The sequence below is a fragment of the Culex quinquefasciatus genome, chromosome 1 (genome assembly GCF_015732765.1).
Source record: "Culex quinquefasciatus strain JHB chromosome 1, VPISU_Cqui_1.0_pri_paternal, whole genome shotgun sequence".
NCBI classification, from domain to species: Eukaryota; Metazoa; Arthropoda; class Insecta; order Diptera; family Culicidae; genus Culex; species Culex quinquefasciatus.
This window is the reverse complement of record NC_051861.1, coordinates 130,079,333-130,140,280: the sequence shown is the minus strand read 5'-3', so window position 1 is coordinate 130,140,280 and position 60,948 is coordinate 130,079,333. Positions and strand designations below refer to the sequence as shown.

Below are 60,948 nucleotides of genomic sequence, written 5' to 3'. Positions count from 1 at the left end.
TCAAAAAATCGTATGAAAAGTGGGATTTGGAACTCCAAAAATCAAGCAAAACATTGTAAAACGGCCATTGTCATTTTTCAAAACATTGAGAAAAACAAGAAAGAAATTTGCGATTAGTTTTTCAATTCATATTTCAAACCAATTAAGCAAAGTGCGAAAATAATTTACACAATATGTGTAAAAATGGTATAGTTATGCATCCTTAAACTAAATTTGGTGGAAAAATTGATTTATTTCGATAAAATTAATTAAAAAAGAACATTAGCCCCGGTCGATAGTTTCACCCGTGTTCGATCGTATTGAGCCCTTTGCGTTTTAGCGCCTTTGTAAACATTGGCAGTTTCATTTTCCACTTGGGCCCCGGTCCAAACACGATGACAGTTTGTTTATGTTGTTCTTTTGTTTATTGGTCTGGGAGGCCAAATCAAAACAGATTCAGCTTTGCTGATTGGACTTTTGCAAGTGACGTAATTTTATTAGTTTTTAAAGCTGTTTTTCACTTTTCGCGGCCAGTTCTAAGGTATTTTTGTGTGAAAAAGATACCTGATCGCGATATTGAAGTGTGCATAATCGAAGAGCACGAATTTTCCTGTCATGGTTACCCCGGAGACAACCCACGGTAAGATTTTCTATCATTTGAGATTCGTCGATGTTATTTGATTATATTCTTCACTTAATTTTAGCTGTGCCACTGCCAATATGTTTTCGCTGCAAGCGGCCCACGATCTTTTTAATCGTCGTGGAACGAGTGAGAATGTTTCGTCGGTTTTGGAGCCCAAGCTGAACTTATTGTATCGTGTGAAGTACGTTCAAAATCTACGTCCGTAGCATCGACGGCATCACGGAATCGGCCACAAAGGCGGGGACTAAGACACCAGCATCGATGCCGCAAAATTACTTGGCTGTTTTGGACGAACTGCTGAATGCTTTTTACCGGGTGGTGGCTTTGATTGCATGAGCGGCTCAACCGGGGAAAAGTGTACCTTCAGTGCAAAGTGCTTTGGGCAGTTTCGTCGGAACGAGCTGGCCTGAAACGACCGAATAGTGCGACACGAAATAGCAAACCGGAGAAATTTACCCGGCAATTAATGACTTGGTGCAAGTGAATGTGATTTTCTAATAGAATAGTTTAAAACACGTTTAAATGAGCAGCTATCTAAAAGAATCGTGATGTTACACGTATTGACGAGGTAGGAATTAACCAGAAATACACAAGAAACCTTATTTTGATTAAAAATCGTTAGTTTTGATAATTTAAAACAAAAGGCCAAACTTCGTTTCGATCTTTGTTTTGAACAACATTGTGTTTGTCCCTGAGACGATCACGTGTTCGAAATCAAAACAACTCAGTTTCCACATTGGACCTTTGCAGCAAAGGGTCTATTTGGAAGTAGAAAATAAACAAAACGTAATAAACTTTGGCCTTTTGCAAAAAATGATTTTTTTCACATAAAAATATGTTTTATATGCATTTCTCGATATGTAGTGATAGATAAAGACTAAAGACACGGTTTGCACCAAAAATCCCGTTTGTTTACACTTTTGACTTAGGTCGTTTTACAATGTTTTGCTTGAAATAATGATTTCTGGTAAGGGTGCACTGTAACTGAAAATCACACATTGTTGAGTTCGTTTTCGCAGTATTTCATACGATTTTTTCAGTTCGACTGCGATTACACAAAAAAGTGTAATCGAAGTTGAACTGAAAAAATTGTACACCCTTACCAAAAATCATGATTTTTTGAGTTCCAAATCCCACTTTTCATACGATTTTTTGAGTTCAGGTTCTGCAACCATAAAAATGGTTGGGTTGAACTGAAAAATTCGTATGAAAAGTGGGATTTGGAACTCAAAAAATCATGATTTTTGGTAAGGGTGTATGGAGAGGTGCGAAAACGAACTCAGCAAAGTGCGATTTTCAGTTACAGTGCATGGTGCACTGAAATTTAAATCGAGTTTTGGTAGTTCCAGCTAAGCGTGCACCTTAATTCAAAACCAAAACAACGGAAAAAGCGCGCGAACTTTTTAGTTGCTCGTTTTGTTTTTGTTTGTGTCGGTCGTGTTCCAGATTAAAATCCTCGCCCCAAAAAATGCCCAAACGCGTCCTTCCGCTGTGGATGCGTGACTCGCCCGGTCCCAACGCCAAGAAGCGCGTCCTCTCGGAAACCAAGCTCAACACAATCGCACCGAAAGTTGGGGAATCTCCGCCGGTTCTCGAGTCGGCGAAATCGCTGCCGGATGTTTCGGTGCCGAGCGCGGAAAACACCCCTCGGAGGCGCCTCCGGAGCAACTTTAAGATCGAGGACGACGGTCCGCCGAAGGCGGAACCGTTTGTGAAGATTAACATCGACGACGTTCCGTTCATCGACTATCGGGGAAAGATCCGGTACTTTACGGAGCTGCACGACGTTGCGTTTGCGTGCGATCAGCTGGTGCAGTGGGTCGAGAAGCAGCCGGACGGGGTGGTTCCGATTGCGTTTGATTTGGAGTGGCCGTTCAGTTTTCAGACGGGGCCGGGGAGGGTGGCGTTGATGCAGCTGTGCGCGGAGACGGACGTCTGCTATCTGTTTCAGGTGTCGTGTTTGAAGAAGCTTCCGGCGGCGCTGCTGCAGCTGTTGAACCATCCGCGGGTTTGCTTGCACGGGGTGAACGTGAAGAACGATTTTCGGAAGTTGGCGCGAGATTTTCCCGAGGCGAACGCGGAGAGGATGATTGAGCAGTGTGTGGATTTGGGCCAGTGGTACAATAGGATTCACGGGACGACGGGGATCTGGAGCATGGAGCGGTTGGTGCTGCAGGTTTGCCAGCTGCGGATCAGCAAGAACAAGAAGGTCCGGATGAGCAAGTGGCAAGTGCTGCCGTTGAGCGACGACCAGAAGCTGTACGCGGCGATTGACGTTTACGTGAGTAGAATGATTTTTTTCCGTGCTCAAATGTTGTGAAAACAAACTTGTACTAAAATTTAGTACAACCTTTCAAAGCGCTCAAGTCACTCATTTTGGGGCACTCACTTGCGTTTGTTGTTATCAGCTCAATCAGATTTCATAACAAATCCCGTTTTTCCCTCCGACAGATTGGCCAGGAAATCTACCTGAAGCTGCAGGCCAAGGAACTCCAGCTGGCACAGGAGGAGAATCCCCCGGACGCGGCACCAATCCCCCAGGATTAGTGCGCCGCAGTCAACTAAAATCTCATACCTAAGTCTAGCATAAGTTAATCTGTCGGAACAATGTCCCGCGTGGTCCACGTCCTGCGCGCTGGCCGCCTCTCCTACCAAGCCGGGCTGGACCTGCAGCGAGCCGTCTCGTCCACCGTCGCCAACAGTCCCAACGGCCCGCTCCGCAACGTCCTGATCCTCACGGAGCACGACCCCGTTTACACCGTCGGAATCCGCACCAAAGCGTACGGCCCGGAAGAGGAGCGCCGACTGAAGCAGCTCGGGGCGGACTTCTTCCGCACGAACCGGGGCGGTCTCATCACATTTCACGGGCCCGGCCAGCTGGTCGCGTATCCGGTGCTGAACCTGAAGAACTTCCAGCCCAGTGTCCGTTGGTACGTTTGTCACGTGGAAAAAACGGTCATTGAGCTGTGCCGGAGGTTCGGGATCCGGGCGGAGACGACGCAGGACACGGGCGTGTGGGTGGGGGGTGGCGAGCGGAAGATTTGCGCCATCGGAATCCACGCCAGCAGGTACGTAACGACGCACGGGTTGGCGCTCAACTGCGACACGGAGTTGGACTGGTTCGGGCACATTGTGCCGTGCGGGATCGAGGGGAAGGGGGTCACGTCGTTGAGTCGGGAGTTGGGGAGGAAGGTGACGGTGGGGGAGGTTACGGGGACGTTTTTGGACAGCTTTCGGGACACGTTGGAGTGCGATTTGGAGGAGTTGGACGAGGACGGGAGACTTGCTTTGGTGGGGAGTTCTTCGAAATGATTCTGGTTGGACAGCGTGACCTTATTCACAGCCCAATAAGCCAATTTTGTATTTAAATAAAGTTGAGATTATTCCGATTCTTTAAAAAATAACATGGAAAGCTTAAAATCGTTTTGTATAACACAGAGAAATTCCCTCTTTTGATCTTACTGCCATCTATTGACGATTAAAATAAACACATCTCTCAAGCGATTGCAGCGCCTCTACGGACGCCATGCGTCCTCTACCGAGTAGAAGAAGTGCTCCTCACAGAACAATCGCAGAATTTTGCACACATTCTCCGCAATGTTCGTCACCATGGCCGTATTCTCAATCAGATTGATCGCGGCCCTCGTTTTAATGTGCAAATCCGCGTATCGTTTGTTTCCCAGCGTCAGCTTAAGATCGGCCATCGCCTGGCTGTACTCCTGGCACCGGTTCGCCAGATCAATCGACGGTGGTCCATTTTCCGTCGCTTCCATCGTCGAATCATCCCCAAACATCAAAAACACCGTACAGGACAGACACTTTGCCACCACCTTCCGCCGGATGCTGACTCCGTCCTTCCGGATGCCGATCGCACCGAGCAGACCCTCGCCCCAACCTTCCGTGTCCTTGGAGCAGGTCTGCAGGTACCGCGCCAGCGTCAACAGGTGATTGTGACCGTACGAGGATGCCTTCAAGATCTCAACACCAACAACCAGCATCAGTCCCCACAGCAGAATCAACTTGCTTTCGTTTTGCTCGCTAAAAAACAATAGAAAAATTTAGTCAACACTCCAACCCCCAAAAATTGATCCACCAACCTCACTTTCAGCTCCTCCAGCACTCGGTACAGCTTCTGCAGCACGATCATCTTCTCCCCACTGCTCGGAGCGTCCGCCAGCCGCGCCAACGTCAGCAGATGCAACCCCAGCAGAAACCGGTTCTTCAGGAGCATCTCTTCGTCGAACCCGCGAACCGTTTGGGGACCCACCTTTTGCAGCAAGCCGCAGCTCCAGGACGCGTCCAGCACGGGACTACCGGCATCCGTCGAGCGACCTGTCCACGACTTGGCAAAGTAGTGCACGATCGTTTCCTCAAGCAGGGTGAACAGATTGAGCGTGAAGCCCTTGCACAGCCCGAGCGCGTCTAGGATCGACGGGATCATGTGGCTGTCGCCGGTGCGGCAGTTCTCCGTCCACAGCACGATCGCCTCGACGAACAGTCTGCGGAAAAGCACGCGATTAGTCTGTTTGTCCATTGATTTTTCGTTTTAGTTATTAAGGTCATTTTCGTCGTTTTCGTCGTTTTGGCCACTTTGGTCGTTTTGAACATTTTGGTCGAATTGATAATTTTGATCGTTTTGGCCATTTTGAACGTTTTGGCCATTTTGGTCGTTTTGGCCATTTTGATCGATATGGTCGTTTTGACCATTTAGATCGATATGGTCGTTATGACCATTTTGGTCGATTTGATCGTTTTGGCCATTTTAATCGTTTTGGCCATTTTGGTCGATTTGGTCGTTTTGGCCATTTTGATCGTATTGACCATTATGATCGATATGGTCGTTTTGACCATTTTGGTCGAATTGATAATTTTGATCGTTTTGGCCATTTTGAACGTTTTGGCCATTTTGATCGTTTTGGCCATTTTGATCGATATGGTCGTTTTGACCATTTTGGTCGAATTGATAATTTTGATCGTTTTGGCCATTTTGGTCGTTTTGGTCATTTTGGCCATTTTGAACGTTTTGGCCATTTTGGTCGTTTTGACCATTTTGATCGATATGGTCGTTTTGACCATTTAGGTCGATTTGGTCATTTTGATCGTTTTGGCCATTTTGATCGATATGGTCGTTTTGACCATTTTGATCGATATGGTCATTTTGACCATTTTGGTCGATTTTATCGTTTGGCCATTTTGGTCGATTTGGTCGTTTTGGTCATTTTGGCTATTTTGATCGTTTTGGCCATTTTGGTCGATTTGGTAATTTTGTAGTTTTGACCATTTTGGTCGATTTGGTCGTTTTGGTCATTTTGTCCATTTTGGTCGATTTGGTCATTTTGGCCATTTTGATCGATTTGGCCATTTTGGTCATTTTGACCATTTTGAGCGTTTTGGCCATTTTGATCGATATGGTCGTTTTGATCATTTTGATCGATATGGTCGTTTTGACCATTTAGGTCGATTTGGTGATTTTGATTATGTTGACCATTTTGGTCGATTTGGTCATTTTGGCCATTTTGATCGATTTGGCCATTTTGTTCGTTTTGACCATTTTGATCAGTTTGGCCATTTTGATCGATATGGTCGTTTTGACCATTTTGATCGATATGTTCATTTTGACTTTTGGTCGATTTTATCGATTGGACATTTTGGTCGTTTTGGTCATTTTGGCTATTTTGATCGTTTTGGCAATTTTGGTCGATTTGATAATTTTGATCGTTTTGGCCATTTTGGTCGATTTGGTCGTTTTGGTCATTTTGGGCATTTTTATCGTTTTGGCCATTTTGGTCGTTTTGACCATTTTGGTCGATTTGATCATTTTGATCGTTTTGGCCATTTTGGTCGTTTTGGTCATTTTGATCGTTATGGTCGTTTTGACCATTTTGATCGATATGGCCATTTTGACCATTTTGGTCGATTTTATGTTTGGCCATTTTGGTCGTTTTGGTCATTTTGGCTATTTTGATCGTTTTGGCCATTTTGGTCGATTTGATAATTTTGATCGTTTTGGCCATTTTGGTCGATTTGATAATTTTGATCGTTTTGACCATTTTGGTCGATTTGATAGTTTTGATCGTTTTGGCCATTTTGATCGATATGGTCGTTTTGATCATTTTGATCGATATGGTCGTTTTGACCATTTAGGTCGATTTGGTTATTTTGATCATTTTGGCCATTTTGGTCGATTTGGTCATTTTGGCCATTTTGGTCGTTTTGACCCTTTTGATCGATAAGGTCGTTTTGACCATTTTGATCGATATGGTCGTTTTGACCATTTTGGTCGATTTGATCATTTTGATCGTTTTGGCCATTTTGGTCGTTTTGGTCATTTTGGCCATTTTGATCGTTGTGGCCATTTTGATCGATATGGTCGTTTTGACCATTTTGGTCGATTTTATCGTTTGGCCATTTTGGTCGTTTTGACCATTTTGGTCGATTTGATCATTTTGATCGTTTTGGCCATTTTGGTCGTTTTGGTCATTTTGATCGTTATGGTCGTTTTGACCATTTTGATCGATATGGCCATTTTGACCATTTTGGTCGATTTTATGTTTGGCCATTTTGGTCGTTTTGGTCATTTTGGCTATTTTGATCGTTTTGGCCATTTTGGTCGATTTGATAATTTTGATCGTTTTGGCCATTTTGGTCGATTTGATAATTTTGATCGTTTTGACCATTTTGGTCGTTTTGACCATTTTGGTCGATTTGATAGTTTTGATCGTTTTGGCCATTTTGATCGATATGGTCGTTTTGATCATTTTGATCGATATGGTCGTTTTGACCATTTAGGTCGATTTGGTTATTTTGATCATTTTGGCCATTTTGGTCGATTTGGTCATTTTGGCCATTTTGGTCGTTTTGACCCTTTTGATCGATAAGGTCGTTTTGACCATTTTGATCGATATGGTCGTTTTGACCATTTTGGTCGATTTGATCATTTTGATCGTTTTGGCCATTTTGGTCGTTTTGGTCATTTTGGCCATTTTGATCGTTGTGGCCATTTTGATCGATATGGTCGTTTTGACCATTTTGGTCGATTTGATCATTTTGATCGATTGGCCATTATGGTCGTTTTGGCCATTTTGATCGTTTGGCCATTTTGGTCGTTATGACCATTTTGATCGATATGGTCGTTTTGACCATTTTGGTCGATTTGATTTTTTGATCGTTTTTGTCGATTTGGTCGTTTTGGCCATTTTGGTCGTTTTGATCATTTTGATCGATATAGTCGTTTTGACCAATTTGGTCGATTTGATAATATTGATCGTTTTGGCCATTTTGGTCGTTTTGACCATTTTGGTCGTTTCGGTCGTTTTTTTTAATTTTAATCGTTTGGCCATTTTGGCCGAATTGATTATTTTGATCGTTTTGGTCATTTTAATCGTGTTAGCCATTTTGGTCGTTTTGATAATTTTAGTCGTTTTGCCCATTTTGGTCGAATTGCTTATTTTGATCGTTTTGATCATTTTAATCATTTTGACCATTTTAGGCGATGTGGCCGTTTTGATAATTTTGATCGTGTTGACCATTTTAATCGTTTTGGTCATTTTGGTCGATTTCTTTATTTTGATCGTTTCCGCCATTTTGGTCGTTTTGGCCATTTTGATCGATGTGGTCGTTTTGATTATTTTGATTCGTTTTGGTCTTTTTGGTCGATTTGACCATTCTGATCGTTTTGGTCATTTTGGTCGTTTTTGCCATTTTGGTCGAATTGATTATATTGTTCGTTTTGGCCATTTTGGTCGTTTTGGTAATTTTTATCGTTTGGGCCATTTTGGTCGATATTGCCATTTGGTCGTTTTGGCCATTTTGGTAATTCTGATCATTTTTTTTCGTGTTTACTCCGGAAGAAATACCAACAAAACTTACCTCGAGGTGTACTCGCCCTGACTCTGCAGCGACACGACCACCTCCGCCATCAGGTTCTTCGCCTCAAACTCGCGGTCCTTCACGGTCCGGATCTGCAGCAGCACGGTCTCGATCGTGTTCAGCAGTCCCAGCACGGCGTTGTGGAACGCCTGCACTCCCTGCTTCGTCCCCAGCAGCTTCTGGTACTTGGCCCCGCAGGCGTTCAGCAGCCGGACCGTCGTCCGCACGTACAGGATCCGCTTGGCCTGGACCTGCGACTGGAGCGCGCTCGACTCCAGCGGATTGCCCGGGTTGAACTTCATGGCGGACGCGACCTGCAGCAGATCCAGCACGGCACTGTCCACGACCTCGCCTTCCGAAGGCATCTTGAGGACGGCGGAAGGTTCCGCCGAGAGTACGAACCAGTCCAGGACCGCTTCCACGCCCTGGTACTCCAGCATGTGCCACGGGTAGTTGCAGGCCTCCTGGAGCAGCGTCACGATCTTGAGACCTTCGCGGGCGTTCGGTTCGTACGAGATCTTGATGAAGATCATCAACAGGGAGGACAGCATTTGGTAGCGCACGGTGTAATCCCAGCCCTGGATGTGCTGCTGAAGCCACGGAGTCCACGCGATCCGGATAAAGATGTGACCGACAAAGAGGTGCGCTTCCGGAATGAACTGCTGGAGGATCCGGCTGAAGCCGGTGATGTGAACTGGGGCTGGACGGAACCGATCCCAGGCCAGGTTCATCAGGTTCGTGTGAATCGGAACGGCCACGAAACGTGGAAGAGCCGGATGGGCGTAGTTCAGCTCGTACCAGTAGAAGATGTGACCCAGCACGGCACTGCTCGACGGGAATGTGTCCATCAGGTACTGTAGACAGTGCTCAAATACTTTGACCATCCGGAAGGCGGTGTCCGCGTGCAGTTCGCTCCACGGCGGAAGAATGCTCTGATCACCGGCGACCTGCTGGATCCAGTTGGCCACCTGCTGCGGACCGTTCTTCATCGTCTGGGGAAAGTACGGAATAAGCCACGGAGAAAACATGTCACAAAGCGATGGCCACAACCAGTTGATCACTGGAAAAAACGTTTGAGGTTAGAATCTTGGAGAAGTGCTAACGCTAACGCCAACTCACGCTCATCCGCCAGCACTCCCGGATAGGTGTGAACGGCCGCAACGACCGCCGCATGACCCATCGAACCCAACAGTAGCGACAACACCTCGCAGTACTCGCTGTGCTTCGGATACAACCCGTGCAGCCCGTGGGCAAGCCGCTCCTGCTGAAAGTGCTGCGTCAACAAAACCGTCGTGTCGATAATGTCCTTGTACGACAGGATGTTCTGCTTGGTGGCGAACGCCCGGAACTCCTCCTTGATCGCGACCAGGCCCACGCCGAACGCCATCGGTTGACAACCGACGCGGCGTCGCATCGAATTGACCAGATCGAGCAGAACCTTCTGGTCGACCTTCTTCTTGGAGCAGGCCGCCAGCGACATCTGCAGAATGTCCCCGTAGTGCTCCGGAAAGTCGTACTCGAACAGATGCATCAGGTGGCGCTGGAGAAGCTGGAAAACCGAATATCAATTACAACCCTAACCTCACTCTTCCTCAAACGACCCCCAACTCACATCCTGAATCATCACCGCATTCTGCTGGTTCCAGCCCTCCAGCCCGCGCAGGATCAGCCCCGCCAGCTGGTTCACGTCCACCAGCTTCGGCCGGAAGCGGTTCATCCAGCCGACGATGTCAAACTTGGACAGCAGCACAAACAGCACGTGCGTGTCGCACTTTTTGATGTGCGAATCGATGATAAAGCCGTACATCTTGAGGAAAAACTGCGGCGGACAGCTCGCCGGCACGAGCAGTTCCGTGATCAAGCTCACCAGGTCGCTCCGCTTCAGCGCAATGTTCAGCAGCTTGATCCCTTCGTCGTTCTGGTTCTCCTGCATGAAGAACTGTAACGAGAATCGTCAGCGCTTCGTTTCGACCTTCATGATCAAGATCTTCCGTGAACTTACCCCCAGCTGACTGATCCCAAGCGAGCAAACCTCCTTCGTCAGCGGACACAGCTGGTTGTAGTCGTTCATCTTGGCGACAAACTCGTAAAACAGCGTGCACCCGACCTTGTTCAGCTTGCCGCAAGCTTTCGCGTCGTTGCACAGCCGGAACTCCTGGTACGCTTCCACCAGCTGCCTCAGAAACGCATCGATCTGCACGGAAGCCTTCACGACCCGATCGGGAAGCTTCTTCTCGCGCTGAAGCAAGCTGTCGTGCGCGGCACGATTGTCCGACAGGACTCCCATCAGGCTTTTGTCCAGCTTGTACGAGGTGTACTTGACGAGAACCTTCTTGGGTTCCGTACACCCGTTGCCGCAGCGAACGTCTCTGTGCAGAATCTTGTCCTCGTTGACGTACAGCTTCCGGACCTGCTCCAGATAGCAGCTGTCCAGCAGCAGATGCTCGTTGTACATCACGTGAAAGTCCTTCCGCGCGTACGCGTCCAAAATGGAAAAGTCCGACTTGAGCATGGCGATCAGCGAACTCGACGATTGCGAGCCAAACTCCACCGAGCTGACGAGAGGCGCAGACTTGAACACCGGAGGTGGCGGAACCGGAGCGTCGTAAGCTTCCAACCGCTTGAAGATCGCCGTCCTCGGATCCTGCATGTCGGTCGTGCTCTGACTGGGATTCAGCGATCGCATCGGCGAACCCAACCCACCTGTCACCGTAGCCCGGTACCGGAAGCACAACTTTTGCCAGCTGTCCGCCAGTTCCCGATGCTCACCCCGGATCCCCCTAAAGTCGATAAACTCCGTCCAGTGGGCACGGTTCCCGCGGAAGATCGACGCCAGCCGGTGACAGTCGAACTGCGGCGGAAGCTCAATCGTCTGCACCCGCATCCGGTTCAGCTGGGTGTCCTCCAGCCAAAGCTGCATCGTCTTGAACAGTCGCGTCAGGTGGTTGTAGAAGGACAGCTGTCGCTCGTCGGTTTCGCTGACCGATTCCGCGTTGTAGTAACACTCCGCTTCGTACAGCTGCTTCTTGATGCGCTTCATCGCGCTGACGTTGTGCTCGTAGAAGCGATCGGCTACGCCGAAGCAGCTGGCGAAGCGTTCCTCGTCCGGACCGAAGGGAATGCGCGACAGGTAGACGGTGAAGAACAGCTGGCACACGATCGGGTACATGTAGGTCTTGATGGAGCAGCTGGCAACGAGGTTCGCCAGCTTGAACAGCGTCAACGCGTTGACCTGGAACGACGGATAGCCGAGGATCGAGGTGGACTTTTTGACGGCGGTGTCGAGCGAGACTTTGGTGGAGTTTGGCATTCCGATCGCTCGCAGCACTTCGTGCCAGATGCGGGTCTGGATCTCGGTGATCTCGTACTCGAGCTCCAGCGTGAAGATCGACAGGAACACGGTGGAAGGTGACGGACTGGTGAACACATCGATCGGACTGGAGGACAGCAGGTTCAGCAGTCCGGAAGGTTTGGACGCTTTGATGTCTTCGAAGCGCGAGTAGTACGGCCGGAAGAACTCTTTCATCGAGTGCCAGCAGTCTGGAAATTGGTACGCCACACCCATCATGGCATCCAGCAGACTCAGTACTGCTGTATCCTTGGTCCAGTTGGGTAGTTCCGTCAGGCAGAGCAGCCAAACGTTGACCAGCAGCGTTGGCGAGCCGAGTCCGTACTGAACGTAGTTGGTGATCTGCGACAGGATCATGCAACGGAGCATTTCCGTTACGGGAGTGGGAGATTCCGGTCGGAATTGGTCTTTTGTCAGGCGACTGTAATGACGATCGGCCGCGATCAGCGTTAGAAGGATCGTTTTGAACAACTCGCAACGGCTTAAGCTATCGGGGCATTCGAGAAACAGTGGGGTGATGAGCTGTAAACACCGGATCACGACCGAGTAGCGGTGATCGTTGAGCAGCAACCGAATCTGCTCCAATCCCTTGTGACAGATTTGCGGCACCGAGTGACCCCAGGTACTGATCAAGATCGCCAGGTAGATCGCAAGCGGGCGATTCTCCGTCACTCCCTGGTAGATTTGCTGGGCGCGCTCCAGTTCGAGAATGTGCCGCAAGATCAGGGCCGGATTCTTGATCATTCCGTTGACGACCTCCGGACTTTGGTCCATGCAGTGCAGGCGTAGCATACTCACCATGTTCCAGCACCACGTCAGAAACTGCTCCTGGGCAGCTTTACCCTTCACCAGGCTACTTACGGACGCGGCCAGTCCCTGGGAGGTTCCGAGCAGCTCGGGGACGTGCTTGGTGTACACCTCCGTAACCAGACAAGCGATGCGGACGTGGATGTCGTGCGGTAGGAACAGTTCGTTGTTGCTGGAAGGAAACAAGGTGGTTATTCGACGACGCAGATGATCATCAAACCCTAGCCAGGAACTCACTGGTCAAAGTTGTAGTTCAGGTGGATCAGGATAACCCTGGCGGTCGAGCTCTGGATCGCGTCAAAGCCGTAGTTGAGGATCCAGTTGGCGAGCAGCTCAAAGTCGTCCCACGTCGGCCGCCACCGGTCCAGCGGAAGCGACTTGAACACGTACATCGCGGACTGGTCGGCCGAGGCGACGTCCTGCTTCAGGGATTGCAGCAGCCGGGACACCAGCGCGGGGTACTTGGCCACGATGTTGTACAGCAGATCCTTGACCGCCTTGTAGCAAAAGTCTTTGGTGTGCTCGTTGAGGTAGCCGATCTGGAAGGAGGAGGTTTAGAGAAGATCGAGTAGACGGTTGAAGTGACTCACGTCAAATAGGTTTAGGGCGACGATTTCGATGAACTCGCTGTCGCAGGGTTCTCTTGCGAGCGCCATATTGGAGAAGACCTGCAGCAGATAGTACAGATCCTCGGAGGGCATCTCCAGCAGACTACTGCGGAACTGATCGCGGCGTTCCTCGCCGATGCACATCGTTCGGAAGTCAGCGTCTACGTCGACGATGGATTTATCGCTAAACTCGTTAAGATGGAGGCAAAAGTACAGCTTCCAGAGCGCGTTGATGCTCAGCTGGTCGAAGGGGAAGCCGGTCAGGTACTGCCAGGTGCCGATCTTGCGCGATCGGTAGATAAACTGGGCCGAACGGACGATAAAGACGTCCAGTTCTAAGGAAATACGTGCTTTCTGGGAAGGGTCGGACGGGTCGCGTTCCTGGAGAATTCGGTAGAGATCGCTCACGTAGAAGACGGTGTGCTTGATCAGTCTGGCCAGCCGCTTGGCAAACTGTCGGTATCGATCGGCGTCGTACGTGACCAACCCGTTGCCCAGCAGTTCGACGAAGGTCGTCCCGAACGCGATGCATTTCAGCAGGTGCGTCCCACTGATGGCGTCCTCGTTGATCCGAAACGTCCCGTCCAGTCGGTGATCGACGAACGTGATCACTTGGAACAAACTCCCAAACGGAATTTGATCGATCAACGCCACCAAATCTCCCTCCTTCAGTTCGGAGATCGAGTCCGAGCCGGAACAGTCCTCCCCGTCGCTGTCCACGATGGCCCACATCTCTTCCTGAACCACGTCGATCGACCGGTTCATGTCCAGCTTCAGCTTCTCCAGGAACTCGTTTCGCTTCTTGATCGGCAACAGGATCGTGGCGAGAACGACCAGGCAGTGCTGAAACTCCGGTCCGCCCCAGAGCAGACCACCGTTCCAGCAGGGAACCTGCACCAGCTTCGTGCCCCATCCGGCGATCCCGCTGGGACTTCTCAGCACGTGGAACAGCACAAACAGGTGATCGTGCGAGGTCGCGATCCGGAGCTGCGTGGCGACCAGCTTCCCCGTCCACGAGCGGACATCCGTCAGGAAGCGCTTGTCGATTATTCCCTTGCGCAGGAAGCTGAACAGAATCGAGATGCAGAGTCGCAGCTCGCCGATCGCCGTCATTAGTTGTTGGGGGTCGAAGGTGGGCGTTAGGACAACGGGGGAGTCTACCAGAAGGTTCGCGAAGGTCGGATGCAGGTTGAGCGTCTCGAAGATGCGCTGCTCGATCTTGATCCGGGTGGCGTCCACCTCGTAGGCGGTTTGGTTACACTGGAAGCAGGACTGCTTCATCAGGTCCTTGAGGGTGGTTGTGAACTCTGCGAGGGCGGACTCTTGCAGGATCGCCACACTGAAAAAGTTACGTTACTCAATATTTTGGGGGTTCAATTTAGCGTGTTTTTGACAGTTTCAAACTGTCAAATGCACGCTTAATCGGACTGCCCAAATATGGCTAACCCTCAACCCATTGCAACCATGATAATCCTCTATACTACCATCAACAGTTGATAGAACACCGACCTGGACTGATAGCTGGCCCGCAGCAGCTTCCCGTCGCCGCAGGTGTCCGTTCCGGTGAACGTCTGCTCCTTCACCAGCCACAGCTCGTTGGCCAGCGTCTTGGTGCGTCTCCGCAGCGCGTCAAACTCGAGCAGGTTCAAGCTGAGGTCGGCCCGAGCTTTGGCGTAGCGTTGCAGCAGCTGGTACAGCGGATGGTTAACGCACTGGTCGTGTTCCTCGAGCTCCCGGGTCAGGAACTCCTGCTCGAAGGCCTCGGCCGCGCCGAGTTCCGCGTCAACGCGGTAAAACTGGGATTGTTGGTCTCGGTTGAAGGGCTTCAAGGTGCTAGTTACGACGGCGTCTAAGGTGACATCCTGGATCTGCATCGCTTGAAGATTCGGGTAGAGTGATTCAACGGGGACAACCGGCTGTACTTTGACCTCTGGCACTACTTGGACCGCAGGTTCGTCAAACACCGGCGCCGACGGCGCGGTCGCCTCCACCGACAGCTCCTCCTCCTGCATAATCTTCTCGCTATCCGTCAAATTCCGCTCCTCATCCACGACAACCAAGTCTCCGATGACCGGAACTTCCTCCGAGGTCGACGTACTTGGGAAATCGATATCGACCTGGACAGCCCCACTCGCCACCACATCCTCCCCACAGTCATCATCCACCAACAGCTGGGGTTCCTCCCCGGGAACATCCGGCAGGACCAACGGCTTTACTTTCGCCTTTTTCTGCTGAAAAGAAGAAAAAAAAACGACAAAACGGTGTCAAATTCCAAAGTAAGAAACCTTGCAAATGCGCATTTAGCCTGTTACAAATCACGGCCTACCTTTGTTTTGGGCTTCTCGAGGGTGGCCATAATTAGTGAGCGGATTACACGCGCGGTAATTACGACGAAACTAATCGTCCATTTTGAGGCTCAACTCTAGGAAAAATCAGGCTTATCTCGTCGTCGCGAAACGGGCTTCAAATTTCTTGATGATTCAACAGGAAACTGCGCTGCGACAAAATAAACCACACAAGAAAACGGATCTGTTGTCAAGGCAAAACGGAACCTTGTTTACTGTTCTGGGCACGACGATAGAGTAAACAAACAGCACTTTGAAACCTGAACTTTTTTGCACTAAACTGGATTGGCGAGAAGTGGTCACCGAAAAAAAAAAAACAAAGTTGAATCCAATTTGTTTCGTCTGGAGGAAGCAGAATGATAAATTTTACTTTTGCGTGATTTTCTGCTCCCGACTCGATGAGACGACGTTCTTTGTTGTGACTTTTGTTTTGGTTTTCTATTTCTCTCTGTCATGGGGTGAGTGGCGATAAGAGTGAGTGACTGTCAAAAACAGCTGAGAGGACGCTCTTGTACTAAAAATAAAGAGGGAACTCAGCCAAATTAGGGTAACTGTAAAACTAACGAAACAATATTATCCAAATTGTTCTTTTATATTTTTTTTTTGATTAGGTCCTATAAACATATGAAAGACAATAGAGCAACTCTCTACGAAATTTTACGTATTTTTTTTTATTTGACTTAAACTTTGTGGGGGCCTTCCCTATGACCAAATAAGCTATTTTGCGTCATTGGTTCACCCATACAAGTCTTCATACAAATTTGGCTGCTGTCCATACAAAAATGGTATGGAAATATTCAAACAGCTGTAACTTTTGAGTGAATTTTCTGATCAATTTGGTGTCTTCGGCAAAGTTGTAGGTATTGTTGAGGACTTTTGAGAAAAAAATAGGTACACGGAAAAAAAATTGCGGATTTTTTTATCAACTTTTTTTTCACTAAAACTCAATTTCCCAAAATACGTATTTTTTGATTTTCGAGATTTTTTGATATGTTTAGGGGGCAAAAATCCGCAACTTTTGAGCTATAGAGAAACATGGTCAAAAAATCTGCCGCCGAGTTATGATTTTTTGAAAAAAAACAGTGATTTTTGGAAAAAATCGAAGTTTCATGCAAAAAAAAGAGACATTGAAGATTGGACCTCGGGATGCTGAGATAGAGCCGCTTTAAGACAAAAAAAAAAAAACACGAAAATTGAAGTTTTCTTAATCTCTTCAAAATAACCCACCATTTTCTAATGACGATATCTCAGCAACTAATGGTCCGATTTTCAATGTTAACACATGAGACATTCGTGAAATTTTCCGATCTTTTCGAAAAAAATATTCTGAAAATTTTTAAATCGAGACTAACATTTTAAAAGGGCCAAACATTAAATATTACGGCCACTTAAAATGCTAGTCTTGATTAAAAAAAAAATCAAAATATTAAAGTTTCACGAATTTTTCATGTATTAAAATTGAAAATCGGACCATTATTTGCTGAGATATGGTCATTAGATCATTAGGAGGGTTGTTTTGGTGAAATTAAGAAAACTTCAATTTTCGTGTTTCTTTTTCTTAAAGCGGCTCTATCTCAATAACCCGAGGTCCAATCTTCAATGTCTCTTAGATAATTTTATAACAAATTTTCTGAACTTTTCAAAAAAAAAAAAAAAAAAATTAGAAACGGTCACTCATGGTCACTATTTTTAAAAATTGAAAAACTGCAAATATTTCGCTAAAATCAAACTTTCGGTGGCTATATCTTAAAAACGGAGCCCTTTATCAAAAAATCTGTAAAGTACTTTTCGATTGCAAATTCAATTTTGCATTAAAAAATAATGTCAACTTGTTTTTGCATAAAACTTCGATTTTTACCAAAAATCACTATTTTTTTCAAAAAATCATAACTCGGCGGCAGATTTTTTGACCATGTTTCTCTATGGCTCAAAAGTTGCGGATTTTTGTCCCCAAAAACATATCAAAAAATCTCGAAAATCAATAAACACGTATTTTGGGAAATTGAGTTTTAGTGAAAAAAAGTTGATAAAAAAATCGGCAAATTTTTTTTCCGTGTACCTATTTTTTTTCTCAAAAGTCCTCAACAATACCTACAACTTTGCCGAAGACACCAAATTAATCAGAAAATTCACTCAAAAGTTACAGCTGTTTGAATATTTCCATACCATTTTTGTATGGACAGCAGCCAAAATTGTAAGGAGACTTTTATGGATGATCCAATGACGCAAAATAGCTTATATCGACGGTAACATTTCAAAAGGCATCATGTACATTTTGACACTTTCTGGGTTATTGCATATTCTAAAAGTACTCCTAATAAGCTACCTCTCCACCAAAAATGAGCAAAAGTTACTTCAGTAAAGTCTGTTTAATCATGATTTTAAATAAAGTAACATAAACAAAATCTCTGCCATCAGCAGTCCCTGTTTATATAGCCCTGTAAGCCTGTCAAACAAAAGGCTACATAAACCTCGTAACGAAAAAAAAAGCATCATGAACAAAGCGCCATGTACATTCGGCGAAGAAAAACGAATCATAACAAAGCGTCCCCCTCAATGACAGCAGGGTGATATCGACGTTGGTGATTTCAAAAGAAGTTATGTTTGTTTTTCTTAAATAAAACGACGGAAATAATGTTTTATTGAATTTGGATGATGAATTATCAATGAATGCAACGTTTTTCATCGTTTGTTATTATTAGAACATCTTATTTTGCTTTTATATTTAAATGGGAATTGAAAATGGATGCTCAACATTCAAATGCGTTTTTCTCAAAACGCATGGTTTGTACATGATGCTTTTTGAAATGTTGGCGTCGATATGGTCATAGGGAAGGCCCCAAATTTTTAGCCAAATCAAAAAATACAAATAAAATCCATTTCCGGTTTTGGTAGAGAATTGCTCTTATTTCATTCAAATGGCTTATTTCAAACTCTAGCAATTTGGAGGCTTTTTTGTATAAAGAGAACTTCTTCAACAATGTGACCCTATTTTCTAGAATGAGAAAGAGAAAGATTAACTTTATAAAAATGATCAGCCGTTTCCAAGCACTGAACGATTTATTAAATGGAATGACTTTTGTTAAATGGTTGCTCATTTTGATCTGCACGCTGGAATGGTAGCCAACAAACTGTGTAGGTACATGAAACAGTTTAATTTTATATTTTTATCAACCAAGCATATAACATTGAATCAAACTTACCCCAGCATAAATCTTCTTGAATTATTTCATTGTTTTGTAACTGTCTCAAAAAGTTAAACGATTCGCGATACTTCCAAAGTGAGCGCTCCGTGAGCGAAAAAATGAGCGCGAGCGCGGGACAAACGCGAGCTGAAAAAATCGGAGCAAACGTGAGCGCGGGCAAACGTGACCTAGCTCGCGCAGCGCTCCTCCTCACGAATGAGCGAAAAGTGAGCGCTCACGAGCGCGTGAGGAACGCAACACTGGGGCCAACTCTCTTCCCACGGGGCAAAACATTTTTTCTGGGCCTATGTTGCTTTTTCATAAATTTTCTCGAATAAAATATATTTTTTGGTGATTTTAAGTACAAGGCATCGTAGTCGCCAAAAAAAAAAAACAAGAAAACTACAAAAATCAGACATTTATGAAGAATTTTAAAATGGCTTACTTTGACACAGTAAATTCGACTTGAAATGCATAGAAAAAGTTCAATCCCAGTAAAAAATGCAATTAACTATAAAAATATGAAACACAATAGCTTATAGGACCCCTTAAAAAGCTATAAAATTGTTTGCATCAGAACACTGTGACGAGAAGTTTGCCATTTCTGGGTTAAATTATATTTTTTCACTGGGCCTAGAAAGCCTTTTTCTTTTGAAAGTTTAGCACGAGGTACCAATCGATCGGTTAATTTTAATCCCGAATGAAATGTCAACCAAAAAAACAAAATTTCAACACATTCAAAAAACATTAAATCAGTACAAATTACTGCCGGATCTCTTGGTTATTTTTATTTTGGTAATATTTTCGGATGAATAACAAAGCCTTTTTCTCGAGATTTTCGTTTATTTTATTTTTAAATTTTGGCTCTCGCACAAACGAGATGAGGTTCTTAAGCAAACGCACGCAAGTGCACGCATTGCTTCACTTTCTTCTTCCTTCACGCACGTGCGGTTCAGGGAAGAAACTTAAACTCTGATATCAATCAGCTTACACGAAATACACGTTAAAAAATTAGTGCGCATCACAAATCTCTCTCCTTCTCCTCGTCCTCCTCCCCCTCTAGTTCTCATCATCCGACGAGCCGCCCTTTCCCTCGCCGGCCTCGCTCTGATCGATGTAGTTGTCCCGGCCGGGAATGCCCGAGCCGTGCGAATCGCCCAGCCACGGGTACACCGCCGGACACTCGAAGCACGTCTCCATGTAGCGCGTGTCGCTAATGTTGGACGTCGGCTCCTTGAACGCGAGCGCGCACTTGTTCGAAATGTTGCACGGTTTGGGCGTTTGCGTCGACTTGACCTTGCAGTTCCACGGCTCGTAGTTGTTGAGCTGATTCAGCGTCTTGGGGTCGGTGATCCAGGTGAGGGCCTGCGTCACCGTCACGAACCACACGTCGGGCCTGAAGGGAGACACGGAAATTGTAATTGCATGCAAGATTGCGTACAAGGTGTACTTACAGCGTTTGCGTCCAGTCGAGGAATTTGTGCAGACCGCCTTCGAGCTCCTTGATCTGGAACCAGTTCGTGTGGAAGGGCATCATGTACGGGGCCTTATTCTGGTAGTAGTACCGTTCGAAGTCTTCCTGCAGCCAGTGGAACACCTCGTTGGCGTCGTGATTGTGCAGCACGCACTGATCCATGTACGGACAGTGTCCGCCCTCGTAGCTCTCGACAAAGTGCGCGTTCAGCGGGACCTCCCAGATTCCGGGGAAGCTCTTGGTCGGACACGTTCCGCTCTTGCACTCGTGCGGGATCTTGTAGTCCAGCGTGTACGGCCACATCGGGATCGGGCTCGGCGGAACGCTGATCGAGCTGTCGTAAATGAAGCCAAAGTCCTCAATCACCTTGTACTGGGTGTTGCGGCCCGGCTTCAGGAACGGTGCCCGCATGCCGTTGATCTCGTTCGAGGACACGTTCGAAAAGTGCTTCAGGATGGACCGCATGCCGATCATCTCGCCGACCCACTCCTCGTAGCCCTTGTCCTGGAGACCCTGCTGAAGGGAGATGGTTTCCACCGCGATCTCGTGGCCTCCATTGGCGAGCACCTGGATCTGCTGGTAGTTGCTGGAGTAAAGAAAAAAATAATAATTATGAAACTCACATCTTTGAATAACTTAAAAATTTAGATTTGCCTTAAAATTTTAGTTTTTAAAACCTCAAATTCACATAAACATGCATACAAAGTTAGCCGATGCGTCAAGATAATTTGTAAAAAAAAATCAACAATATCTGAGTTGCTTTCATACAAGTTTCAGCAAATACTCTGTAACGAGTTTTTCTAAGAAGGTTTCACTCCATTTTGAATGAATTGTGCGTTATTTCGTGTGAACGTGCAAACCCCCCCGTTAAACGTCAATTTTTTTTTGTAAGCGTAAATTCTTTTAAAACATTCTGTTTCCGTCAAACCCAAACCTTCTCAGAAATGAGTTAATTGGAGCATCTGTCAGATTTGAGTGAATTTCATTCAGATCTGGGTGAATAGCACTAAGTTTTCGTTGAATTCTGATGGTACGTTCGTTTGAACAGCCAGTGCGGCACTGAGTGCCACACTCGTCGGCAGGGTTACCAGGCCTGAACAGAAAAAAATCTGGCAAAAAATCTGGAAAAAATCTGACAAGCCACTTTTCTCAAAGTAAGAAGCAATTTTGTGTTCAAAAACAGTGTATTTTCACTTTTTATACATTATAGATTCACAAAATAAACAAAATACATTAATAAAACATTGTGTGGAAGAAACAGAAAATGATTCTTTTTCAAATTGACACTCAAAAAATCTGGCAATGCCAGATTTTTCTGGCAACCTGGCACCCCTGCTCGTCGGTGCCAGTTTTGGTTCAAACGAACATTCTTTTTCAGTGTGCATGGAACTCGCATGAAACTGAAAAAATATCGAGTGCGGCACTAGAGTTTCAGTTCCAAGATGGCGGCGAAACTCGTGCGGAACTAGCGCGAGTTTCTTCAAACAAACACTTTGACAGCTCTGAGTGCGGCACTCAGTGCGGAACTAGCCCTCAAACGAACGTACCATGAGTGAACTGCACTCAAAACTGACAGATGCCCCAAGTGCTCAAGCCCCAAGTCCCAAAAATCACTTGTTCTGCCATTTGTAAAGCTGATTTCTGGAGTTTTTTTTTTGAAAAGGTCCAATAAACCAAATTTTGAGTTTTTGCTTTTTGGGTGTTTTTCAATACCCCTGACTCAAGGCGGTTTCAAAAACAGTAAAAAAGCAAAAACTGGAAATTTGGTTTATTGGACCTTTTCAAAAAAAAAAAAAACTCCAGATTTTAAACCCCTTTTTGTGAGTATACTGGTCTTTAAACTGCGAACATACACGAAATAAATCATATGAAATGATTAATTCTTGCAGTATTGTGTGCTGAGCAGTAGTTTACTTTTAGTAGTTTTAGTTTAGTAGTTTAAACAAATTTCTGAGTAAATTTCACTGGATTCTGGGTGAATTTCACAAAAAATCCTGGTGAATTTCAACAAGATTTGAAAGATATTTACTCAAAAAATTGTGAAAAGAAATTTTCTAAAACTCTGAGTTTGACCCAGTTTTGATAAAATCTAAGTAAACGCAATCAAAAATGAGATATTTAAGAATTATGTGTGAGTTGCATTGATTGCTTCAGTAATTTAAAAAAAAAACTATTTCTGGAGTTTTATTTGAAAAGGTCATATAAGTTTTTGTAACATAAGTTAATATGTTTATAGGACCCACTCAAAAGAAAAAAAACCCCTAAATTTAATTGTTGCAAAAAATGACTGATCGCAACAATATTTCGCAGTGACAGCTCGAGCTCGATCTTTGTGTGCACCGGAACACTGTGACGGAGATTTATTCATTTTTGAGTTAAGTCAGAGTTTTTGCACTGGGCCTAGAATGTCTTACACGCTTACACGACTATAATGAGTAATTTCACCAAAAACTCGGCATGTTTCAGCAGTGTAAATAAGTTGTTCTGTTTTCGACAGAATTTTGCTAAACTCGGAAATCAAAACTGAGTTTCGGCGTGAGATAATTTTCATTGTTTGTTTACATGCACGTTCAAAATCACTCAGTTTTCGTCAAAACCGAACCTACTCAGAAATGAGTAAAGAAGCCATCTCTCAGATTTGAGTGAATTTCACTCAGATCTAGATCACTCAGTTTTCATTGAATTCTGAGTGAAATTTACTCAAATCTGACATATGGCCTCTTTACTCATTTCTGAGTAGGTTCGGTTTTGATGAAAACTGAGGAATTTTGAACGTGCGTGAACACGTACAATGAAAATAAAACATTTAATTGGGTCCTAAAATTAAGCTTAAATTTAAGATTTTATTGTTCGTAACGATAAAGCTTATTTTTCTGAGTACAATGACCCTTTGTACGACAGGAAAGGATTAAAAATGGATTTTAAAATCAGTTTAAAAAAACTAACTTCGTGGCCCTTCTTGACAGAAAAGGTTTTACTTGAAATCTCGTTCCAAGGGGACCATAGTTGATCCATCGAAAAAATGTTGTCTTGTCATTTTTTTGCATTAAAATGATAAAAAAAATCAGAAATGTTTTTTTTCGCGTTTTTAATCATGTTTTTTTCCTTTGTACTTATAAATCGACATTGGGTTTCAGGACTCTATTAATGTTAAACGTTAAATTTTTACACTCTAATGCAAATTCACTCAGAATAAATCAACCCTGGAAATAAAGTAAATTCTTGTAATTTTAAAGAAAAAAGTTTCAATTATCATCAAAATTTCAGTAGAAGATGTATAAATTTTAAAATTTATTTCATGAAATCATTATCATGAATTCTTCAAATTCACCTCTGAATAAGTTGACAAATTCCAAAAAATAATAATTGAAAAATAGTTGTATGGCTAGCATTTCTCTTCGTCGACAAATCATTTTGAAAGACAAATTTAAAGCCCACTCCAAAGACAAATCTTGAGGCTAAAAATAAATCAAGTTCCCCAGGTGCTTCGAACAAAATTTAGCACTGACATAAATCGAAACTATTTCACAAAATTGAGGTTCGTTTTGGGGGGCCTAAATTTATAGTTATATCGCTCAGGTTGCCGAGCTACATAAGACTGCCGCTCATATATCCCATTTCCAGTTCCCGGAAATCACCCCCTCTTATACTTTTCGTTTGCAGTGGACGTTTCTTTCATCGCGATTATGCCGGCGAAAAGGCGGTTGAATGGAGTATGGAAGCTACCGTCACAGATTTGAAACCTGTTTCTGTACGTTGACTTGATTTAATTTAACTTTTAGCTAAAAATCAGATTTGGTTAAATTTTACTCAATATTGATTGCATGCCAAGAAAAGTACCAAAATCTGACTACATTTTAAAAATGTAAGGTTTGAAATGTTCATCAAACTGATTATTCTTCCACAACCGTGTAAAATGTCATTTGACACAGTTATTCGATTTTGGCCAAATTTTTAAAGAAAAATGTCTCCTTTTCTATGTCCGCAAGCTTAAGAGGAAACGGATTAAAATATAAAGCCAGCCTGCTCGACTCCCGTATCGCGTCCGTTATCGGACGGTTCTGGCCAGAAGATGGCTTCGCTGGCGAATCTGCGAAAGTCATTTTCCCCCCTTACTATACTGTAGCTTCTGCTACCGATGATGATGATGATGAGAAGAAAATCGCTAGAAACTTGCAGTAGTGCACACAGCCAAAAAAAAAAAAGCAGAGAGGTTATCTGGCCGTGATGCAGTTTATTCCGGTTCCAGCGGGGCCTCATCTTGATATGATGGTAGCGCACCTAACCTAACGGGCTGGAGGGGGTCATTCAGTTTTACGATGGCAGATCTTGCTGGCATGTGAAAGGTGCACGAGAACGCCAAAAAGGGGCTGGAGCGGGAAGTTTTATGGCAATCATTTAATGCAATAAAAATGTAATCATAAAAATGAAAAATTGATTACACTTTTTTTCTGCTCCTCTGCGCAGTTCTTCATCAGCGTGTGCATGTGTGAGCATCGCAGCAGGCCTGTGGGTTTTACGAAAAAGGAGGGCGTAGCAGGCTGGACGAATTTGTTGATTAAATGAGTGCACCCTTAACTTTTGGAGGGGGGAGGTGGAGGAATGAGTTGTTGTTTGAATGATTTATTAAAATTGCGTTCTCGACGTTTACGACGGTGTAAACAACTGATGAAACAGAAGGGTGGCTTCGTGAATATTTTAGATTTTTTTATTGCTGTAGCGAGTTGGTTTGGGTGCATTTCGTTTTCTTTTGTAAAAAATAACATTTAATTCAAAACTGAAAATTAACAACGAATGAGTAAACATTATTTTGCGTGTAAGCAACATTCTGACAGCTCTTTGTTTTGCTATGACACTCTAACAAGAAAATACTCATTTTCAGCTTTAAATTACCTCCACCGTACTTTTTTCTGTGGACCAAAGAGCTTCAAGTCATTTTCAATAAATTAAATCAATTTCTCACCACTAAAACTAATCGCTCGCGCTTACTTTGATCAACGGTTGCACCTAAATTTCCACCTGCACAGTGCAGGCCATTAGCAAGCCAATTAATCCCCGGGCTGCTTTGATGGAAACAACCCGTAACGGAACCTTTTTTTCGCTCGCCCCCCGACAAGTTGCAATTAATTCGCGCGCTTCAGCTGAAACTGATGCACAAATTTCGCTCTGCCGCTGATCAAAAGACGGCCAACAACAGAACTACAAAAAAACGACCACCAAGACAAGTCTAATTTGCTACAAGCGAAAAGTTTTCCTCGTTCGCGCAATCCTTTAATCATTCTGACAGTTTTTCCAACCTAACCTCCCCGTTCTGGAAAATTGCGTTTCGCTTCTCTCGTACAATTAATTGCACCTTTTCTCTGGAAAGCTTCTGGTGCTGTTGCAGTTGTACTGCCTCTTCCCGGTTTTTCATTGGACTTTTTGCATTTTATATATATTTTTTGTTGCTCCAGCAATGCAATGGGCTTCCAGCTCGAAACGCTCGAATAAATTAAATTTTAAATGCTTTGCTGGAATTGTAGTTTTCGAGGAGCGAACAGAAGAAAAAACCGGTTGGAAATCCCACGTTTCCTTGGGAATCCTGCTCTCGTTCCCGTTCGTCCTTGGGGCGTTTCATTACAGTAAAAGCTTTTCATCAAGGTAAATTTAATCCAACTATTCAAGTATCACTTTGTCTTGTATCTTTTTTTTTTCGTTGCTCCGCTCCACCTGTTCCACTGGACCGGTGGACACGGTTCAGCTTCGGTCCTAGAGCTTACAATTTTTCATCCCAGCCGTGAAACCGCAGGACGAGAAAATGTCTTTCTATACGGAGCCCCCATCTCCGATGGTGCCGCTCAAATGTTTTAATTTAAACAATTTTACAGTTTGTACCGTCGGACCAGCCAGCAGGCCATGGGTTTCACCGACAAGCTGTGCGGTTTGTTCCATCTATCCAATTTGGCAGGCTGGTGTTTGAACAAGAACTGTCTGTCGTCGGCTTCGTTTAGAGTGTAATCAGTTTAGCGTGCAGCTTGGCTTTGCCAGTTTGGGTGTCGTCAAAGTGGGCAGGGTTGCCAGAATTCTTTTTGAAATTACACTTTTTTATATATTAAATTTTTTTAAGCTAAATTTCAGTCCAACTCTTTGTACCTTTTGGTAAAAATTATACACGAAACGGATGTCTATCTTTTTGAAGCTGCAGATGCTCACACGGTGCGGCACCATAAAAGTGAGCAATGATGCAATAAATTCCGCAATCAACATGCTTTTCCTTCGTCGTGGTTTGATGGCGGGTAGTTTTTCACAATCTTGATTAAAGGTGTTGGGTTTTTCGAAGATGACAACATTGATTGAGGTTTGTTTTAAATTTTTCTTGATGAAAGGTTGTAAAAACTGAAGTTCAAATTTGAATGATTTTTTTCACAATATTGTCCGTTTCTCTCGAAGGTACACGCCGCGCGGCATTTCAGAATGTGCCGCAGACACTGTTGCCAGCGATTTTCTGCACTTTTGGTGCAATAAAAAACATTCCCGGCAACGATGCCATGCAATTCGAAGAAGAAGATCAACAAAAACAAAACGCACAGTATGGAATTTGACAGCGCGCATTTGCCGTCGTTTCGAGGCTGGTATGCCGCGTGTCTTTTTCGGGAATACGCGCAATAATGTAGATTTTGGTAACCTCTAAAAACTGTGTACGTTTGACAAAATGATTTGTCATTTTTTTCATGCTCAAGAAAAATTACTTATTTAGGCAAGATAAATCGCACTTTTCTAAAACCATTTTTAAAGTTTTGCAAGCGATTTTTTTCAGTTCAACCCATAGCAAAAAGCTATTCGTATTGGACATGGAAAAAAACGTAACATAAAGTGCGAAAAAGAACTCAGGAACATGCAATTTTAGGTTACAGTGTATATGGAGTAGAATCTTCTAGCTGTCAAAATGTATAGAGAAGGCAAGGTATGTAGATTAGATAAGGTAAGGCGGGTTGTCAAAATAGTTAGCACGAAACCTGGATTTTATATGGAGATTTTCAGAAAAGTGATAATTTGACCATTTTCCATGCAATTTTTATCTGTGTGGTTGTTCAGCATGCCAAACTGTACCGAAAAACGCGTTTAGTTGAATTTATTTGTTTTGAAAAAATATTTGTGCTTTGAAAGCGTTTTTCGGTTCAGTTTGGCATGCTTAACAACCCCACAGAAAAAAATCCGGTGAAATTTGCCCGGAAAATGGTGAAATTTTAACTTTTCTGAAAATCTCCATATAAAATCCGGGTTTCGTGCTAACTAACTATTTAGACAGCTTGAAAACCCGCCTTACCTTACTAATCTACATACCTTGCAGAGAAGGTTCGCCAATTCGACTAAAACTGCTTTCAAAATCACTCAGTTTTCGTCAAAACCTTCCCAGAAATGAGTAAACAGGACAGCTCAAGCTTTGAGTGAATTTAACTAAGACCTGGCTGAATTTTACTACTTTTTTGTTGAATTCTGAGTTCACTCAAGTCCAACATAAATCTATCAAATGCCCCATTTACTCATTTTTGAGTAGGTTCACTTTCGACGAAAACTGAGTGATTTTGAATGCGCGTGCATTAATTGAAACGACTGGCAACTGTCAAAAGCACAAAATCACGTGCTAAAAAAATCCTCCAATGATGGGGCTAAAATGTCAACTGATTTTGACATTTTGGGGCTCAATTCGAATTTGCGGACACTTGAATTCAAGCAAAACAATGTAAATTGACCAATGTTGAAGTGTAAACAAAGCGTCTACACTCAAAATCAGAAGTACCCCTCAAAAAGGGTTAGATTTACCCTTTATCTGTCAACACAAGGTAAACCAACTCTTTTTGAGGGTTACTTCCACCGTTTTTTACCCCTTTGCAAAGGGTTACCACCGGTAAACTTGAAAAAAGGAGTAAAAATAACCATTAAAAAGGGTTCGTTTACCGTGTGTTGACAGATTAAGGGTAGATAGAACCCTTTTTATGGGTACTTCTGATTTTGAGCGTATCCTGCTCACGTCAGTTGATGTTTACGGTGGAAACGAGCAGGATAGACTCTTTGTTTACACATCGGTTTCGGCCCTATTGCAATGTTTTGCTAGAATTACCGAAATCGCTCTTTTTAGCATGAGAACATGATTTTGTATACAGATTTTAAGAGAAGTGTCAATTTGATAAATTTCGTGTTAATTTCAAAGGGTTTTAAGCATTACAAAAAAGTCCAATGACATTTTTCAAGATTTTTTCCGGTTGGTCGTTTTGGTCAATATAATTAAACTTTCAGTCTGTTATACACCAATTCAAATTCGATTGGAACTGCATTCGAATCAGCGTCTCAGAGTTCACTAATTAGGTCCTAAAATTTAGCTTAAATTTGTGATATTATTGTTTACAACGATGAAGCTATTTTTTTAGTACAATGACTCTTTGTAAGACCACAAAGGATTTGTAATAGATTTTTAATTCAATTTTCAGAAATTAACTTCGCAGAAAAGTTCCTACTTGACAGCTCGTTCCAAGGGGACAATAGTTGATCCATCGAAAAAATGTTGTCTTGTCAAGTTTTTTTTGCATTAAAATAAAAAAGTGATTAGAAATGGTTTTTAGCTGGGTGCAGAATAGTTGTCCGCAAAGCGGCCTCAATTTAGAACTGTCAAAGCGGAACCAATTTATTGTTTGAAAAATGATGCCAAGAAGTGGCAAGTATTGTAATCGATCTATAGTTTATTTTGTCAGGAATAAAAAAGTCGAGGGCGTCGAGCTTTTGAGTCAGTCTTAAGAAAAGAGATGAAATCGAGATTGCCATAATTCGTCGCTAACATTTCCATTAGCGCTATGTCTCACTCAAAACCTATGTTTACGAATTGTTTACGACGAATTAATTATCAGTAACTGTGAATGGCATCTGCCAAATAACATTATCCATATACATAATCTCGTAACTTCCATCTGGTTGCTCTTCTGATTCACAAATTTCCCCCACTTCTGAATTCTTCGTTGAAAACAAAGAAGAACTCTTTCAACCGCCCATCGTTTATTCTACGAGCAAAAAAAGCACGAAGAACTTAATTTTTCAGCGAAAACTTTAATATCATTAGATCCAAAATGTTTCAAAACGAGTCACTTCAGCAGCAAAAAATATGTCACGCTTGAGCTTGAACAAAGCCTTCTACTTTGTTTATGTTCACAGCTCTAGTGCAGTTGTATTAGTGAGGAGCAGTGGGGATCATTCGGAAATCACGTTACACATTCTGTCTTTTCAGCACCCAGGTTTTTAGCGTGTTTTTAATCGTTGTACATCAAAATTTACAAAGGCCTTTAGGACCCTATTACGTTCGAATTCCCGAGCATTCGAATTAGTGAAAATTTGAAGTGGCGAAATTCGAATAATCCAATCCGCTCTTTATTTATATAATTTGACAGCCAACAGATCCATCATACCTGTACTAATCTATTTGCCTTGCACAAATAGAGTAGCTTTTCTTGCTTTCAGATGAATTTAACAAATTTGTTTGTTTGTTTGTTTGTTTGTTTGTTTATATTTATTCCGAACTTAAGACATACATCTTATCTGTTCACGCCGTGACGTAGAATGAAATGCGCTGAGAAACAATTGGTAAACAACGAAAGAAAGAACTAGACAATCAAACTGAATTAATCTAAAAACTAACTATTATTAAAATGCTCTAAACATGCTTTCTTAAATCCTATACTCGAATTTAACAATTGTAGATTAGGCGGCAATTGATTCCATTCTGCAATACCTCTAACAAAAAAGAATTGGCATAGTGAGATGATCTAAATCTTGGCAAGATGAATTTTCTTCCTCTTCGGCTTCTCATAGGAGTTATTTTTGAGGTGATGTATGGAGGGGACTGATTGACAATAAATTTATGTAAGAGTAGAACTGATCTAAGCACACCAAAACGAGAAAACGGACAACCAATTAGGAAATTCTGTCTGTGAGTCACGCTTGCAAAACGATTTAAACCAAACACAAAACGTACACAACAGTTTAAAGCAACTTTTAATTTATTATAAGCAAAAGTGGACGATTGTTTCAACACAAAGTCACAGGTTATAAAGTGCGGTAAAATTAAAGCTTTAAATAATTTTAGTTTAATCTTAAAGTCGAGATGATTTGCTTTGAGACGAAGGGATCTTAAAGCAGCATAAACTTTTCCACATTGCATCAAAACAAATTCGTCCCACTCGAATTTACTGGTAATTTTCACTCCTAAGCTGATAACTGTATCGTTATAATGAACTAATTGATTATTTAAAAATATGTCGGGTTTAAACACAGGTCTTTTTGATCTTGAAATACAAATAGCTTGCGTTTTTGATGCATTAAGTTTTAGATTGTTTGAAATAGCCCAATTGGCAACAATGGTCATATTTGTATTTATCATGTTAGATATTTCAAGTTGTGGTTTATTGGTACAGTCAAAATATATCTGTACGTCATCTGCGAACAAGTGAACACCACATCCTTGTAGGTGTGACGGTAGATCATTAATGTATAATGAGAAAAGTAATGGACCAAGAACGGATCCTTGTGGCACTCCTGAAAGAACCGGAAGCAACTGAGAAAATATTCCGTCGTTAAAAACAGTTTGAAATCTATTTGACAAATAAGATCGTACTAAACGTACTGCATCAGGACAAAAACCAAAAATCATTTTTAATTTATCACACAAAGTTTTATGACAAATAGTATCGAATGCTTTAGAATAGTCTAAAAGAATAAGCACAACGTATCCACCTGAGTCTATCACTAAACCAATATCATCACATATCTTTAGCATTGCTGTTTTAGTACTATGTCTTGGGCGATATCCCGACTGGCAAGGTGTTAATAAATCAAAACGAGAAACAAAATCCGTAATTTGTTTTTTAATAACTCTTTCAAAAGCTTTAGAAAGCGCAGATAAAATGCTAATTGGACTTAAATTGTCCAAACTAATTTTAGGACCTTTCTTTTTAATAGGTACAACTTTCGATATTTTCCAAACTTTGGGGTAAATACAAGTTTTAATTATTTTATTAAAAATATGTCGAATGGGTTCAACTATGAGGGGAATTATAGCTTTGCAAAATTTAATTGGAATTTCGTCCAGACCAACTGCATTAGATTTTATTTCATATATTGCATTAACAACATGATATGATTCAATAGGTTTAAAAGCAAAAGCCTCAGGTACAGGTGCGATAGCATTCAATGTTGTGGATGAACTGATCCCAGTTGAAAAATTACTTGCAAAGAAATGATTGATTTGATCTGCATTTAGGTTGTTTTTTCGTTTTTATTTTTTTTCTTAAATCCAATAGCATTGAGTTTATTCCATAATTCTTTCGAGTTCAAATTTTGAGCAAACATTGTGCTGAAATAATTTTTCTTGGCACTGTTGATCATATTTGTTGCCTTATTTCTAAGCCTTTTATAAAGCGTGAGGTCATTATCATGTTTAAATTGTTTCCATTTAGAAAAAGCTAAATCTCTATCAACAATTACTTTAGACAAGTTTGCATTAAACCAAGGTTTATTATGGGGTTTTTGGATAAAATTCCGTAATGGAACGCAGTTATCATGCAGATTTTTAATGTTTGTATTGAAAAAATCTACTAAGATATCTGGATTGTCAAGGCTAAAAAAATAATTCCAATCGATCTGATCAAACATTGTTAAAAGCAGAGACGAATTCATGTGACCATAATCACGAAAACAAATATTTTCATTAACATTCGATACATCAACATCAACAGACGCAAAAATTAAATCATGATTGGACATAAACGGTACAGACACTTGGTTAAAACGCAAAATAAATTCTTTTTTGTTAGTTAATAAAAGATCTATCAAAGATGCTCCTGTTCTGTGAAAATGTGTAGGAATTTCTCCAACAGGTTTCAGAGACAAACTTTGTAAACACTTTAAAAAACGTCTTGTGTTAGAAGAGTTCAGGTCAAGAAGATTGGTATTGAAATCGCCCATGATAATCATGTGTTCATGCTGTAAATTACTACGGGAAAGCAAGTCGATCATCAACTGAGAGCAATCGGAATTTGGAGTATTGTAGATAAATCCCATGAGTAAACTTTCATGATTTACAGAAACTTCGACGAAAATAAATTCAGTTGGTGCATTGTCAATATCATGTGATGATATGATGACTTTACAATTTAAAAGTTTTTAACATACAACAAGATACCACCTCCAATTCTTCCTTTACGATCACATCTTATAATTTTATAACCATCAATTTCAAGTACGTCGTTTGGTATTTCCATTTTCAACCATGACTCACAAACACACATGACGTCGACTTTGGAAATGTATGCAATATTGCGAAGTTCATCCAATTTAGTTAATTTTCGAGCACATATACTTTGGCTATTCATACAGCATACAGAAAGTTTGTTGTGAATGAGAGCAGATTTCATCACAATACCTGGAATACTCAAATTGTTAGAGTTATTGCTTCTTGAATCATCAACCGACATCGAACAGAAAACAGATAGGAACTAAGAAAACATGATTTAAGAGCATTTTAAAGTTGTTTAGAGAAAAACAAAAAATGACTACAATCTTCACGATCTGTACTTTAACCACAAATACTTTAAACAAAAGCGCATTCATCTACAAATGATTTTGGAATAACAATAATAATAATAAGAGAAATACTTGTATCATCTTCGACTTCGGCGACGACAGCGATTTGGCCACAGCAACATTACAGCAACACCAGCAGCAGTCATCCACAGCGGCACAGCAACACCAGCAGCAGGCATCCACAGCGGCACAGCAACATACAACTCCTTCTTCTCGAACAGCATAACTTTCAGGAGGGAGTCAAAGGAAAAAAGGATAGGATTGGAAGGACGAGAATAACTTGAATGGAAAGGTCTAGCTTGTTTAACTTTCAGGAGAGGAGATTGGAAAGGAATATAAGGAATGGAAGATGAAGGAAAAGAAAAACTATTTGGAAAGGGGTAATTGACGTTGGAACCGTTGCAGATCTTCTGTTGTTTTGATCTGGAGACTCTGGTCGGAAGAAGCGGCTTTCACATGGATCACACCACTCCGGGAGAACACACTGGCCAGTTTTCCCTCCTTCTTCAGTTCCATAGCTTTGGCCTTGATTTTCCTCGCAGACGGAGTCAAGCTTTCATTGACGTAAACTCTACTGTCCGTTTGAAACCCGACTTGCCTCAGAGTGAGCGAATGCGAGCGTAAATATTTGCTGTAGAAATCGTTTTCTGATTAGGGATGGCAAACTGCAGCAGAATCAAACAGTTGTTGCCATCGTTCAGAGGTACCCTGGTGAGGCGTCGAATATCCACGGAAGGAACTGAGTGCTGAGTGTATCCCAAGGCCAGACACCAATGCCGAAAATAGCTGTACAGGTCTTCTTCACGGGTGTACGGCACTCCGCTGACGATCAGGTCGCTGGATCGCTCAGTGCGAGCAATCGCCTCGGTGTTGTCCATAACATCCAGTTTTATCTGCTCCAAGCTAGATCTGACATCCCTAAGCTCCTGGTTGATCCCCATCAGTCCTTGTTTCAGCTCATTGCGAAGTTCTTCTCCTAGTTGGTTGAACTGTTGTTTTGTTGTTTTGGTCTGCTCCGCAATCAGCTTAGCCAGGTCGCGATTGGAGATGTCTTGGATCGGCGATGTATTGGTATCATCAGGCTTGTTGCGTTTCTTATCATTCTCCGACATTTCGTAGCTGCAACGTGACCACAGTTGACCGAAGATGATGGTAGTGATCGAAAAACGATAACTGATCGCACGTGATCGACGACGATGAAGTGGTATTATTCTAAACACAATATGCGTTTCTTTTTTCACGATTTTGTGCTTTCACAGTGGGTGGATCAAATAGATAACGTCGTCCCAGGTGCTACGCACGACAACTTACGATCGCGATCACTACCCGTTGATAATACGGCAAAAAACAGCTTAAATTTGCAGATTATTTGCTCTTCGTTCTCACACCCACTTCATTCTACCACTACCACAGTTAAAAAAACTCCGTGTGAATTGAGTTGTCAAACGTACACGCTTTTCAGAAGTTACTCTTAGATTTTGTCTAATCAAAAATTACTCAAAACATAGACTATCACTAAGTTAGAAGTATTGTGGATTAAGCTGATAGCTGGATTTTCAAGCATCTTCTCACGGTTGTTGGAAACGGTTGTGGATAGACCAAGGGGTGCCCAATTGGTGTAAAAATTTCAATTCAAAGTAAAAGTATGGCTGATAACTTTTATCTTCAATCACTTCTCCATAATCAAAAATATATTTTTGTAATCATGTAGGCTGTGACTTTGACATTAGCAATCGCGCATCTGACACGCCGCCAATTTCGACGGTGGTTGGGCCGACGGTCCCAGTCCAGTAAGGAACTGATCGTACAATAAATAAAATCAGGTAGAATTCATCACAAAACTTCACGAAGATTAAAAATTGTAGACTTTTTTAGTTTGGCCTAAAAATGAGTGACTTAAGATGAGACTGCACGGTTAACTTAAACTCAAATTGAGTTGCATTTCTTGTGTGTGTAACTTTGACAATTAAACTATCAAACGTGCACACTTACGTAAAGTTAATCAACTTTTGGATTGTTTTCAGCCAGTTTCAACTCACCTGTACTCGTGCGAGATGAAGAAGGTGCCCTTGATGTCGCAGCCGTTCGGATTCTGGCGCTTGCCGTTGAAGACCTTCTTGTAATGCTCGTAGTTGTTCAGATTGACGGCCCCGTCGAACGTCAGCAGAATAATTTGCGGAATCTGTTTTCGTTGAAATTTAAGGAGAAGAAAAAAAAAATAATGAGAAAACAGGAAATTACTCAATAATTTACGCCCGCCAAAAGAAACAAAAACAAGTACTTTACAATTTATGAGCCGCTGATAAAGGAGGGCCATCAGGGCGAAAACAAGTCATAATTGCGGAAGGCAAAGGACAAAAAAAGGTATTTTTCATCTTGCTTGGCTTCCGCTTTTTCCCCCGGAGGGGGAATAACAGCAAAAAAGCGTTTTCCAGAAAAAAGCAGCTTGTCAAATCAAGATGCTCTTTTTCATATCTTTTCGTTTTTCCCCAACAAAAATTAAATGCTTTTGAGATAAGAGAGAGCGGAAAAATTGTCAGAAGCCACAAACTTGCCAAATTTAATACAATTCTTCTTTCAAACTTCAATTGTGGCGCGAGATATGATTGCGCACAAAAGTAACCAACAAAAAAAGTCTGCACTTGCTATCGCGGAAAATTGCAATTCCCCCAAAATGCACAATACTTTTCCGGGGCAGACATCCTCGCAAAAAAAAAAAAAACGACGAAACCTCAGTAGGCCGTTTACGCTCTAATAACGGAGAAAATTAAACTCACCTCGTCCGCGTTCAGCCCCTTCGGAATCAGCGTGCCGTCCTTGTTGCAGAAGCAGTACGGCAGCTCGCACTCGGCCGGGTCGCACCGTTTGGCCAGATCGACGGCGGCCTCCGTCGTGGCGGGCGGTTCTGGAATTAGAAAATGATTATAAAATGATTAATTTTGGCAGTTGTGAGAGCAGTTGAAATAACTGAAAGCAGTTTTGACAGCTGAAAGCAGTTTTGACAACTGAAAGCAGTTTTGACAACTGAAAGCAGTTGAGACAACTGAAAGCAGTTTTGACAACTAAAATCAGTTTTGACAACTGAAAGCAGTTTTGACAACTGAAAGCAGTTGAGACAACTGCAAGTAGTTGAGACTGAAAGCAGTTTTGACAGCTGCGCGCAGTTGTGATAAATGCAAGCCGTTTTGGAAACTACCTAGAATTAAATTTAAAGTTTAACTTACGGTTTGGCAGCGGCCCACACTTGGCCTCAGCCTTGAAGGTGCAAAACTTTTGCACATCGTCAAAGTACAGCCCCGAAGGACACCGGTTCACGTACGGGTACCCGTCCACACACTGTAAGAGGGGAGGAAAGATAAACATAGATACGGGATTAAACAAACAAAAATATAATCTAAAAGTAGCTGCAAAAAAAGAAGCTCAACTTGACATTGCACGTGGCCCCCCATAGAAAGCCATGCACATAAAAGAAGACCATCCGAGCAGGCGTTCGTTCAGGTTACGGCAGGAAAATTCCATCCCACCACCCGCCTGTCATGGCATGCTGCGATGAGACTTGCAAAAGTCAAGGGTTGCTCCGTTTCCAGAGTAAACATAATATGGGGCACGCTGGAGGAATGTGTTCTTGAAACAGCTTCTCAAAATCGCTAAATTTTTGAAACTTTGGGGCGTTAAATTTTACGGTTATCTTTAATACGTTGAAAATAATATTTTCATGCACTCTCCGGGCTAAACTCAAAGCGGAAGTCGTTCAAGACAGAAGATTTTAACGACGAGCCGTTTTTGCGCCATGGCCTGCTCCGTTTCAAAGGGAACGGAAAACAGGAGGGGAAAAAATAGTTTCATTTTCACGGTCTGTTTTTTTACCTTGCCCTAAGGCCACACCTCTTGGGTGACCATATTGCGCGCGGGAAAAACTTTCCTGGTAAAACAGTAATTATTATTACTCTTTTGAAATGAAGGAACAAAAAAGTCGCGGGAAGTGCTGCCGGCTTCGGGGATAGGTTAGTTTTTATGATGCCGATCTATCTTGGCTGGATTATTTCTTTTTTTCCTTCTGTTCTCTGCGAACCTCCTGGATTCCGGAGAGCTTACGGCCTCGGGGAATGATAATGACACCATTAGTGGACAGGAACTTTTGTTCGCGGGGGCGAGTTCTTAAAGGGGAAGGAATGGAATCTTTATGAACAGATTGTATTTGAGTGTCTCAATTTGAAAAACTGAAAATTTAGCCAATTCAATATAAACTTTTAGTGCACGGAATAATGTAAAAACATTTAATTTAACCCAAAAATGACGAACTCCACATCACAGTGTTCTGATGCAAACAATGATCGAGCTCGAGCTGTCACAGTCCCTGCGAAATATGTTGGCTCTTATATCGGGCGGACAGTTAACAAAAACCAGCTAGAAGAGGCATGACAAAAAACTTTTGCTAGAAAGAGACAGCAAATCTGATGCAAACAAACCCGCAACTGCCATGTAAACATTCTTCGAATGTGTTGGCAAATTTCTGACTAGACAATGTGTATCGATTAAAAATCACTCAAACAACCCCCCATAAACCGACAATCCGGTTTGACTGCACCAATTAAGGCGCTCAAAACCGCCAAATTAACACTTCCTTGTTCGGCGAAGCCGAAAAATGGAAAAGTCAACCTCTAATCACAAGTTAAACGATTCGCAAACTGGAACGGCTCAAGGTCGCGCACAGAAATAATAAATTCCAACCCTGACCAAAAATAGCCCGATCCAAGCAGCCGTTGCTTACCTGATAAAACCTCCGACAGGTGGCGGGGTCGGCAAAGTTGCCATTTCCGTAGCCTTCCGGACATTTGAACTCTTTCTCCTCCTTGGTTTGCGCTGAAAACAGTCGTAATAAAAATGTGAGGTTAGTTTAATTAAAAATGGTTTAGTAATGGTATCGCACACACACACACTCTCGCAGGAAGCGAGGGCAGCGAAAAAGAGAGAGGTCGACCGCTCAAGGCAAAGTATGACACGACGAAGGTGCCGCGCGCACATTCCATTGACCGCAACCAGGTAGGCCATGCCTAGGAATGCTTAGGGAAAATGCAGTCCAGACCAGCTGTCAGTTGGTCTCACACACTCACAAAAAGGTGCCCGTTTTTCGTGTTTAAAGTGCCGCTTTTGCTGCATAGGCTCTCGCCGACTTGGATTGCAGTTTTGTACTCTTCAACGAATGCAATTGCACCCATTCTGAGAGTCGAATGCGGTGAAGGGGTACCCTTTCGTGAGAAACGACGCCATCTGGGAAAGGCAATTGTGGTTCTTTTTCTCCACTCTGATCCAATCAAGCAATTATTCAAGCCGCAAAAGTTGCTTAAACACCTTAACCGGTTTCGCGGAGCGAAATGAGAGTGAAAAGGTGTCAAGATTAAACACGATGAGGTCCCCCCCCCCTTTCTCAAAACAACCGCTTAAGGCGAGGAAAGATGCGCCGAAAAAAAAGAGTCAACAGACGGGAATAAATTATGATAATGCCCATAAAAATTTACATAACCTGAAATGTTTTCGGTTGCCACCGGCAACACGCGTGCTGCGATCTTCACTCAATCTCTGTGGTCGAGGTGGCGGTTGGCCCAGTTTCCTGATTTCGAGATGCGCGTTCCACAAAACCCTGTCAGACGAGGGCAGGTGTGTGTAGCGTCATTATGCAATCGATCAAAGCAGGCTGGCTGCATGCTGTGCGGGTTGGAGCCTTTCTTCGATAACTCTTGGTGGAGTGTTTCTGTTTTTGCTGAGGTTGTCAATGTTGTTTAATTACTTGGAAGAGGGTGGGGAATCGTTCGGTATTGAGTTGATATTGTTATTTTCCTGAGTTGTTTGAACGAGGGGGATGTCTAATGTACAAGAGACTCGCTGCCGTTGAGTGATTGTCAACAATGTTGTGTGTGCATTTTTTCTGGTGTACCCGATGGTCAGTGGTGTACCAGCCAAGCCAGATATACAGAAAAATCTTTATTTTACAGTTTTTCCTATCCCGAAAATCTAAAAAAAAATTGTAATATATGTTTTTTTAATGATGTCCATAAACGACGTAATTTTCAAAACGTCCAAAATATTACCCCACCTTCCCCGAGGACTTGGGCCTCTATTTTACCTCAACCTCAACAAATGTTGACAATTTTGACAATTTGGACAATTTTGACAATTTTGTCAATTTTGTCAATTCTGTCAATTTTGTCAATTTTGACAATTTTGACAATTTTGACAATTTTGACAATTTTGACAATTTTGACAATTTTGACAATTTTGACAATTTTGACAATTTTGACAATTTTGACAATTTTGACAATTTTGACAATTTTGACAATTTTGACAATTTTGACAATTTTGACAATTTTGACAATTTTGACAATTTTGACAATTTTGACAATTTTGACAATTTTGACAATTTTGACAATTTTGACAATTTTGACAATTTTGACAATTTTGACAATTTTGACAATTTTGACAATTTTGACAATTTTGGCAATTTTGACAATTTTGGCAATTTTGGCAATTTTGGCAATTTTGGCAATTTCGACAATATTGACAATTTTGACAATTTTGACAATTTTGACAATTTTGACAATTTTGACAATTTTGACAATTTTGACAATTTTGACAATTTTGACAATTTTGACAATTTTGACAATTTTGACAATTTTGACAATTTTGACAATTTTGACAATTTTGACAATTTTGACAATTTTGACAATTTTGACAATTTTGACAATTTTGACAATTTTGACAATTTTGACAATTTTGACAATTTTGACAATTTTGACAATTTTGACAATTTTGACAATTTTGGCAATTTTGACAATTTTGGCAATTTTGGCAATTTTGGCAATTTTGGCAATTTCGACAATATTGACAATTTTGACAATTTTGACAATTTTGACAATTTTGACAATTTTGACAATTTTGACAATTTTGACAATTTTGACAATTTTGGCAATTTTGGCAATTTTGACAATTTTGACAATTTTGACAATTTTGACAATTTTGACAATTTTGACAATTTTGACAATTTTGACAATTTTGACAATTTTGACAATTTTGACAATTTTGACAATTTTGACAATTTTGACAATTTTGACAATTTTGACAATTTTGACAATTTTGACAATTTTGACAATTTGGATAATTTTGACAATTTTGATAATTTTGACAATTTTGACAATTTGACAATTTTGACGATTTTGATAATTTTGACAATTTTGACAATTTCGACAATTTTGACAATTTCGGCAACTGTCAAAAAATGAAAAAAAAAAAAAAATAATTAAATAACAAGCCATAGTCATAAAAGTTGAGACAAAAAAGTTTTAAAAAGCAATTTGCACTAGTTTCGTTGTTTTGAAAACATTAGGTAAAAAAAGTATGTTTTGAAAATAAAACTTTTTGCGATACTAAACATCGAAAATTTCCAAAAATTCTAAATATTTTTAAATCAGCCCAAACATGCTAAAAATGATTCTAAAAGCAAACTTTTAAGTATTGATATTGATATTAATGTATTTTGCCCTTATTTTTTGGAATGGTAATCTCAAACTTGGTATGCTGTTTGCTGGATATTTCGAGCCAAACATTTCATTAGGGCACTTAACCAAAACGTAAACATTTGGGATTATTCCACTATTCCATTCATTAGTACACTCCCTACATGTCCTCCAAGAATCAGATTGATAGCTGACAATTTCCTATTGAAAAAATCAAAAAAACAAAAGGGCACACAACAATGTTCAATCCAAACCAGAAAAAAAGCTCAATGGTGCCTTTTCATACATTCTTAACAATAATTCACTTCAAAACAAAGTTTGGTTTACGTTTCACCAAGGATTTGTGCAGAATTTTTTTTTGACAAATTACAATATTTAATACGGTCCCGCGGCTGCTGTTAAGTACACTTTTGAAGATTTTTTATGTTTCACATACCTTATCTACACCATTCGATCACAAAACTTAACCAATTATCAAAATTTCCGCTGGATTCCTCATTATTTCTAACTAAACAAAAGAGCCCATAAACATCATTCAAAACAACAATCGGGTGACAGCGCTTTAGTGCCCTTTTAGTTCTCTTCGAAATTGCGTTTAGAAAGGGCCCATTATAAACAACAGTTGGAAAAAGTTAAAAGGGCCCAAAAAAGATATTTTTTAAAATTATGAGTTTTATTGCGAAAATCAACATAAATTAACAAGCATTAAAGCAGAGTTGGGGATAATCATGTGTTTTATCGTATCATCATTAAAAATACCACTGTCCACTTTTTGCCAGCGATTTTCTCGAACCGCGATTTTTGGTTTTGTGCCCTAATGAATTGTTTGGCTCAATTTCCTGTAGTCAAAACAATAAAACAATAAAGTGAATTAAATTTTATTTTCAACGGGAACTTATTCAAAAAAGGTAGAGAAAGAAATCTCTGTGAAGATTAGTTTTTTGAGTCATAATTAATTAAGTGAATTTTTGTTTAGAAATTCCATAAACAAACTAGTTGTTGCGACTGCTGATAGAGTTGTAATTGTAAGACCTGGAAGCATTTTTTTGCCACGTAAACAAACAAAAGTTTTCCTAAATAACAAGTTTTAAACATTTTAACAACATCCTCCCTCTTCAAAACGCAACGCAACGCCTCCTGTGCTTCTATTTTCAAACAAACAGCAGTGGCGTGACATCCACCCTCAAGAGAGTGTATTTTTCCCGGTATTCACGGGCGTCCCTTCTCCCATTTTTTTTCCTCCCAAGATGTGTGTTTTCGCTCGCCCACTTTCTCCTAGGGGGCCAAACAATCTGTCTTGGCTTGCTTTGGTTTGCTTGCTTGTTTATTTTCCGTAATGTTGCGCTCCCCTCCCCTCTAACCCTCACCCCTCTCCCCCATTCATCACCATCGCACACTGTTTATCTTGCTGGTTGCCGTTTTTGGAGGACTCTCGAGCCGGTTGGTCGGTGCCCCGCGGGGCCACCCTACCGGTTCGCCTCCCGCCATGTTTGCCTACATGACATAACAAGCAGGCGCTGCTTGCTTTTTTTTTTCTTTGCGTCATGGCATGCTGCAACGAACGACCTCCCGCTGCTGGCAGGGGGCTTCGTTTTTTTTCATCAGTCCGGGTTGGCCTTGACTGTTCCGGGCCCCGGACTGGCCTGGCGTAGCAGGCTGCGCTTTTGAATTATTAATAGAACTCATCAAAGGACCGGTGTTTACCGTTGATACTTGACTGGTGTTGGGTGTCCTTGATACGGGGGAACTTCCGGCGGAGAGGTTTTTATTTCAGTTTCTTCTTTGGGCAATCTTCGCCGTTGCGTCCACCTTGCTGAGGGGGGAAATGGTTTTTCCGTAAAGTTGGAAATTGAATTTTCCACAAAAACCATAAGGACGTGACGATGGGGGTCAGAATGTGCGGCTGTGTGGATGAGGTTAGAAAATGGACCATAAAGGGACCGGACAGCTGTTACCTGAGGGTTCGATTCGCACTTAAAGTGACGTTTGAGGTTAGGTGGAGACGCGTGGTGGTAGGCCTTGAAAAAAATTGTCTGCCGTAAAGGTCAGCTTAAAAAAGCAGAGTGCGAAGTGATCGGGCAATCGAAGTAGGCGCGCGCTAAACGTTAATAAACGTGTTTTGGAGGTGTGAAAATTTACCCAACTGGACAGGTTGCGAATTGCAAGGTTGGCTTGAATAGCCATCTTTAAAACATGAGCAAAGAGGGGTGAAAATAAAGAGCGCTAATGATGGCGGTTTGCTCAGCACTTGAAATTGGAAATGAACGGTTGGTTAACTTTTCAATGAGTCGTTACTTTGCCGAATAAACGTCTTGCGTCGAAGATTGTTTTTTCATTTCTAGTTTTTTTAGTACGAATCAGGCTGCATTGTAGAATTTTAGAATTTTATGAAATATGACATTTTATGTTTTCAAAAAACATGAAAAAATAAAAATAGTGCAATAATAATTACATGTATGCATGTAAAAATGATCAGTATTTAATAAAAAATCGTTGTTATCGAAATGTATGGAAAAATTTCCGATCACATTGTAAAATATTGTAGAAAACTGGAATTTTCAGCATTTTTTCGAAAATACGTGACTGTGTGAAAATTCTGGGCAAAACAATCAAAAATATAAAAAAAATAAAATAACAAGCCATAGTCTAAACATTTGAATGAAAAAACTGTTTTAAAAACTAGTTCAAATGTTTTAAAATCATCAGTTAAAAAAAATAGTTTTGACAAAAACAAAAATTTCAGCGAAAAAAATACTTTTTGCGGTGCTGTACATCGGAATTTCATTTGAAAGGCTTAGTAGTTTTAGTGGAAATTTCGATTTTTTTTTAAAATATTGTGTTGTTACTTTCGAAATTTATGAATAAATCGGGATCATTTGATACATAGTTTTTGTGACAAATTCGAGATTTTCAAAAAAAAAACAAATGTTTTATTTCTGTAGAAATCTACAAAAAAAATCTGATTTTGAAAAAAAATAACAAAAAATATTTTTTTTATCGAAAATACCTAGTTTTTTTTTTAATTTCTAGATTAAAAAAATGTATTTTTACTTTGGAAATATATAAAAAATCCCCATCATGACACACCCGTAGTGTTAAAAAACTGAAATTTTAGTATTTTTTTCAAAAATACTTGGTTTTTGTGAAAATTTCGCGATTAAAAAAAATGTTTTATTACTTTCGAAATGTATGACAAATACTGATATTGAAAAGAATTGAATTGTTTTGTATTTTTTTCAAAACTACCCAGTTTTTGTGACATTCCCGTAGTGTAAAAAAACTGAAATTTAAGTATTTTTTCAAAGATACTTAGTTTTTTTTTTAAATTCGAGGTTTAAAATAATTGTTTTGTTACTTTCGAAATGTATGAAAAAATCCTGATATTAAATAAATTCGTAAAAATTTCGAGATTTTCAAAAAATTTTTTTTTTCAACTTTCGAAATGCATGACAAAATCTTCATCATGTGTAAGCCATATTCAAAAAACTGAAATTTTAAAGATTTTTTGAAGAATACCTCTTTTTTGTAAAAAAATCGAGATTTAAATATTTTTTTTTTCAAAATGAATGAAAAAAACCTCATACTGTAAAAAATTGTTTTTTTTTGTATTTCTTCAAAAATACATAGTTTGGTGAAAATTTTTAGTATTTGTAAAAAATCTGTCATTACTTTCAAAATGTATGAAAAAATCCCCATTGTTTGATACCCAAATTGTAAAAAACGGAAATTTTGAGCATTTAAAAAAAATACGTAGTTTGTAAAAATTATGAGGATTTGAAAAAATGTCATTGCTTAAGAAACGTTTAAAAAAATCAATGAATTTCAAGTTTTTTTTTTCCAAAGTACTTATTTTTTTGTGAAAAATTCGAGATAAAAAAAGTGTGATTTACTTAAGTAAATTTAAATATTTTTTTGAGATGTATGAAAAAAACCGCATCAAGAGACCCTAACCTTGTAAAAAACAGAAATTTGGAGAATTTTTTCGAAAATATGTAGTTTTGTGAAGATTTTGAGTATTCCACAAAAAATATTATCACTTTCGAAATGTATGAGAAAATTCCGATCATTTCGTTTTGTAAATAGCTGAAATTAAAAAAAAGTGGTTTTGTAAAAATTGTGTTGAAAAAAATCCCGATCATTTAATACTCATACTGTGAAAAAATGTTTTTTAAAGATTTTTTTTTCAAAATTATGTAGTTTTGTGAAAACCTTGAGTATTTGAAAAAAATATTACTTTTGAAATGTGTAAACAAATTCCGATCATTTGATATCCAGATTTTAAAACACAGATTTTAAGATTTTTCGAAAATACGTAGTATTCTGCAAATTTTGAGTCTGAGTGTTGAATGTGATTTTTACTCCCTGATTTCAAACAAAAGACGATCTGTCACGCAAGGTTACTAGTTTAATATTTTAAAATTCAAAGCCTTGGAAGGTTGGAAATTTGAATGATTGAAATTTACCTCTTTTCAATGTAAGTTTACTTTAATTAATGTCGAAAATTGATGCCAACATTTGTTCACAGATTTTCAGGCAATATAACATTAAAAAAAAAAAGAGTCATTGGTTTTAAATAAATAAACTCTCTGTGTTTAATAAAATCACGTGATTTTATTATTATTATTGTTTTTTTTTCTGATATCTGCTCCAATTTTCTTGGCTAATAAGATCCTCATTACACAACAAATTTCCTTCAAAAAAACAATTTCAGCACACTCCAAAAAAACTCCGATCCACTTGCGCCACCCAAAACCCGCTTCCGGTACTCCAAAAATGGCTGCACCCCGCGTGTGGCCGGTTAAGAGCCGCCAGCTCGCGCGCGACGCAACGACACAAAAATTGAGTAAGAAAATGCAACGTACGATCGAAAAAAAACCCCGGAGCTCATTCACACAAGCTGGGTTCGTCGCTGAGCCGCACTGCGCCACGCGTTTAAGTCACCGCGGCGGATTATGCAACACGCTGCGCGGCCAATTTTGGTTAAGTGTGGAGAAAGAGGGAGAGAGAGAGAGAGAGAGAGAAGAAAGAGAGTGCACGTAATAGTTGGATTTTTCTGTTGTGTTTGTTGTTGTTGTTGTTGTTGTTGGTACACGCTCAAGTCTTCCGCAAAAAGAAAGTTGACTTTCTTTGGAGTAGCGAAAAAATATTGTTACAAAACTCCTTCAAAGATTTCCAGTTTTCTTTTTCTTGGCTTTCTTCACTCATTTGCACTCTTTTGGTTGCGAAGTAGGCGCTGCCAAACAGGCTCCTTAAGCGATCATGGCCTGCTACGACGTCGTCGTCGTCGTGTCATACCTCCATTACCTTCACTTTTACGATCATTTTTCTCTCTTTTTCCCTCCCTTCAGGGTGTGTGCGATCACTATATTTTTTAAATACTAAAAATAACTCTTTTGAACGTTACCGGTCACTAACGCAACCACCGCACTGAGTAACACTACGACTAGCAGCAGCTTCATGGTGCACGATCGTCACCTCCCGGAACACTTCCCGGGGTCTCGGTTTTTTTGTTTGTCTGGTTCACCTTCCTATTGATCACGCACGAACACGACTGCCAACGCGTACGATTCGAAACTGACTGCGGCCACGATCGGTGGCGGCGATCGACTTAAGCCAGCCCGCTTCGCTAAGCCGAACTCTGCGAGCCGGGGTCTCAGCGCACTTCGTGCCGTCCGAACTTCGATTGTCTAGACTTGTCCGCATCTCGTCTTGCCTTTGGGGCGTGTGGAGAAAAAAGTGGTTCTTAACGAGGGTGTTTCGGCGCGGCGATCGATCATCCAAGTAGGCCTGGGTGGCGGCGACTTGGTTTGCTGGAAGAAGTGACAGTGGTGCAAGGATGTTTGTCGTCATGGAGTTGTCAAGTAGACCAGCCTGCTGTGATGGAGCTGCCGGAGTTGAACGAACTCGATGCGTCAAACGAGTTGGTCGCGTTGTTGAAGAGTGTGAGTACCGTAAATGGGCATTATTTGATGGGAGACGAGTTGTGGGTACAAATGAGGGGGCACCTTAAAAAAGTTTCGTTTGTTTGTGTTGCTTTTTGTTTCATTTTCTCAAATTCGTAATACCAGAATAGTCCCTCTTCAACTCTTCTTTTTGTTAATTCCGTTAGATGGTGAACTCTGATTCTGACTCTGATTCTGACTCCGACTCCGACTCCGACTCAGACTTTGACTCTTGGCTGTTGACTGTTGACTGTTGACTCTTGACTCTTGACTCTTGACTTTTGACTCTTGACTGTTGATTCTTGACTCTTGACTCTTATTCTGATTCTGACTCTGATTCTGACACTGATTTTGACTCTGATTCTGACTCTGATTTTGACTCTGATTTTGAGTCAGATTTTGACTCTGATTTTGCTTCTGACTTCTGATTTCTGACTTCTGATTATGATTTCTGATTCTGACATCTGATTCTGGCTTCTGATTCTGATTGTGATTTCTATTTTCTGATTTCTGAAACTGACTTCTGATTCGGACTTCTGATTCTGAATTCTGATTCTGTTCTGACTTCTGATTTTGACTTTTGATTCTGACTCTGACTTCCGATTCTGACTTCTGTTTCTGATTCTGATTCTGACTTCTAACTTCTGATTCTGACTTCTGATTCTGACTTCTGAATCTGACTTCTGATTTTGATTCTGACCTCTTACTTCTGGTTCTGACTTCTGATTCTGACTTCTGATTCTGATTCTGATTTCTGATTTCTGACTTCTGATTCTGACTTCTGATTCTGATTCTGATTTCTGATTTCTGATTCTGACTTCTGATTCTGACTTCTGATTCTGACTTCTGATTCTGACTTCTGATTCTGACTTCTGATTCTGATTTATGATTCTGAATTCTGATTCTGACTTCTGATTTCTGATTCTGACTTCGGATTCTGACTCCTGACTTCTGATTCTGACTCCTGACTTCTGATTCTGACTCCTGATTTTGACTGCTGATTTCAACTCTGATTTTGACACTGATTTTGACTCTGATTTTGATTCCGATTTTGACTCTGATTTTGACTCTGACTCTAACTCTGATTCTGATACTGACTCTAATTCTGACTTTGATTTTGACTCCGAGTTTGACTCTGATTTTTACCTTGATTTTGATTTCGATTTTGATTCCGATTTTGACTCTGATTTTGACTCTGATTTTGACTCTGATTTTGATTCCGATTTTAACTCTGCTTTTGACTCTGATTCTGACTCTGATTTTGACTCTGATTCTGACTCTGATTTTGAATCTGATTCTGACTTCTGGTTTTGAATCTGATTTTGACTGTGATTTTGACTCTGATTTTGATTCCGAGTTAGACTCTGATTTTTACCTTGATTTTGATTTCGATTTTGATTCCGATTTTGACTCTGATTTTGACTCTAATTTTGAATCTGATTTTGACTCTGATTCTGACTCTGATTTTGACTCTGATTCTGGCTTCTGATTTTGACTCTGATTTTGATTCCGAGTTTGACTCTGATTTTGACTCTGATTCTGACTCTGATTTTGAATCTGATTCTGACTTCTGGTTTTGACTCTGATTTTGACTGTGATTTTGACTCTGATTTTGATTCCGAGTTTGACTCTGATTTTTACCTTGATTTTGATTTCGATTTTGATTCCGATTTTGACTCTGATTTTGACTCTAATTTTGACTCTGATTTGACTCTGATTCTGACTCTGATTTTGACTCTGATTCTGGCTTCTGATTTTGACTCTGATTTTAACTCTGATTTCAACTCTGATTTTGACACTGGTTTTGAATCTGATTTGGATTCCGATTTTGACTCTGATTTTGACTCTGACTCTAACTCTGATTCTGATACTGACTCTAATTCTGACTTTGATTTTGACTCCGAGTTTGACTCTGATTTTTACCTTGATTTTGATTTCGATTTTGATTCCGATTTTGACTCTGATATTGACTCTAATTTTGACTCTAATTTTGACTCTGATTCTGACTCTGATTTTGACTCTGACTCTAACTCTGATTCTGATACTGACTCTAATTCTGACTTTGATTTTGACTCTGATTTTGACTCCGAGTTTGACTCTGATTTTTACCTTGACTTTGATTTCGATTTTGATTCCGATTTTGACTCTGATTTTGTCTCCGATTTTGACTCTGATTTTGACTCTGATTCTGACTCTGATTTTGACTCTGATTCTGACTCTGATTTTGAATCTGATTCTGACTTCTGGTTTTGACTCTGATTTTGACTGTGATTTTGATTCCGAGTTTGACTCTGATTTTTACCTTGATTTTGATTTAGATTTTGATTCCGATTTTGGCTCTGATTTTGACTCTAATTTTGACTCTGATTTTGACTCTGATTCTGACTCTGATTTTGACTCTGATTCTGGCTTCTGATTTTGACTCTGATTTTAACTCTGATTTCAACTCTGATTTTGACACTGGTTTTGAATCTGATTTTGATTCCGATTTTGACTCTGATTTTGACTCTGACTCTAACTCTGATTCTGATACTGACTCTAATTCTGACTTTGATTTTGACTCCGAGTTTGAGTCTGATTTTTACCTTGATTTTGATTTCGATTTTGATTCCGATTTTGACTCTGATTTTGACTCTAATTTTGACTCTGATTTTGACTCTTATTCTGATTCTGACTCTGATTCTTAATCTGAATCTGATTCTGACTCTCATTCTGATTCTAACATCTATTCTGATTTTGACAGCGATTCTAATTCTGATTCTGACTCTGATTCTGATTCTGACTCTGGTTCTGATTCTGACTATGACTCTGACTCTGACTTTGATTCTGATGCTGACTCTAATTCTGATTTTGATTCTGATTCTAACTCTTATTCTGACTCTGATTCTGATTCTCATTCTGACACCGATTCTGACTCTGATTCTGACTCTGATTCTGATTCTGAATCTGATTCTGACTCTCATTCTGATTCTGACAGCGATTCTGATTCTGACTTTGATTCTGATTCTGATACTGACTCTAATTTTGACTCTGATTTTGACTCTAATTTTGACTCTGATTTTGACTCTGATTTTGACTCTGATTCTGACTCTGATTTTGACTCTGATTCTGACTCTGATTTTGACTCTGATTCTGACTCTGATTTTGGTTTTGTTTTTGGTTTTGGTTTGAATATTTGAACGATTTTCTGCCAATTTGAGAACACTGTAAAGATATCTAGTGATGTTTTTGAAATAATTCTCCATAGTTTTGAATTGAATTATTTTATCTGTGCCACAACCTTCCCGTTATGTTCCGTTCCACCTAAGACGCACTAATTATTCCTTCTGGTCCGGTTCAAATCCTATATGCCAGAAGGGCCGACTCCCCTAGACTTCGACATCACTTATTCTCGAGTGCGCTTGCATATTGTTCGGCCCAACCAGGCGAGCCTTAACAACAACAATCTGGTTCGGTTCCCCATCAATCCAACCGCCGCCGCAAGGCACCGACGACCGAAGACAAGAGACATCGACATCGTCGACCGGTTTGGACCGTGTTGTCCGGTGAGCCGGACTGAATAAACCAAACGAGTGGGCCACTTTTGGGATGGTCTTGATTTATTTTAAGGTTTAAATAATCTCTTTTGAAATAAATTTAGAATTATCATATAATAAATAAGATTTTTTTTCGAAATGCCTTTTCGAAATGTTACCACCCTTTTAGGCTGAAACCATATTGCAAACGGACAACAACTGGAAATGGACGCAAGGATTGTAATTGAATCATTCACCGTTGGTTGACCAAATCGCTGCCACCAGCGGAAGAAAGCGCACTGAACAAAGCAAGCCATGCCAGCGCAGCTGGCCACACTGCCTTCACCAGCGTGGTCCAGCGCCGTTTGCTGTGATTATTATGTGATTTGTACCCGCCACCACCACCCCACCTATGGTTATATCACCTTGGTTGAATTTCTCAACCCAGGCGCGCGCGCGGCCTTCTTGGATTCGCGGCGAATTTCGTTATCTCATCTTGAAGTCGGCGTCGTCGTCGCGCTGCAGTGATGCCTGCTGGGATGACATTTTCATCATTGTGGAGCAAAAGAGGATGACCCTGAAAATGGTTGGAATTTTCTTGTCTGTGAAGAACCTGCTCGCGGAGCGCAGCAAAAAAAAAAACAGGTCTTATTATAATACACGACCAGACGGAACGCGACACGCGGTGTGCAATCTCTGTTATCGAATCTCTTTCTAGTGCTATGGCGCCGTTAGAGAAAGAAAAAACAATTTTAAAATAGTTTAGAAAACGACTTTTCAAACTGCACAAAAAGCAAATGCAAACTGTTTGCCTTACTGTGCTAATGACCATCAGAAAGTGTCGAAAAACTGGGTGCGGGGAAAACTTTCCCGTTAACAAACCGATTTCCAGCAACTGGCCACTCAGCTGGAAATGCAAATCGTCACCATGGCGATTTTGGGACGTTAAATTGGGCTGAACCCTTTCAGGACGTCTTTTTTTGTTTACAAACCTTTCCCAACTTATTTCCTCAATTTTAATAATTTAACCCAAAAATGACGAACTTCTCGTCACAGTGTCCTGATGTAAACAATGATCGAGCTCGAGCTGTCACTGCCCCTGTGAAATATGTTGGCTGACATATCGGGCGGTCAGTAAATACAATCAGCTAGAAGTCGCATGATAACAAAACTTTTGCTAGAAAGACGTTTCTCACTAGAAAGCCTTATTTTTAAAATGTCACACCCTGAAAAGGTTAAAACCAGCAAGTGCCAAAAAGTGCTTAAAAATTAAACCAGTGCACACACTGCTCGCCCCAGATTTGAGTAGTCATTAGTTTCGACAGCCCGAGTGCGGTGAAAAGTGCTCCAAAAGCACTCATCCTTGAAAATTCCTCGAGAAAACATTGTGCACACTCTAAGCGATGTTTAAGCCAGAAAACGGGATACTTTACAGCGGGTTGGAAAAGTTTTATCCCCACATCGCTTACCCCTTCCAAGAGGGGTCGCCATAATTGAAAAATTTGTTCTCCAAATGTCCCCTTTCTCTTGGGTTGAAGTTTTTTCTGCACCACTTCGTCACCCCCTTTTTTGGGTTGCAAAAATAAAGTAAAAGGTTGTGTGACGAAGATAAATTGACTTTAGAAGGTGCCAAGAAGGGCGGGAAAGGTTTTCCAGTTTAATTATGCTTTCAATTACAAGTAGTTTTCACGTTGATCAGGTTTCATTTTGCGTGGAAGCTCTTCTCAGCGTGGAGACTAATTCGCCGGGGAAATACTGTACTGAACGTGCAATTTTTGGAAATAGTGTTCATTATCATAACTCACGATCGAAATTTCGCCGAAGGCACATTGCAACAGTTAAACTTTCGGAAAATTATAACTCACATTTTCAATATCCGAAAATCGTTAAACTCTTCTCTGGAGTTATTCTACCCCCTCCACAACTCAAATTCCCGGCTTCCGAAACATGCACAAGTTTCGATAATTGAGAAATTTTACATCTCAATTGTTAGTTTAGCCATGTCTGCACAGAGCACACACACAGCCAACTTAGTTCCATTCCATAGAATTAACTCCCGGTCTGAAATTCATACCTGGAGGCAGTTGGCGTTGAAAAGCTCGCGCGCGCGCTCTCTTGTGTTGGTTCTTCGAACTAACTAACTTGTTCCGTCGCCGGCGAACAAAGCCGTGTGTGCCGTGCCGTGCATACGTAAAACTTGGCCTGCTTGGATGGGTGATTTTGTGAAGAAGTTTCCAAATTGAGGTAGACTATTCTAAGCATGTCTGACGGTCTCGAAACTTTCGTTTCAATTTCTTAAGGTTTACCTTTTTGGTGCGTGGGAAATTGCCTCCGAAAAGGAGAGTGATTTGACATTTACTGCGCAAGCGAAATGATTCTACTATTTTAAGAATTTGATTCAATCTTTCTAAACTAACCATAATTGACACCTCCTCAGCACAATCTGAATAACTCCGTGGTCATCACAATTAAGCCGTGCAATTCGCTCTACAAGCGACAAACAATAACGACGACGACGTCCAATAAACTCCAATTAACGCCGGACTACGCCGCCCCAACCAACAAACCGCGCTGCACTTAACAACCCAACCGAATCGAAGATGGCCACGACCAACACCACCATCAAGCAATTAACATTTTAATTATGTCTGCTCCGGCGGTGGCTCGTGATGCGCTTTATCTCCTGGATTGAATCGGATCGACACCACCACGCGGAATTTCCCGGTCTTACACAATGGGAAAATCCGACACCTTCCCGTCGTCGTCGTCGTCGTCCTTTTGAAGCACGCACCAATCCAAGCAGGCGGCCAAGCGGAAGTTCACAAGCGCCTGCTGCGATGCGAAACCGAAATGAGGACCGGAGTACCAGTAATGCCAGATTAAATAATTCATCTATAATTGATGATAATAAAGCAATTAATTATATAATTTATCGTGTTCTCTCTCTCTCTCGGGCACACATACAAGGCACACGTACGCAAACGCATCCATTATCGGCGACGCCATCCGATCCAAGGAGACGACGGCAGAGAGATAAAGGGAGGGCAGAGAGGTCTCGTCTATTGAATTGCAACAAGGGCGGCTGTGTCCACTCTTGTCTGTCCTCTGTCTGTGAGGATGTATGAATGTGTTGTAGCCGTGAGGTTGTGGCCAATAAAACAAGCACGTTGTTGGAGAGAGCGCGATGCGACGCGTGTTTATTCTAGCGAGGTTCTTACACAACTAAATGGTATTACCCAAAGCAGAGGAAAAGGGAGTTTGGCAAGGTACACTCTAAAGCGGAACTATAACAACTCTTCCCCCCTTGGGTTTGTACTTCTCTCTACAGGTCCAGTCTCCGAGGCGGCTTGATGACTCTTGTCGATCGTCGCGGTGATTGCTGGTTGTTTGCCTCGGATCTACCAGCAGCGCTCGTCGGTTTCAGCTTCGGCACCGCAAGTGGTCCTTGCGATTTCGGCTTCGGTACCGCAGGTGGTTCCGGCGGTTTGGGAGTAGCCGCAGCACTCCGCGCTGATTGCGGTTCAGCAATCGGGTTGGCCGCCGGTGTAGGTACAGCGGCAGCAGCTTGTGGCGTGTGTTGTACTGGATTGGTTCGTGGAGCAACTGGCACGATGTCTGGCTCGAAACACTCAGCTGGTATCTCAGGACGTCCAGACGGCAGGTTCGCTCCGACTTCTCGCAGCTGGTCGATGTGGCGCTTCCAGAGTCGTCCGTCGTCCAGCTTGATGTTGTAGTGGAGTTTGCCCAGCTTTTCAGCAACGTGACCGTACTTCCACTTGTCCTTGCTCAGAAAGTCACGAGCAGCAACTCTCGCCCCCTCGGGAAGCGATCGAACGGCTACTTCGGGCTTTTCTTCCACCACTGCAGCATTCGGGACCATCAGGTCAAGTCGAGACCGGATCTGTCGGTTGAACAGCATCATCGAAGGCGATTTTCCAGTGGAAGGGTGTATGGTCTTGCGATAACTGAGTAGGATATTGCACAGGTTCGCGTGCATTCTCGACTTCTCGCAGTTGAGAGCCTTCATCTTGCCCTTGAACGTTTGGATGAATCTCTGCCTCACCGTTGGTTGCCGGATGGTACGGTGCGCCCATCTTGTGGAAGATTCCATTCTGTTTCAGGAAGTGCTGAAACTCGGCCGACGTGAATTGCACTCCGTGGTCGCTCACGAGCACGGCAGGTATCCCGTAGGCAGCAAAGAATTCACGACAGGCGTGGATGGTCGTACTCGTAGTGATGTCTCGCAAGATCTTCACTTCTGGCCACTTGGAGTACGCGTCAACAAATACGATGAAGTACGTACCCATAAATGGTCCAGCGAAATCCACGTGCACTCTGTCGAATGGTCCCTTCGGCGTTTCCCAGCAGTGTAGAGGCACTTTCGCAGGATCGGCCCGTGTCACCTGACAGGCCGCGCAGTTCCGGATCAGCTCCTCGATGTCCTTGTCGATCCGCTCCCACCACACGTATCCTCTGGCGAGCGACTTCAAGCGTGTGCCCCCAAAGTGTGTAGAGTGCAGCTCCGCGAGCACGTTCTGCCGCAGCTCTGTTGGGACGTACACCCGGATTCCGCGCATGATGCACCCTTGTTGTAGCGCAAACTCGTTCTGGTCGATACCAAAACGCTCACGTGCTTCGACTGTTTTCCCGTTCTTGAGACCTTGCAGCAGCACCTTCACTGTCGGATCAGCAGCAGTCGACTTCGCCAAATCTCCGACCGTCAGCGGCAGCGTCTCGATCATGTTGACCTCCAGCAAGTCAACTTCCTCGACGACGTACTCGGGTGTTTGTGCGCTGACCGGCAATCGAGAAAAGGCGTCAGCGTTGTAGTGCTCCCTCGTCGGACGGAACTTGATCTCGTATCGGAACGAAGCAAGGTACGCCGCGTAGTGCTGCATCCGTAACGCTGACATCGCCGGTAGACCCTTGGTCTCCGAGAAAATCTGCTTCACTGGCTCGTTGTCCGTGACAAGCCAGAACTTTCGTCCGTACAGGTACTGGTAGAACTTTTGCGTTCCGAAGATGATCGCGTACGCCTCACGATCGATCTGCTTGTATCTGCGCTGCGTCTCGTTCAGCGTCTTCGACGCGTACATGATTGGGCGTTCTGTACCGTCTGGCATGATGTGGCTTAGTACTGCACCAACCCCGTACGGCGAAGCGTCTGTTGCCAGGACCAGTGGCAATTCCGTACTGTAGTGTACCAAGAAGCGGTCTGACTGCATCTCGTCCTTCACTTTCTTGAACGCTTCGTCGCACTCCTTCGTCCACCGGAACGGCACGTCGTTCCGCAGCAGACAGTTCAACGGGTAGATGGTCGTGCTCAGGTGTGGGAAGAACCGACCGTAATAATTGACCAATCCAACGAACGAACGGACTTGATCCTTGTTCTCCGGCACGGGCATGTCTTGCACTGCATCGATCTTCTTCCGCACCTTGTGGATTCCGTCGCGGTCAATCAAATAACCACAGTACTCGATTCGGTCGGCGAAAAACTGGCACTTATCCAGGTTGATCCGCATGTTGTACTGGCTCAGCCGTCTCAGCACCTCCTCGAGGCGCTCAAGGTGGACCCGATCGCTCGGTCCCGTAATGCGGATGTCGTCTAGGAAGACGGTCACACCTGGAATCCCGTTCAGCACCTCCTCCATCAAGCGTTGCCAGATCGCCGGCGCCGGGCTGACGCCGTACATCAGCCTCGTCGGCCTGAACAGTCCCAGATGCGTGCTCAGCGTGAGAATCTCCTGATCCTCCGGGTCGACCTCCAGCTGCAAGTAGGCTTGCGAGAGATCGATTTTCGTGAACTTGTCCCCGCCGGCCACGTTTGCGAACAGCTCTTCCACTGTTGGCAGGGGATGGTCATCGACCACCAGATTCGGGTTGACAGTGATCTTGTAGTCCCCGCAAAGTCGCACTCGGTTGTTCAACTTCATCACTGGGACAACCGGCGTGGCCCACGCACTGTGGTTCACCTTCACCAGCACACCGCTTTCCACCAGGCCCTTGATCTCCTTTTCGACCGCCTCCTTGATCGAAAAAGGGACCGGCCGCGCACGCAGGTACACCGGACGCGCATCCGGTTTCAGCTGCAACTTCGCTGTGAGGCCTTCGATCTTCCCCATCGACTTCTCACAGACACTTCCGTAGCGCTCAATGAGCGTCTGCACCGCGGCGGCGCTGTTTTCGACCACTGTGTGGACGTTCTCGTAGAACTCGACCACGTCGATTTTTAGCACTTTCATCCAACTTCGACCCAGCAGAGGGTGCTTTTCGTTTTTCGCAACATACAGCAGCAGTTCGTGGCTTTCGCCACCGTAGTCCACCCGGACGGCACACATCCCGCACAGTTCGATTGCGTTTCCGCTGTAGCTCACGAGGCCCGTGTCCGGGGAACTCAATTCCACCGTGGGAAAGTACTTTTCTTGGTCCCACACACTCATAACCGTAACCGGAGAGCCGCTGTCGATTTCAAACTTCACTTTCGCACTGTTCACAGACAGTTCCAGCCAGAATTTGTCCACTTTGTTGTTGAAATCGGCAGCGTCGGACACTCCACAGATCTCCTCCACTTGCACTTTTTCTCTGCACTTTCTATCTGCGCCCGCACTCTCCTCCACCTGGTGAGCATCACTTCTTCGGCCCTTCTGGCCAGCACTTTTCTTCTGGCACACACTCTGCAGGTGACCCTTGACCTTGCAGAAGTTGCAGACAGTGTGGGCGTGCTTGCACTCGTTCGCGAAATGCTCCGTATTTCCGCAGCGGTAGCAGGTTTTCTTCTCCTCACTCTTCTTGCCCGCACTCTTCTTGTACGCCTTTCCCTTCGCCGGTTTCGTCGGCGGGTGCTCCACCAGATTCATCTCCGGCCGACTCTGACGCGCGTGGATCTCCTGTCCACCCTTTGCCGACGCCTCCATTGACACGGCAATATCACGAGCTCGGGCCAGAGTCAGGCCGCGCACTTCCAGCAGCCGCGACTGAATTCCCCGGTCCTTGATCCCAAAAACGAACTGGTTCCGTAGCGCTATGTCCAGGTAGTTGCCAAAGTTGCAGGTTATGGCCAACTTCCGCAACGCCGTGAGGTAATCAGAAACTGATTCCTCAGCACGTTCGTCGCACTGCTTCCGAGACTTGAAGCGAAAATTCTCGAGGATTTCAAGGGGCTCCGGGTTGAAGTGTTCCTCCAGCAGGTCCACGATCTCCTGGTAGGTCTTCGTCTGCGGCTTCACCGGTGCAAGCTTGTCCGAAATGGCGTCGTACGTTTCCGCACCCATGTAATGCAGCAGCATCGGCCGCTTCGCGCCATCTTGGATGCCGAACAAAAGAAATGCTCCCTCCAAGCGTTCCACCCAGCGAGACCATTTCATTTTGTGACGATCGAAAGGCTCGACTGTGAACGCCGATTGCATCGCAATTGGCACCGGAGCTTGCCCCCCGGCCTGGCCATCACCTTGATCGTCACCCGGAACAAGTGGGTTTTCGTCCGCCATCGTCGCCAAAACTGTTGTAGCCGTGAGGTTGTGGCCAATAAAACAAGCACGTTGTTGGAGAGAGCGCGATGCGACGCGTGTTTATTCTAGCGAGGTTCTTACACAACTAAATGGTATTACCCAAAGCAGAGGAAAAGGGAGTTTGGCAAGGTACACTCTAAAGCGGAACTATAACAGAATGTATGTGCACCATCCTATTGTCGATGGTGATTATCTTGTTTGAATCTGTGACGTGTGTGACGATGTATGTTGAACTTTTCAAGTTAAATGTCTTGGTTGTGTTACTTGGATTCTAGTTTCATAAGTTTGAAAACATATTAAAAAAATATCGTAAGTAATCAAATGAGAAACTTGACGTATGGATTGGTAAATTTCAAAATCTACGGTAAGTTGACGTTTCCATATCAAAGGTAAACAAACAACTGCATAGCAACGTATATCAGCCCAGCAAGTTGTCTAAGTTGATTGTGGCTGACGGCCGTAAGTTACGTACTTTACGTAATTTTTAGATCTCCTCTACACTTAAATAAAAAAAAAACCAAATTCCTAAATTCTATGAATTTTGCCTTCTTTCTTTATCTTGTAGGTAATTGGGTTTTTTGGATTACTAAATAAGAAAAGGGGGCGAAATTCCTAGAATTAAGGATTATGGTCGAGCCAAAACTCTCACGCAAATGCCTTCGTGTGTGCGTTAGGGTGAGAGGGGGTAATATGCACCCCCGGGGCAAAATGCACCCTTCTGCTTTTCTCGGTATTTGGAAGAATTTTCCGGGGGAAAAATCATAGAAATTGGAGGCTTATCACTGCTAAACCATGCTGGAAAAATTTAAGCATCGTGGTACACAGAAAAAAAATGATGGTAATATTCATCAGGAAATGGTGACAGATTTTGTGGCAAAATAAATGATAAATTTAACCCCAGAAAATGATGAATTTTCATCAGTTTTTGATGAATATTCATCAGGTTCACATTTTTACACATTTTTTATGTAATATTACACAAATAAAGAGGTAATATTCAACCTACCTAATTTTCAAAATTCCAAAATTAAACTTTTTTTTCTGTGTATAAAAACAGCTTAAGTTATTTGCAAAACATTAAAATGATTTATTGTTTATATTAGCATTTATTGTTATTGTAAGTGTTGAGGTATATAGTTTTTGCCATGCATGCATAATCTTCATTATTGTGTAGATAGATGAGTCAAAAAACATCAAAAAATGCATTTTTAATTAAATTTTCTGCAATAAGCGTGGTCGGGGCAAAATGCACCGCTGTGAAGCTCCTTTGTAACACAGCGGTGTCATCTAGTGGTGACTAATGAAAACTGCTTTTAGCCGATGCATTTTGCCCCATGTTGTGGTGCTTTTTGCCCCGTTGTTGTAGTGCATTTTGCCCCAATGTTGCGGTGCATATTGCCCCGCATGGTTGTTTGGAATGAATCAGAAATGTTTTTAGAAATTTGATGTTTTCGAACAATTTTGAGTTTTTTAAAGTCATTTTTCACTTGGATAACGTTGAATTATAGGTATTCATGAAAATCTAACGAAATTCTTTCACAGAAATGCTGTTATGGTTGAGAAATCACAGTTTTCCCTTAGGGGGTGCATATTACCCCCTGTCTCCCTATTTGAAAATTGTTACTCGATTATCTCGGGACGTGGATTTGGCCGCTGTTATTCGCTCTAAAATTATTAAGGGGTTACATACATGTAGAAAATCGCCAAAATTCATAATACACAAAATTTATTAAATCAACTTAAAGGATGATTTTAAATTACTCCTGAAAGTTTCATGAAGATATTTTATGATTAAAGTAAGTTACAGACGATTTAAGCTGAACATATTTCCATGCGCAAAGCGAACTGTCAAACTTTGCAAGCGTTTTTTCTCTGAACTGTGAGTTGATTTGAAATTGGCTGAAATTTGGGGTGAAGACTCGCACAACATAGCCCGTGTGCATGGCGAAGTCCGATTTTAAGTTTGGCATTTTTTAAAAATACAAAAATCAAGAACTTTCGATTTTTTATATGAAAAACATAAATAAAACATTTTTATGTTTTTTTAAAAATAAACTTTTTGAAAATCGGATTTCATCATGCACACAGGACCGGTTTAACGAGTCTTCACCAACATTTTGAGCCGATTTGGTCGAGGCAGTGTTGAAATATCGTGGCACCGGTTTTTTGAATTTTTGCATCTCGGCTATGATACAACCAAATGTCTTCAAATTTATTTTGTTAATAATTGAAAATGTATAATTTAATGTTCTCAAAACAAATTTTAAAATAAGTTGAAATTTGTGCTCAAACCAGCCTCTGACATTTTTGCAGATTTACATGTATGTAACCCCTTAAGTTAAATAACTTAAAAATAAGTTGTGGCCAAATGTCTTGAAGATTATAAAGTATGTAAGAAAACCCGTCTTTCGATTTTGAATGCTCAAAAATGAAGCCTCGGTGAAATTTTCTCATCTTCTTTAAAGCATATTGTGTTTTTAAAATTAATATTTACTTTTCAAATAGCTTAAACCATATTCATTTCCGTGATTTTAAACATTAAAAAAAACAAAACTACAAAATATTATAAAGAAAAGACAAAATCACACAATATATCTGGCTAGTACTAATTTTAAATAAGGATTTATCTCTCGTCTCTGGTTGAAGCCGAGAGGGAACAAAAAACATGATGCAATAAATTTCACATTTCAAGTCTGATATCGAAATTTTCCACCAAATAGTATCATGAAATGCTTTGTCTGTGGCTTTTTCCGATCTGTGGCCCATAATTCAAAATTTGTAAAATGTATAAAAATAAAAATAAATCAATAAATTGTACAACTTTATTTAATGAAATTAATTATTTTTGCAATATTGTTTTTGCTACCTGATTTTTTGAGTAAATTATATTAATTCTTTAAATAATGTATTTACAAAATTGCTATGTAATAAAAAAAAAATAGTTTTATCCTGTACACAAATTTTCTTTTGAGTTGTTATTTTTATTAGGTCCTCTTTGGTACTGGGACTTGGTAAAGACCGAGTCGGATTTTGTAATTACATTTTTCTCAAACCTAAGAGTAATTACAGAGGATCTTGTGTTCATTTTTATTTTAGGAGCAGTAAAAAAAACATTTATTTAAAAAAATAAAAACAGTTCAGACTCGATTATCTGAAAGCCTTGGAAAAATTCAATTTCTGGTAATAGAAGCATGAAAAAAAATTTTTTTCGTTGTTTTATTTTTGATTGTCAACCTCTAAACTACTCTAAATAGATGGCGGAGATAAAATGTAGAGAAATGCATTTGGTAATTTACTGGACAATCAATCATTCAACTTTGACAGAACTTTAATTTGATGTTAAAAGTGGTCACTTTTTCGTTTGACATTTTTTAGTTTGTTCCGCGATGGTTTACAAAGTCATACTAAAGAGTGAGTTCCGTGTAAAAAGGGTTATCAATCTAAAAATAGACCGTCATTTTGGTCGCCATCTTGGATTCAAAAATCTTAAATCTTTAGAGTCGTTAAGGAGTTACACTTAAGCTCGACAATCAAAAATAAGACAACAACAAAAATTATTCATGCTTCGATTATCCTAAGTCTGAAGTCGAGTCTGAACTGTATTTAA

The 60,948-nt window shown here is 41.8% G+C and overlaps 5 protein-coding genes across 6 annotated transcripts; 2 read left to right on the top strand and 3 right to left on the bottom strand.

Annotated features, from left to right (window-relative positions):
- The first annotated feature begins 2,003 nt into the window (after positions 1–2,003).
- Positions 2,004–3,183, top strand: LOC6038190 (Werner Syndrome-like exonuclease). Its single transcript, XM_001847968.2, has 2 exons — positions 2,004–2,903; positions 3,074–3,183. Exons 1-2 carry the CDS (start codon positions 2,091–2,093, stop codon positions 3,167–3,169), a joined length of 909 nt encoding a protein of 302 aa, XP_001848020.2. The 5' UTR covers positions 2,004–2,090; the 3' UTR covers positions 3,170–3,183.
- LOC6038189 (putative lipoyltransferase 2, mitochondrial) lies at positions 3,080–4,022 on the top strand. The gene has a single exon (XM_001847967.2). The coding sequence runs from the start codon at positions 3,230–3,232 to the stop codon at positions 3,932–3,934; it is 705 nt and encodes a 234-aa protein (XP_001848019.2). The 5' UTR covers positions 3,080–3,229; the 3' UTR covers positions 3,935–4,022.
- On the bottom strand, positions 3,953–16,033 carry LOC6038188 (ectopic P granules protein 5 homolog). Of its 2 annotated transcripts, none has more exons than XM_038252265.1 (10): positions 15,582–16,033; positions 14,765–15,486; positions 13,238–14,594; positions 12,885–13,186; positions 10,494–12,819; positions 10,104–10,430; positions 9,611–10,040; positions 8,492–9,551; positions 4,720–5,121; positions 3,953–4,660 (listed from the first exon to the last, which is right to left on the bottom strand). In XM_038252265.1, exons 1-10 carry the CDS (start codon positions 15,609–15,611, stop codon positions 4,138–4,140), a joined length of 7,479 nt encoding a protein of 2,492 aa, XP_038108193.1. In that variant the 5' UTR covers positions 15,612–16,033; the 3' UTR covers positions 3,953–4,137. The 2 variants fall into 2 exon arrangements, with proteins under 2 accessions (XP_038108193.1, XP_038108264.1); XM_038252336.1 differs by having other exon boundaries at positions 14,765–15,483.
- A 3,581-nt stretch (positions 16,034–19,614) lies between these two features.
- Positions 19,615–45,954, bottom strand: LOC6038187 (chitin deacetylase 1). Its single transcript, XM_001847965.2, has 7 exons — positions 45,781–45,954; positions 37,637–37,728; positions 36,090–36,201; positions 35,643–35,770; positions 34,905–35,047; positions 20,240–20,845; positions 19,615–20,181 (listed from the first exon to the last, which is right to left on the bottom strand). Exons 1-7 carry the CDS (start codon positions 45,833–45,835, stop codon positions 19,845–19,847), a joined length of 1,473 nt encoding a protein of 490 aa, XP_001848017.1. The 5' UTR covers positions 45,836–45,954; the 3' UTR covers positions 19,615–19,844.
- A 7,201-nt stretch (positions 45,955–53,155) lies between these two features.
- LOC119771144 (uncharacterized protein K02A2.6-like) lies at positions 53,156–57,320 on the bottom strand. Its single transcript, XM_038266564.1, has 2 exons — positions 53,866–57,320; positions 53,156–53,798 (listed from the first exon to the last, which is right to left on the bottom strand). Exons 1-2 carry the CDS (start codon positions 57,318–57,320, stop codon positions 53,156–53,158), a joined length of 4,098 nt encoding a protein of 1,365 aa, XP_038122492.1.
- Between the last annotated feature and the right edge of the window lie 3,628 nt (positions 57,321–60,948).

Excerpts from the sequence above, each read along its gene's own strand:
- LOC6038189 (XM_001847967.2), top strand. The coding sequence starts at position 3,230 with ATGTCCCGCGTGGTCCACGTCCTGCGCGCTGGCCGCCTCTCCTACCAA.
- LOC6038190 (XM_001847968.2), top strand. The coding sequence starts at position 2,091 with ATGCCCAAACGCGTCCTTCCGCTGTGGATGCGTGACTCGCCCGGTCCC. Across the intron at positions 2,904-3,073 it reads ACGCGGCGATTGACGTTTAC|ATTGGCCAGGAAATCTACCT; the intron begins GTGAGTAGAATG and ends TCCCTCCGACAG.
- LOC119771144 (XM_038266564.1), bottom strand. The coding sequence starts at position 57,320 with ATGGCGGACGAAAACCCACTTGTTCCGGGTGACGATCAAGGTGATGGC. Across the intron at positions 53,799-53,865 it reads ATTCATCCAAACGTTCAAGG|TTATCGCAAGACCATACACC; the intron begins GCAAGATGAAGG and ends TATCCTACTCAG.
- LOC6038187 (XM_001847965.2), bottom strand. The coding sequence starts at position 45,835 with ATGAAGCTGCTGCTAGTCGTAGTGTTACTCAGTGCGGTGGTTGCGTTA. Across the intron at positions 37,729-45,780 it reads GGTGGTTGCGTTAGTGACCG|CGCAAACCAAGGAGGAGAAA; the intron begins GTAACGTTCAAA and ends GACTGTTTTCAG. Across the intron at positions 20,846-34,904 it reads TTCATCTCGCACGAGTACAG|CAACTACCAGCAGATCCAGG; the intron begins GTGAGTTGAAAC and ends TCTTTACTCCAG.
- LOC6038188 (XM_038252265.1), bottom strand. The coding sequence starts at position 15,611 with ATGGCCACCCTCGAGAAGCCCAAAACAAAG. Across the intron at positions 10,431-10,493 it reads TTGGGATCAGTCAGCTGGGG|TTCTTCATGCAGGAGAACCA; the intron begins GTAAGTTCACGG and ends TTCTCGTTACAG. Across the intron at positions 10,041-10,103 it reads ATGCGGTGATGATTCAGGAT|CTTCTCCAGCGCCACCTGAT; the intron begins GTGAGTTGGGGG and ends TCGGTTTTCCAG.